Source organism: Teleopsis dalmanni, chromosome 1, assembly GCF_002237135.1.
Source record: "Teleopsis dalmanni isolate 2A chromosome 1, ASM223713v2, whole genome shotgun sequence".
NCBI lineage: Eukaryota > Metazoa > Arthropoda > Insecta > Diptera > Diopsidae > Teleopsis > Teleopsis dalmanni.
In genome coordinates this window covers 166,340,147-166,412,235 of record NC_051846.1, presented here as the reverse complement: position 1 = coordinate 166,412,235, position 72,089 = coordinate 166,340,147, and the positions used below count along the sequence as shown (strand labels likewise).

The 72,089-nt window shown below is 30.2% G+C and overlaps 5 protein-coding genes across 5 annotated transcripts; 2 read left to right on the top strand and 3 right to left on the bottom strand.

Moving 5' to 3' along the window:
* Window positions 1–5,758: 5,758 nt before the first annotated feature.
* LOC119666662 lies at window positions 5,759–9,430 on the bottom strand. Its single transcript, XM_038075943.1, has one exon. The coding sequence runs from the start codon at window positions 9,428–9,430 to the stop codon at window positions 5,759–5,761; it is 3,672 nt and encodes a 1,223-aa protein (XP_037931871.1).
* A 13,441-nt stretch (window positions 9,431–22,871) lies between these two features.
* LOC119669945 (putative uncharacterized protein DDB_G0291608) lies at window positions 22,872–37,785 on the bottom strand. Its single transcript, XM_038079998.1, has 2 exons — window positions 37,366–37,785; window positions 22,872–23,861 (listed from the first exon to the last, which is right to left on the bottom strand). Exons 1-2 carry the CDS (start codon window positions 37,517–37,519, stop codon window positions 23,005–23,007), a joined length of 1,011 nt encoding a protein of 336 aa, XP_037935926.1. The 5' UTR covers window positions 37,520–37,785; the 3' UTR covers window positions 22,872–23,004.
* Window positions 37,786–44,713: 6,928 nt separating this feature from the next.
* Window positions 44,714–45,493, top strand: LOC119669943 (probable 39S ribosomal protein L49, mitochondrial). Its single transcript, XM_038079997.1, has 2 exons — window positions 44,714–44,857; window positions 44,926–45,493. Exons 1-2 carry the CDS (start codon window positions 44,777–44,779, stop codon window positions 45,418–45,420), a joined length of 576 nt encoding a protein of 191 aa, XP_037935925.1. The 5' UTR covers window positions 44,714–44,776; the 3' UTR covers window positions 45,421–45,493.
* A 10-nt stretch (window positions 45,494–45,503) lies between these two features.
* Window positions 45,504–46,812, bottom strand: LOC119669942 (breast cancer metastasis-suppressor 1-like protein). Its single transcript, XM_038079996.1, has 3 exons — window positions 46,456–46,812; window positions 46,100–46,344; window positions 45,504–46,035 (listed from the first exon to the last, which is right to left on the bottom strand). Exons 1-3 carry the CDS (start codon window positions 46,631–46,633, stop codon window positions 45,754–45,756), a joined length of 705 nt encoding a protein of 234 aa, XP_037935924.1. The 5' UTR covers window positions 46,634–46,812; the 3' UTR covers window positions 45,504–45,753.
* A 9,628-nt stretch (window positions 46,813–56,440) lies between these two features.
* On the top strand, window positions 56,441–60,935 carry LOC119669881 (general odorant-binding protein 19a-like). Its single transcript, XM_038079923.1, has 4 exons — window positions 56,441–56,538; window positions 59,083–59,161; window positions 60,587–60,675; window positions 60,736–60,935. The coding sequence occupies exons 1-4, from the start codon at window positions 56,461–56,463 to the stop codon at window positions 60,931–60,933; spliced, it is 444 nt and encodes a 147-aa protein (XP_037935851.1). The 5' UTR covers window positions 56,441–56,460; the 3' UTR covers window positions 60,934–60,935.
* Window positions 60,936–72,089: the final 11,154 nt, after the last annotated feature.

Below are 72,089 nucleotides of genomic sequence, written 5' to 3'. Positions count from 1 at the left end.
TAACACAACTCGTACGTTGTGTATATGTTATAATTTCCCTTAAACAATATCGGTGAAGGGAAATAATTGTAGAGAATGAGGGGAGCAAAATTGTTGGTGAAAAGAGCCTTATCACTCATGTTTTCACTTGTGTGTTCGTTCTACTGCTACTGTGGAATATTTGTTTTTCGCTTTTTGGCTATTGCCTCCGCGCTTTGCTGGAGCCTACAAACTATTTTTATCGCTTTTTCATTGTTCTTCGATGTTCGTTCGTTCGTTTTAAAGAACAAAGCCCGAATAGCTTGAAATATAAGACGCAATAAAAATTATATCATATAGCAAACGATGAAACTGATGTAGCTGAAGAAATCAAGTTAAAGAAGAAAGCGTAATAAAGTGGAAGTGATGGAAAATAAACGAAATGAAAGTTTTGCTCGCTTTGCTGGCTTAACGTTGCTGACGTGATATGCAAGCTATGTACATATAAGCAGAATTTAAGATGAAATATGTGATTTCAATAGAAAAGTGAATGGAGCCGCGTATGGAGCTGAACGATTTTATTTGCTTTTGATAGTCAATTTTCAGTTAATCAAAGTGCATATTTGATTTTTCGACTCTGCTTCTCTTACTCTTTGTCTTTGTTTTCTTCTTTCTCTTCTTTAAATCGTTCAGTTTATTTGTGGCGACAAATTTTCTTTTATTTTTATTATTATTTTTATTATTTGAAATCATAATATTAACCGCTTGGATGTTTGTCAATCTGCGACAATTGCTGCTAAAATTGCTAATGACGTAGCAACAGTAATAACTGATGTAATGTTGGATGTTGTTATTGTTGTTGTTGTTGTTGTATATTGAGTTGCATCGTTTTAGCCCTCTGGCGCGGCTTCTGCACAAAGTCAATTGCTGTGTGCTTTGAGTTGCATTATTGCAAGGGCGCGTTTCACCCTTGCAATTTTTCCTATTTTTTTTTTTTGACTGTGTTTTCTTTAAATATATTTTTAATATCAAAGGGTAGTTATTTGGAAAAAGAATTATAAATGATATTTACAATTTTTAAAACGATTTTTTATTACAACACAATAATTTCATTATTTATTTTGTACCAAATATATTATTGGATAACGGATAACTGGTTTTAAGTGCCCAAAAATTAAAACAAAAATATTTTATTGATTTTAATTTTTCTTTTCAATTTAGTATTAAAATAAATAAAATGTTGAACTTAAATTTTTTGATTTAAATTGGCAAGGTTTTAAGTACTCAAAAAGAAAATGAAATTATTTTATTTTAATACTTTTTTTAAAATTTAATTTTGAATATTAATACAAATATAATCTATTTTTTAATTAATTTTTTAATGCATAATAAGAATATTGATATTTAACAAACTAAATTAAAAATATGATTAATTAATTTTATTATTCTACAGTTAGTTTATGATTCTGTTCTAATATAAACACAGCAAGTGAATTTTTTAATACAAACTTTCACATTAAATTAACAAAATTCAAGAAAAATAAAAAAAAATTTTTTTTTATTGATTTCAGTTTCAAGTCTTAATTTAGTTTTTTATATTAAAATAAATAAAATAAATAAAATCATGCAACAAATAATGCCTCTACGAATAGAATAGTTTTGAAATTTAACAATTAAAAAATAAAAAATATAATTAATTAATTAATTCAATTATTCTACAGCTGGTTTATGATTTCGTTCTAATATATAAATACAGCAAGTAAAATTGTTAATAAAAACTTTCATAGCAAAAGTAACAAAACTCCAGCAAAAATATGCGAACATAAAAAGTCAAGTACGGCTTTGGATCAGTTGGTTAAGGTGCGCTGATTCTGAGCTTCATATTTGGCAGGACCCGAGTTCGATTCCTGGTACTTGCAGTCTCAAAAATAATTATTTACGAATAATTAAATATAAGAATTATGTCCAAGACCACTGATGAAGAGTATTTGGCAATACTCGAAACAGCTGTATGGCCAGCCAAAAATTCAATTAATTAAAATAATTTAAAAAATAAATTTTTGTTTTTGTTTCACTTCTGTTCGAAAAGCTCTTTACCTAAATTTTGTATATAATTTGGCAAGATAATGATTAGTGGTTTTAGGTATCCGAAAAAATTTTTTTTTTATTTATTTTAATTTAATTTAATCAATTAGTTTTAATTTTTAATATGAAAATAATTAAAAATTCAAACTATGATATTTTGATATAAATTGATACCATTAATATTTTTGAAGTGTTGTAATTAACTGAGAGTTTTTCTACAGTTCACTATTATATGCAACTTTCTTTAAATAACTATTATTATTGGGTAATACAAAAAGTATTCGCCATTTTTTGTCACTAAAAAGTCTACAAAATTTTGCATTTCATTAAGCAAAACCAACACCTAAGCTGTCAGGTCATAACAGACGTACGTACTAAACAACAACCGTTACAAAAGGTGTCAGGGGCTTCATTATCCCGCATGACAGTTTAAAATTCTTAAAGAAACCAGACTACGCAAAGATGCTCGATATTTGGTTATCAAAACAAAGTTATCGGAATCAAATTTAATTGATCGAATAATCATCAGTGGTACTCTACTGAAATGCAATGAAATCGAACCATTTTTGAAATACGGTAATATCCACCGCAAATAATTATGATCGATAGCTGGTGACCCTCCGTAAATTACCTCAAATCGTGGGTTGATGACAAACAAGTTTGGTGTGTTTTTAATTTGAATTAGAGTTCTCTACTGTTTACAATTCAACCGTCTGAATGACACAATAAAGGAAACGGCACCAGGATTGAGTATTTCATCATTATAATTTTAGGCAACATATATTTTTAATGACAAAAAACTAATTAGTTTACTAATTGTTTACTAAAATGACAAAAAACTAATTGTCTATAATTTTTTTCGATTTCGTTCTTAAATTGATCTTTTTCTTAAATTAATCTTCTTCAACTTTAATTACATTTTTCTACTCTAAAAGCGAACAGATTTTTGTGTTGGAAACATGATATTAGGACTGTACTTTGAAACATTGGAACTGGATAGGCTTTTTTGTTATCTTCATATAAGGAGAAAACACAAGAAACTTGAAAAGACTTGTATTTCTTTTATTAAAAGAATTGTCTCTTGAAAATTGCAAACAGATTTTCAATTAATTTTTGTTCAATTTTACATTTTTGACTTTAAATGTCTTCAGTTGAAATAGTTATTTAAAAACAGACTACCATAAAGCTTTGGTGAGTTGGTATGCTTTGACTGATACCTCTTTGAAATTCCTGAACACAATTTATATTAGTTACTAAAAAAATAATTTTTAATAAAAAAGTAGAAAACTCAACAATATGTAGGCAATATGTATGCAATATGGTCACGTTTCATTAAAAAGGAAGCCAATGTTCATTGAGATGTCCCTTAGAGATTCAGTCTAACGGTACGTTTATTTACAAGACATTAGGAAACTATTTTAGAAGATTGCATTTCTCTTTCAATTTTATCTATCGCAGTTTTGGCGAAATGGCGATAAAAATGCCTTTCATCTTCTTTGTTCTTGCTGCCAAGCACATGCCTTACTACTCTAGAGATTCTCCTTTTTGGAGAATCTTGGTTAGTCACAAGACCTCCCATTAAATAACATATTAAACTTTGCCAAATGTTCTAAGTCTTTTTATACCTTTGTGTTTTTCTCTTATACGGTAAAATAATAGATAAATAGGCCTAAGCGACTCCTTTGGTTCGCCGGTACAGCTACACCTAACCTACTACAACAAATAGTATATGTATTCATTTTTAAGTGTTATTAGCGTTATGATGTTTAGAACCACTAGTCTCATTGTAGTGGTTGGGAACACTACAAGACTACCATTGTCATTAAAATCTATGTGATTCCCCTGTTGAATAATACAAAATCATTATTCAATATTTGAATAAAATAATAATGTTTCAATAATGTTTCAATAATGTTTCAATTTATAATTTAATTAATTAAAATGATTTAAATAATATAAAAGTTTAAATTAATTAATTAATAATTTAACAAAATATATAAAAAACATAACATTCAAATATATTTAAAAATATGTAGTTCATCCTTTAGGTCTTAAATTACTCTTCAAATTTTTATAATATCTTTGTCTTCGCGACATCGTGCTTAAGTTCGTATTTTAAGGACAATTAAGATATCCTCGCAATTCAGGTATTAACATTTTTTTTTTGTTTTACAAAAAACAAAACAACCATTTGAAGGTAATCCTTTGATGTGTAGAGCTCTTCTCAATATATGGAATATACTTAACAAAACATTCAAATGTTCCTTTTGTCGGTAACACCTTGACTGTCATTTAAACGTAACAATGAGGTTTCTTATTCTTTTTCTTGATAAAAACTGTTGCGTATTTTGGAAAAAATTATGAAGCACAGAAGTTAAAGGCATTGGCTTTTGATGTATTCTTCTTCTTCAAGGTGCCTTGTCCGCTTCGAACGTTGGCTAACATGATTGCTATTTTGACTTTATCTACAGCTTCTCGAAAAAGTAATCTTGTACTTTTATCAAACCATTGACGTAAATTCTTCAGCCATGATATTTTTCGTCTTCCCGGTAACGTCTGTCTTCAATTCTGCCTTCAATGATTTATTTTAGTAGTCCGTACTTTTCCGGATGCTTCAGAATATGACCAAAAAACTCTAACTTATGGCGTTTTACTGTCTCTAATATTTCTGTCTCTTTGTTGACACGCCGAAGTACCACTGTATTTGTAATTTTTTCTGTCTAGCTTATTTTCAGCGTACGTCGATAGCACCACATTTCAAAAGCCTCGAGTTTATTCATCGATGTAACAGACAGCGTCCACGCCTCTGTCCCGTAGAGGAGTATAGTGAATATATACCGTCGTAGCATTCTTATTCTGAGCGGTAATGACAGCTCTCGTGTGCACAGCAAGTTTTTCATCTTGATAAAAGAAGACCTTGCTTTTTCAATTCGGACACGTATTTCTTTACTATTATCCCATTGCTCATTAGGCTGGCATCCCAAGTAGTTGTACTTATCGATTCTTCTTATGGGTGAACCAAATACTGTTAATCTTCCTCCAGAAATAGGTCGTTTGACGTATTAGATCAAATTTTTCTATTATTTTTATTATTATGAATACTAGTGACGTGAATTCGTTTAACCACCTTTACTTTGGTCCTATTGTACCACAATCACTCTTAATTACACAAAGCTCTCTAAAGCTTTGTGAATAAGGTCCAGAACTTAATATGGAGAAGAGTTCTTAATCTGTACTGGTGATAGATATTCCAGAAGAAATAAGTTTTTTCTGTGCGCTGTTAAAACTGGACAATCACAAAAAATATTCGTAGTTGTCTTCTCACCTTCTGGGCATAATCTGCATTCCGGAGTAGTAGATAATTGAGGTTTATGTAAATGATATTTCAAACTAAATAGACCCTGAAAGATATTTAAATTTTCCTAAAAACATATTTAATATAAATGTAAATGGAACTTAAAGTTCAAAGAAATTTTTGTGAAGGAATAAAGGACACATATTTTATTTTGTAGTTAGGTTTCGAACAGTAGTAAACTACAACAACAAAAATAATTATTAATTTTTATTATTATTATTATTATTATTATTATTTTTATTTAATTCTCCTTAATGGGTTTTTTGGTAAGTTTTGGTGGCCTAAGCCAGTACAAAATATAACACAATATCTATATATTTATTTAAACTATTTTAACTAGTATTTGATTGGTATTTTAAATTAATTAATATTTAAAAATTTGCGAGTAATATGACAGGAATCAATTATAACACTTTTCTGGATGTCATCAATAATTCGCTGGTTTAATTCAAGTCTTCGAATATGCGACAATAAACTTTTTGGCGTTACACCTTCAGCACTAATTATAATTGGAAGAATTTCAATTTTGTTAAGGTTCCAATTACGTTTTGTTTCCACAGCTAATTCTGCGTATCGACTACATTTCTCAAAATAAGTACGATCCATGTTTTTGGTCATTGGTATTGCAACATCAATGAAGAGTCCTTCTCGACGTCTTTTATCAACAATAGTTATATCTGGTCTATTGTGCAACCTCGTGTGATCGGAATAAATAGTTCGATCGTAATAAATTTTTACGTCTGGATTATCATATACTGCTTGTGGTGTATACTTATAGTATGGAACATTTTCTCTATCAATAAGTCTATATTTATTGCATATTTGCTTATGTAAAATATTAACCACGTTATTGTGTCTCTTTGTATATTCTCTTTGTGCTAAGCATGTACATCCTGCCAGTATGTGATCTACAGTTTCCGTTTGTTCTCCACATTGCCGACATTTATCACTAATTAGCGAAGGGTCTGACATTATAAATTTGCAGTAATTTCTTGTCGGAATTACTTGGTCCTGTATTGCAATCATGAATGCCTCAGTTTCAGCAAATAGTGTTCCACATGTAAGCCATTTGTGCGACATAATTTTATCGACATTGTCGGCGTTAGTGGATCTATAATATCTTCCATGTAGCGGTTTGATTGCCCAAGCTTGCTCTTTACACTGCCGATCTTGTGCTTTTCTTTCAAAAGTTCCTTCCAAATTTAATGGTGTGTAATGCTTGTCTGCTTCGGTTAAAATTTTAAACAAGATATCATTTTCTGCGTTCTTTAAAAAATATTCTCTCATTGATATAATTTGATTGTCGTGTAGTTCTTGTAGATCAATAAGGCCTCTACCTCCTTCCTTTCTAGGCATAGTCATTCGCTCACAACATGACTTTGGATGGTGGAATTTGTATTCTGTGAGCATAGTTCGTATTTTTCGCTGCATCGCTTGTATCTCAGTCGTTGTCCATTGTATTATTCCGAAACAATAAGTCAGAATGGGAATAGCAAAAGTATTGATGGCTTTTATCAAAGATTTACCCTGCAAATTCGTCTTGGCTATCTTATGAATACGTCCTTTAAATTCACTATATACTTTGTCTTTTACAGCTTTATGTGCTATTCTTCTGCTTTGAGATACACCAAGATATTTGTACAGTTCGTCTTCTTCCATGTCTTTAATAATCGATTCATTTTGCTCAAAATTTTCGAATTTAACGATTTTTCCACGAACAATACTGATTTTTCTGCATTTTTCAATGCCAAACTTCATTCTAATGTCATTACTGAAGTCCTCGACTATTTTAATAAGCTTATCTAAGGTTTCTCGCGTCGAAGCATATATCTTTAAATCATCCATATACATGAGATGATTTATTTTACATTCTCGAGAATTGCCTTTAATTTTGAAGCCATACTTTGCGTTCCTTAAGAGATTACTTAGCGGATTTAGCGCCATACAAAACCACAAGGCTGACAGGCAGTCACCCTGAAAAATTCCTTGTCGAATACTTATTTCATCTGTTCGTATGACACCATTTTGAGTGAACATTTCTATGTTTGTTCGCCATCTCGTCATGTTGTGTTCAAGAAAATTAACAATAGTTGAATGAATACCGTATATATTCAGGACTTCAATCAGCCAACTGTGCGGGATACTATCGAAAGCCTTCATGTAATCAATAAAACACATGTGCAGGTTTCTATTTTTCTTAGCTGCTTGTTCCAATATTATTTGGTCAATTATTAGTTGTTCTTTACATCCTTTTGCGTGTTTTTTGCATCCCTTCTGTTCTACGCACATTATATCGTTTTGTGTAAGGTATGTATTTATAAGATCGCCAATACAAGCAGTCAGTATCTTATATATTGTTGGGAGGCAAGTAATTGGACGGCCATTTGCTGGGTTTCCTTTAAATCCATTATTCTTCGCCATTAGATATGTTTTTCCTTTCGTAAAAATGATTGGAAATGTTGCGGGGTTTTGTAGACATTCATTTAAAAGTTCAGTTAATTTTTGATGGACTGCAGTAAATCTTTTAAACCAAAAGTTTTGTATGTGATCTGGTCCAGGAGATTTCCAGTTGTGTGTTTTTGCTATAATTCGTTTGACCTGATCACATGTAATTAGACAAGTTGACATTTTTTTTTCTTGATATTTCTCTTTCTCTTTTTCAATCCAAAGAGCGGATTCATTATGTTTTTGTGTATTGGACCACAGTGAACTCCAGTAATTTTCTGCACTATTCTTACTTGGATATACGTCGTCTGACGTATTGGCATTGGATCGTATTTTTCTATAGAATTGCTTTTCGTTGTTGTTAAAGAGTCTATTGTTTTCTCGTCTTTGATTCGACAACTTGTATTTACGCTGTCTCGCTACTTGTACACATAGTTTCTGTTTTATAGTGTCTCTTGTGTTAATAATATTCGTGTGATTTGTTTCGTAGCGTGTGTGAAGATTGTATGTTTTTAATATCTTATTGATCCTGTTTTTAAGTCTTCTTGTAGGATTACCTTCAATGTACTTATTTATTCTTTCTAAGTCTCCTCTTAAATGATCAATTTTAATTTGTATTCTTCGTAGCGTATTACTCTTATTTCCATAAATTGCAGCTCTTCGTGGTCCATCTCTGGGTTGTCCTATCTTGCATCCCATTGTAGTAGCAATTGTTATAGCTGATACATATACAATAGTATGTAATTCTTGCAAATTGCTCACATTGTTCAATTTTGTCAGGATCGCATCATTGTTAAGTGTTTCAATAAGAAAACTTAGCTTCTTACTAGTATTAATTTTCGGAATGCGTGGCCTTAAAAGAGGGTTAAGGTTACTGTAAATGTCAAATTGTTGTTCAAAAATCTCATTTAAGCTATGCTGATTACTTCTGAGTCTCATTTGTTCATTACTTACATCTTCCTGCTGATCCGTGGTTTCATCGACATCAATTAAATTTACATTTAAAGCAGGAGGTGGTTGTTCATTTTCCACTTCTATCGTATTTACATTATTACGTGTTCCTGGTACATGTACGTTTGTAGAAGTATTAGTTGATTCAAATTGCACTTGCTCATTTTCTGCAGTTTCTGTCGATTGATCATTACTTACTTCGGCAACCGATTCTTTGATAGCGTTTCGTCTTGATTCTGGTATAAGATTGTTTCTATGAATAACCCGTACTTGATCTGCTAGTCGCTGTTCGGATACATTATAGTCCGGATGGTGCCCAACGAATATTGTATGTAGTGTAGTTCGATATGCTGTCATATCTCTTTCATTGTTTGTAGCTATATAGTAGGCGCGTAATAAATCTTCATTTATAGTATTAGTCCATTTTCTGCGCTGTCGTGGTCTGCCAGCCACGGTAAGAGCTATATCGGAATGTATATGCTGTTCACCGGACTGCAAAGGTGTTCTATTTCTGTTGTTCTGTGGCATACTTGTCGAACAGGACCCAGGTACCAAATCCTGCACGCGAGAGTTATGCGATCCCGACGCGGTGGGGTTATCCGATCTCCCCAGATTTACATTATTTTGTGACTGCATTGTGTACTATTTGTTCACACCTCGTAGTACACGGGGTGGTATTTTATACCTACTACCAGGTATATCGTCCAGCCGCTCCTAACATGGAGTCAGACACTGACCTAAAAGCCGCCCATTCTGAGTCAGTCGCTTTAGGTTTTTTATTTAAATCCCAGCCGCACTAAATAGCGAAAACAGACGTTGAGATAGGAGGGTTTTAGAGATTTTGGGGGAGACACTTATTCAAAGGCGGTGTCAGCTCGCCTTGTCGAGGTTGGATTCGAATCTTGTGATCTTTTCTTGGAGATAAAAGAGCCCCTTCGTTTACCCCAATCACATTCATAGACAGCCTCCGCTCATTGTCCGGGACTGCTTATTTAATTTTCATCTTATTCGCAGCTAACCATCATATCTGATGGCCATTCCATTATCCGCAACCTATGGACCCGTCCGCTTGCCTGAGCTCGGCATCCCACGGTACCTTCCAATTCCGTGGGGCGGATTATTATTATTATTATTATTATTATTATTATTATTATTATTATTATTATTATTATTATTATTATTATTATTATTATTATTATTATTATTATTATTATTATTATTATTATTATTATTATTATTATTATTATTATTATTATTATTATTATTATTATTATTATTATTATTATTATTATTATTATTATTTATTATTATTATTATATTATTATTATTATTATTATTATTATTATTATTATTATTATTATTATTATATTATTATTATTATTATTATTATTATTATTATTATTATTATTAATATTATTATTATTATTATTAATTATTATTAATTAATTAATTAATTAATTAATTATTTATTGTATTACTTTAATTAATTTAATTTTTGGCTGACCATATATAGTTGTTCCCAAATACTCACCATCAGTATCTTGTACCAAGGGTTCAACTTTATTTGCTTTATTTGTTAACTAGCAACGAGGGATATTTAACAAATTGTAATTGAAATGTATATAATTTTTAATAGTTAAATTTGTTGTAACAATATAATAGCTGTAGCTATTATATAGATGGATTAAAATGAGTAAATGTTTTTACCTGTCTTCCTGACGTTTCTGCTGTACTAGGATAATAAAAAAACCAAGAGATAAAGTATGCGGTACAAATGACTTAAACTCAAATTGATTACTACTTCATTGTGTATGGCAATGTTTTGGCTGTCAATATGTCTAAGAAAGATAAGCAGAGTTTGATAGAAGATAATGAACAGCCCCTAGATAATGAAGGTAGATCGAAAAAAGAAACATTGAAAAATCAATAAGTCCAGGGCTGGGTGTCTTAGAATAATTTTAGCACCTTTTGTGGTTACTAAAAGAAGAATTTCTGTTATGGAGGTTGCTAAAAATATAAATATGTCATAAGGTTCGTGCGAAATGTCATCAATAGTCGATATACCTATATTTTTCGAGATATGCATTAAAATAATTGTATTGTTGCTTTGCAATTTAGTTCTGAAAAAAAAAAATATGTTAACAGGTAATATATAGTTTAACTTAAATTATTTGAATCAAAACAATTTATACATAAATATAAGTACGAATATTTATGAATGCTTCCAAAATGAACAGATAGACTAAGTAAAATTATGTTTAAGTATGCTTAAATCTTTACCGGTTACTAGTTTCCTATCGTAAGATCACAACTCGAATAATAATAGTTAGAAAAGCACTGTATTCTTTTTATAAAATGGAATAATTTCTAATGTTAATAATGTTGGTATTGGACTGATATTTAAGAAGGATACACTCTACAGTAGATATATATAGATGAGTGACATTTTGTTCTTACTTCTTTGACTTAAAGTAACTATTGTTGTTGTTGAACGGAGTTTCCCCCTGACTCCCTGATGCTTGATCATTAGAGAATGGACTGTCAATATACCGATTGTATTGTATAATTAAAAGCGAGGAGGATTAATCAGCTTTTCTGTTCTTTTGTAATTTTAGCTGGATAATCAAATACTATAGTAGTACAGAGAATATTCTCACAAAACAGTTTTTATTATCAAATTAACTGAAATATACACTGACATTTTGTTTAAAAATTTCGTTTCACAATGTTTCTAGATAAGATCAGGTACTGTCGAAACACTAAGTAGTGGTATAAGAACCGCTTCTCTGTTATAAAAAATGTGAATATTACTGTCAAACATTTCATTACAATTTTCCTTTTAACTGCAATTGAAAATTAGTATTAAAAATCTACCATTTGGAATGATAGTTTTAGGTTAAGTTTGTGGGCCCCCATCCATTTCATTTTAAAGTCAAAAGGCTAGTTTATGTTGAGTTCCTTGAGGAATAGAGCCCAGTCTATCTTTTTTTTTAAGTTTAGAGCCATCTGTGCCAATTTCAAAACATTTAAATGTCACAAAACTTTATTGCCATCTGTACAGTCTTGCTTTCTAAAGGTGTAAGTAAAGAAGTTACGATCAACCAGAAGAGTTATGATACCAATTTAATAAATCGATAAAGTTTTTATCTTTAATAACTGGAATTGATGTGATATGATTCTTTGTCCTTTGTTATTAGTAGTTTACAGACATACTGTTCCACAAACTGTTTCATAAGCATTTTCAAATAATTTGCATGACAGAACAATATTATGGCTAAGAGAGGTTTAGGTATTAATAATGTATTTAAAGACCAAATCATGAATGAAATGGGTCAACATTTTAAACAGAACTACATAGTATCAGCAAAATACCCAACAATATTAGATACTTAAAAATAAGTTCAATACTATAATATATATTAGGTACTCGACAATAAATTATATATTAGAAGGATTCGAACAGTAATGAAGAAACAACAACAAAAGTTAAAATTAATTTATTGAATTTTATTAATTTAAATTTTTGTTGTTGTTTCATTCTTGTTTGAATTCTTTTAACTTATAAATAGTTTGTTTTCATCATAACACACGTCAGATACGACAATATAAATTAATATTTAATAAATTATATATTTTAAGTGTTATTTTGCATCTATAGTATATGGAAACTCTGTCACCACCAATCATTAAGTTCCTTAATGCTTCTGGCTCTTCTCATTATAGGGTACTCTTTTTATCTTATTATGTGATCACATCACCTTGTAGTGATTGTTTTTCTTGCAGCATATAAGTGATCAGGTGAAAATCTATGACAGTTCCTCATTAAATAAGTCTCATTGTATCCAGAACTGATCTTGCAGGATAACCAGCGTGTGTTTTTCTGTCGTGTATGATATCAGTTAATTTATGCAATTTAAACTAAGCTGTGTTTATTCTGTCAGCTATGTCTATATCGTTTTACTCACTTGAAATTGAATTGAGGTTTTGGAATGTCAAAATTGCTGTTATTGTATAATTGTCCATTACGGAACTATCCCGTGACTTTATAGCAGTTTCGTTGCTTGGTAGAAATGTATATTCAGTGTTTTTTTTATATTTAGTTATTCGTTATTTAATTTCCGTTTTAAAGTTACAAATTGGTGTTCAATCAACAAAATTTTCTAAATACAGAAATTATTCAAATGTGTTTTGTTCTGATCTATGTCCGGATATTCTACCTTTCTTGTGTGAGCTTATACCATGTTTTCATTCATCTAATTTAGCCCGTTTTGATCATTAAGGTCGCTAATACCATGTTTCCACTGCTTAGTTAGTCAGTTTGACATAAAAAGTAAATTACATTACCTATAGAAAGAGCTTTCGTGCTTTTTAATGTAGTTGAAAATAAATGAAAGGAAATTAGATCAAAAATGTCGAATGCAACACTTAAAAATTAATATCCCATAAGGGAAATTACCAAAATTTAAAATATTCGTTATGTGTTTTATTTGCAAAATTAAATAAACATGTTTAGCTGTATGTACTAGAAGTATGTACTAGTATATATTAAAGTTTTTTGTTTTCATAAATTAAATATAAAGAGGTTTTCGAACAGAAGTGAAACAACAACAAAAATTTATTTTTTTAAATTATTTTAATTAATTGAAATTTTGGCTGACCATACAGCTGTTTCGAGTATGGCTAAATACCCTTCATCAGTGGTCTTGGAAATAATTCTTATATTTAATTATTCGTAAATAATTATTTTTTAAATATGGAATAGATATATAAAGGAAAGTATGTTAGTGCTATTTTGTTACCTTTTAATAATTATTAATGTTTTGTGATGCTTTATTCATGTTGTGAACAATTTCACAAATATTATATATTAAATTATTCGGATTTTCCGCGTTTTTTATGTTGAATTAATTAAGTTCTGCTAATAATGCAAAATTATTATCTGCTACAATTGTTTTCTTGTAAACAAAGAAAAGCTCTCCTAAAACTTTTACAAAACTTTTTGACATATAAAAGCTTTTTCCCATGGAATAAGTACTTATGTCAATGGAACCGAAAAAATTTTAAAGTTAGTTAAAAAACATACTAAGTAAGCATGATTAGCCCCCATCCGTTTCATTTTAAAGTCAAAAGGATAATATTAAAAGGATATGGTATTAAAGAGCTATTGTATTTGTGTCATACACCTTTTAGGTTAACGTAATGCTTTGCTCCAGTATATCTCTTACTTTGAGACAAACCTAAAGTTTGTCAAACGGTTTTCAAACGCAACTGTTGTTGTTTAATTCATAACAACTCTACACTGTTTAAGTATTATCTCAATAAAACTGCATAATTGAGTATTCAGTATCGATTTCTATATCTTTAAGGTGTAGTATGCAAACAGTGCAGTCTGAAAGCTTTCGTGCATTTGTGTCTTTTTTTGTTTTTGTATATAAGGATAAAGCAACTATATGTATACATGTTCTGTATTATGTTCATTTTCACTATATTATATAGTCGCTTTAATCATCTATACCTTTGACATTTTCCATACTTTAGCTAGTATCTGGTCTGGTTCACAAAGCTCCCTGTTTTTTATTTTTAATTTGTTGAGTTAATTAAAATAGATTTCTGACTTTTTAGTATTTAAAGCACTTATAAAAATAAAAGATTTAAATTCTTAAATGATTTTCATGGCATTAAAGAATTTCTATTTTAAATTTCATTTTTGATAAGAAATTGATAAATTTTTTTTTGTATATTTTCTTAGCTTTTATACGTATGTACATATTGTAAATATTGATACTGAAAAACCATTGCTGAAATGGTTCCGTCTAAAAGTATGCAACATTTTTTGATTTGAAATCTTTTATTAAAATGCTGAGAATAGTGAGTAAATACTTTTTCTAAATTGATTTTCTTTCTTGAAAATGCCAATTCCATCTCTAGAAGAAGGAACTCAATGCTTTTAAAAACGACATATTGCTGTATAAGTAAGCAACTATCATGCTGATAAATCTGTACAACTGTTAAAGCTGCACGACAATGTATTGACAAGCAAGCAATCGAAAGATAATCTACAGAATATCGCTTGACAACAAAAGTTTGCCTAACGATAAGGTTTCATTGTTATAATATTCATTTTGCAGAAGATTACATCAGACATATTAGTGATATGTTAGCTATATGCTAACAAAGTTTATGTTTCACCATCAACGATCTTTGTTAAGATAATAACTTTTAGTCAGATTACCTTTAGAAATATTTGTAAACATCATTAATCTTTCAAACCTTTGATAATGTGAGTAGTATGAGATCAGATGATATTATAGCTTTTCATGTAATGTGGTACACTGGAAAAGGAATGTATCACGCTAAGAATCCCTTTAAACCAGTTTCGACGACTTTAATATTTTTTTGATTTTGTATCATAATACACAGTCCTTTGACTTACTGTAGAAATATACTAGGTTGCTACTGCTACCAAACTCAGCAGAGAATAATAAAAGCAGTTTGGTCACAAGGTGCGAAGTATTGACGACAGTTAAACAAAATGCCCATTGGTGCAGTGGAGTTCTTAAGTTATTTTTAACAAACTGTTGATTATTACATAGTACCATTCAACAGAAACCAAAATAAGGTTGCTTGATATAACCTGGAGTGTATTCGAGTCCTGATAAAAAAAAACACATTTGTTCGTGAAGAGCTGTTAATGTATCCCATATATTCTAATTTGAAGACAAAGTATATTAGGTTATGTTATGTTTTATCCTAAAGATTTAGTTAGGCATATTGGCCTATTGTTTTACCATATAAGAAACTAAGAGGTTGAAACAATACCTTGTACAAGGCATAAAATGATCTTTAGAGGGAGGTTCTGATATTCTGGAGTTGACTAAGATCCTCAGAAAAGGGAACCTCTAAAATAGTAACAAATGCAAAGTAACAGATTATATAGATATAGACAAAATATACATAGGATATAGATCTAGGTGTTGACTTAGATTTCATACAGATATAGGTAGAGATATAGGTGTAAACATATATTCGACGCATATTTGTCTTTGAGTGTCTTGTCTATATATGGTACATTCAGACAAGGGAGAGAACCTTATATTTACTGATGCATATATAACATTTAATGGTTTCAATACATTTAAACCATATATCATTGCTTATTCCTTTGTGGTTTTTCTACGTTGAATTCATCGTAGTAACGCAATATACTAAAATGCTCCCAGCTCTTCGCATAAGTTGGCGATATCGACTTCAAATGACTTTGTTGCATTGGTTACATCATGACGAAGACTTTACTGCTTGGTTATATCGCTATGCTATAGAACGTTAAGGCTATACTTTAGGAGAAGTGAAAAAGCACTAATAGTACATAATATGCGGTATTAAAGAACGCATATATGTAACAAAATTAGTCAGGGAGCAATGTTATATAGACCGAAATACGCCAATGGATTTGTAGGGTTTGTTAAACAAGTAAACGTATTAATAGGTTATATGCTTAATAAAAATTACTAGAAGTAATATGTTTAGATTTCAAAAACAGGCAAATACGTTTTAATAATAAAATATTTTAAAACATTGTTCACCCTGGCGTATGGGTAACATATATTTTGGTTTCACCTAATTGCTATTGCTGAATCCTATGCCATTTTTGGAGGATTGAGTCGCTTTTCACATATTTAACTATGCCATTTTTGGAGGATTGAGTCGCTTTTCACATGTTTAACTAACAATATTTTCTAAAAATTTAGTTTCAAAATATTTGCATTAATTGCTCGCGTGTTGGATATACTTCAACTGTATGGCAATGCCCCACTCCATTGTATATTAATAATAATTCAAGCTATTGGCTCGACATTTTAAGAAAAATAATTTCCATTTTATATTATTTTTCATAAAATTAGGAGTAAGCCACTATTGTGCTATAATGTAGTACTATTTTATTTTTAAAAAATTTATAGAGTTAATTTTATTTCGCTAAGTTGTTATTAGTGTATATTCTATATTTTCCAAAAACGTTTTTGAAATACTGGGATTAACTTCTAGAACAGATGTATGGTTTCCTTCTACTGTATGTCCAGGTTCTATTCCACTGTATATTAACAATACTTGAAGCCACACTTTTCAGTAAAAAATTTTTATTTTATAGAATTTTTTTATATTTGACCAATAAAATGCAGTAGTAAGCCACTATAGTGCTACAATTAGTACTTTTTTATTATTAAAAAATTTGTAGAGTTAACTTTATTTCTCTAAGTGGTTATCATTGTAGATTCCATATAAAATGTGGTTAGTTTGGAAATACTTTTATAAATTGCTCGCGTGTTGGATATACTTCAACTGTATGTCAATGTTATACTTCTTCTTCTTCTTCTTCTTGAGTTAGTGCTATTACGCACTTTTACTCTATAATGACTGGGGGGTTAATCACTACCCCACACTAGGCTTTAACTAGGCTAAAAAATCATATCATTTATTTGTCTTTTAGTTGATGACGGACCTTAAATCAGCATATCTTCCTGAGAGTCCAGAAGTGGACTTGAGGATTGTTATGGCGGGGTTAAGTAGCGTATCAACTTTAGTGAATAATTTTAAAGCTCTGTCTCTGATATATTTTTTCACTGAGTCAATCCTAAGATCTCTATGTATGTCCGTAGATCTAATGTACCATGGAATCTTAAACAGTTTTCTTAAGGCCAGGTTTTGAGCTATCTGTAATTGCTTTAAGGTGGTATTTGAGGCTTTGCTATATGTAACACATCCGTACAGAAGAGCAGGTCTAATTACTTGCGTATAAAGTAACTTTCTGTTTTTAAAGTTGAAGTGATAATTATTAAATAGCGGCTTTAATAAATGTAGAATCTTAGAGCAGCTATTCCGTTTGTATTTCAAATGTTTAAGCCAATTGAACCGTTTGTCAAAAGTGACCCCCAGATATTTTATGTTATCCTCCCACCGTATCTCCGTGTCGCAAACGCTCACTCTTGGAGGATGCTGTCTTCTTTTTCGAGTTATAAATATAGCCTTGGTTTTGTCATTATTAATTTTAATCTTCCATTTTTGGAAGTATTCCACCATAAGGTCTATATTTCCCTGTAACGTGTTGCTTACATTTAAGGCATCCCGATCCGAGTAGATCAAGCATGTGTCGTCTGCGTAAAGCGCCATTGATGTGGGACTTAAGGTGGGGATGTCTGCCGTGTATACATTAAACAATGTGGGAGACAAAGGCGACCCTTGAGGTACACCTGCTACAATTGATCGGGCGGACGAAAGAGTGCTATTAATTTTAGTACGGAAGGACCTTTCTTGCAGGAAGCTACCAATGATTTTAGTCAAACCACTAGGGATCCCAAAACGGGCTAATTTGACTATTAGACCATCATGCCAGACCTTGTCAAAAGCTTTGGCTATGTCAAAAATAATCATCCCGGTGGACTCCCGTTTACTTAGAGCGGTTTGTATCAGCTGCGCAGTTCTGGCTAGTTGTAGTTCCGTGGAGAGATTATCCCTAAACCCGAATTGTTCGTCAGGAAGTATATTTAGGGCATTTACCGCTGTTTTAAGCCTAGTCAGGATTACACGTTCTGCCAATTTCCCCATAGTTGGGAGCAGACTGATAGGACGCCAGTTCTGCGGAAATGAAGGATTCTTGTCCGGTTTAGGAAACACTACGACTGAGGCCAACTTCCAGGCCTTTGGAAATTCGCCAAGCCTAAGCATGCAATTGATGATGTTAACAATGCATTGGATTGCATCTTCTGGAAGATTACGTAGGCATTTGTTACTGATATTATCATATCCGGGTGCCGATCTGGTCTTTAGACTCGAAATAATACATTTAATCTCATCTCTGGAACACTGTAAGATGCTTTCATCTGACATCAGGTTCCTAAGATTAGCAGCCTCTTCGGCAATATTTTCTTCTACCAGAGAATTATAGTCACTATCAGTATTGGGCTGAAATTGCAGCTCCAAAGAATCTGCAAAGGCCTCAGCTTTGGCTATGTCTGAGAAAGCCATGCCGGTAGCTACAAAAATAGGCGGCACTACCGGTTTACGTTTAAGCCTAAAATACTTGTTCAAAGCCCAGAAGGTTTTATTACCTGTATCAATTCCTGAAAGAAATTCGCACCATTTATCATTATTATATTTGCCAATTTTTTTCCTGATTACATTAGAGAGACGATTGGCTTCTCTTCTTCTCACAGGATCTCCAGTTATTTGAGCAAATTTTCGAATCGCATTCCTTTGTCTAATGATTTGTTTGATGTAATGCGGCAGATAAAAGTAGTTACTTGGTTTTCTGGTCCTGGTGGTGGAGCTATTATCCAATGCCTCCTTAATCTTGAGAGTGAGTTTTTGGATACAGTCATCAAGATCCTCAGAAGTTACTGGCCAATTATTTATATTTGAAATATCAACCTGATTCTTAAATGAGTCCCAGTTAGTGGTTATGTACGTGAGATTCATGTTGATTGCTGGACAATTTTCAAGAATAAAAAGAACTGGTTTGTGATCCGAGTCCAGTTCATCAAGGACCTCTACGTGCACATTCGATTCTAAGTTATTTGAAATTCCGAAGTCAATGACGTGGCCTGTGATTCTGCCATAATGTGTCGGTTCACCTGGCGCATGAATCTGCCATAAGTGTTCAGTGGCAAGCCCATCAATATCCCTGCCAGCTCTATTTGAAGTTCTGTCACCCCAGCTGCTATGATATGCATTTAAATCGCCCGCTAAGAAAGTAGGTGTCTCGTTGTTGAGGATAACCTCAAGTTCATTAGGGAGAATTTGCAAACTCGGTGGCCTGTATGCTGACACAAAATTTATATTACCAAGTTGGCTTTCAACCAGTACAGATGTTGTTTCGAGCGATTGTTGGTTGCAAATTGTAGCATGATGTTTAATGCCATATTTAATCACGATGGCTGTGCCACCACCTCTTCTTGAGTTTCTGTCTGATCTGTAAACAACATAATTGGGAATTTTAAAATGGATAGCAGGTTTCAGAAATGTTTCTTGGATCAACATAATGTCAATTTCAAAATCATGCAGGAATTGGATGACCTCATGTTTCTTGTTAATAATGGAATTGGCATTCCACGTCACAATTTTAAGTCGATATGATGACAAACTCATTAAGAAGCTAGGGTTGGCACTAAACTTTGTAACAAGGACTCCATCATAGTTTTCATCATTGTACTAAGTTGTATCTGCATATTATTTAAAAGCTTCTCCATGTGGGAGGTTAGCAAGTGGGAATTGGACGAAACTTGCTCAGCTGTACTTCCCTTCTTCAAAGCATCGGCATAAGAAATTGAAGGCTGCACTTTAGAACTGACCGTAGAAATTGGTGTGGAGACATTCTTTTTCTTCAGCATTTGCGGAGCGCAAGGGCATCCTCTATAGTTGGCTGGGTGGCCACCACCACAGTTCGAACAAATCGGGGCAACATCGCGTGGTTTTGTACATTGTTGGTGATGGTGTGAGCCCTCACACTTAACACACTTTGGTGTGGCTCTACAGTTAGTAGCGACATGCCCGAACTGCTGACAGTTATGACATTGTGGGGGACCTTTTAGAGGGCGCTGGGCTTCAATAATCACCTTTAAATGACAAATACTGGAAACATTATATATGTTCTTCTGGTTAGATGGCAGTCTGATTTTAACTAAATTGCTGGCAGCTTGTCTAGTTTTTAAAAAATGGCATTCAAAGATACTAAATCCTTGGCCTGCAAGATCTTCTTTAATATCATCTATACTCTGACCCTCTAAACCTCTAATTATTATATTGAGGTGTTTTTCGTCAGGAAGAAAGTGGGTGTGAAATGGCTCACTAATCTCATTTAGATATCTTGTCATCTTGCGATGGTCATCTATGGTGGCAGGAGTTATTTGTATGCCCAAACGGACCTTCTTTGCCTCGCTAAAATTAATGTTTCTTGTTAAAAATTGCTTGACTAAAGAGTTCCACGTGTTGGTTCGACGGAGTACAATAGGTACAACTTTGCCTACTTTTTTATTTGAGGTTACAGGTTGTAAAAGATTTCGATTCGTTATATTGTCAGAAACAATACCATTAGTATGGATGTTTTCAGGCGTAGAGATCCGCTCAGGAGTTGGGAATTGAGAATTTCCTGTTGAAATTGACTTGACTGCTGTTGAATTTGGTGCTGTTTTAGGAAGTCTTTTCTTTACAACTGATTTCACCTGTTTGGTCGATTTGACTTTTGGATTATATTTCGGGAAATCAATTTCAGTATCTTCAATCTTAAAAGGGTCAGGCTCCGCAACAGAAATTTCTATCTCCATTTCTTCCTCATTAGAGCCAGCGGAGTCATGGGGGGAGCTAACTGGAGAAGGCGGTGAAACTTTCTTCCTTTTATTATTTAATTGATTACCAGTAGCTACTGGGTTTTTTAGCTTCAATTGTTTTTCCAAATCAGAATACCGGTCCTGGAGCATTTGAAATTGCTGCCTAAGTTTGATATAGTTGGCTTGTAGAATTTCATTGAATTTTTTAAGTTCAAAGAGTTCCTTCACACTGATGTTGACCATTTCAGTTGTGATTTCACTATTAGCCTGTAGAGGGATATCAGGGGGCTCTGATATATCTACTTCATTAACCTTTTCAGACATGGTGTCACTAGTTCTTCTCTAACTGTTGATCCAATAAAGTAAATATCCAATTGTACCTCCCACTTGGGAGGGCCCTTAAAATCTTGAGTTGTTCTTGAGTTCTTAGGGAGCTCGTAAACTTAATTGTCAAAAGTATTTAATATCTTTTCTGTGAATTAATAGAGTAGGAAATTTGAAACTTCTGTCAAAAAAAATTTAAATTTAATTTTTAATAAAATTTTTTCCAGCACAGAAAAAATTGAAACACAACTTCAGCTTTGTTTTCTCCGACCAATGTTATACTCTATTGTATATTAAATCAAGCCATTGTTTCGGCAGTAATATAATTTCCATTTTATATTATTTTTTTAAAATCGATCAATAAAATGCAGTAGTAAGCCACTTTAGTGCTATGATGTAATACTATTTTTTATTATTAAAAGATTTGCGGAGCTAACTTTTTTTGCTCTAATTTGTTACTTTTGTATATTCTATAATAATATTTTATACAAAGGTATAAGTTCTGAAATACTGGGATTAACTTCTAGAACAGCTGTATGGTTTACTTCAACTTCCATGTTCTGTATTTGCTGTATTTACTTACTTCCATGTTCTATTCCACTGTATATTAACAATAATTCAAGCCACTGTTTCCAAAACATCATGGATAAAATAATTAATAATATAATAAATATAAATCCATTTTTATATGGTTGCTATCTATATGAAACCTTGATCGGCTTAACTTTGTGATAAGCTTTACGTAAAATTTTATTCGAATAGCTCAAAAACTGAAGGACTAGGACTAGGAAAGTCTTAGAAAAGACTGGGGAAGACTATATTTTAATGGAATGGACTCAGTTAATAAAAACTGAAAGACTAGGACTTGGAAACTCTTAGAAAAGACTGGGGATAACTATCTTTTAATGAAAGACTCAGTTAACATATCTATTTAAAAATATAAATCTGCTTTTATATGACTGCTATGTGTTTATGGAAAGTCTTAGGAAAGTCTAGGGAAAACTATCTTTTAATGAAGACTCAGTTCACATAACTATTTAAATATATGGATCCATTTTTATATGGCTGCTATATAAAACTTCGTTCGACTTCAATTTGTGCTAAATCGTTATGTAGAACTTTATTCAAGTAGCTCAAAAACTAAAAGACTCGGGTGTGTATTTAATGGAACAGAGATTAATAAATGAACAGATAAACAGTCAGACAGATGCTTCATCAGATTTATGTTATAACGTTGGTTAATAGCATAGTATATGCTTGTATACATCAATGTTTTCTAAGGTATCCCTTATCTTGTTAAAAATATCGTGATTTCATTACTTTTTGAAAAACATAAAAAAATAAGATTGAACTGCTATATATTTAAGAACACTAAGATATATTAATTTTTTTATTGCTACAAAAAGATTTCAAACAAAACTATTGTAAACTCATATCAAAATAAATTTTTATTTTTCGTTATATATATGTATGTGATTTACATAAAACAATTAATAAAAATCTATATTGTGATATATCAACTTCTAATATATATCTAAAAAACATAACAAATATTTGATTTGTGCATACTCATTCGTCACCCTCCAATATTCTGTATATTAGAGCCAAAACATCTTGTTTAAAGCGAAGATTTTTTTTCCCAGTCATCTCTTTCATGTATGGAAGCAAACTATTTAAAAATGATTGATCAGCATCAGGGGATTGCGGCAGAACCTCACGTCGATTATGAGGTTCGTATTTTGATTTTATAAATTCAGCGAATTCTGTTAAATCAATGGCAGAAGAGCGGGGCCTCTCTGGCTCTATGGGAATACTACTTATATTTTGTGCATTACTTATATCGGGGCAACGACGCTGTTCCACATTAACAAAATCTTCCTCCATTTTGATCACAGCCATTTGTTGTGGTTGGCGCGGTTGTGCGTGCGGGCGATGCAATGTTCTTAATTGCAGTTTCTCAGGTGGCTGGGGTCGTTGGCATGTTTGCTGGACTTGCTGCACTTGCTGTTGTGGTTGTTGCTGTTGTTGTTGGACCGGTTGTGATTGTAATTGTGCTTCTAATTGTGATTGCAATTGTGTTTGTGAAATAGATTCTTGCTCCTGGGTAGTTTCTTCATGCAATGCAACAACAACATCATCTTCGGCTATGGCCACATCTGAACTAATGGAATCTTTGGTTTCTTCGCTACTGACTAAAGGCAATGGCATGTTTTGTATCTGTGTCATTGGTGGTGCAGAGGTTTTTCGTCCAGCCACAATATTTGTACTCGTAGCCTTGGTGCGTGTTTTAGTGTAGGGAACTAGAAATTGTAAATATTTGAATAGGTAGTATTTGCGTTTACCACGTCCTGTAGATGTGCGTGATGGCTTAAGTGAACGTAAAAAACTGCTGCGTATTGTACGCCATTTTTCACGGCAATTCCGTACTGAAATGAAAAGAAAGAAATAACGTTTTTTATAAGTATAAAAAAAATATTTGTATTTAGAAATGTAAATTATTATATATGATTTGAAATCTTTGGTATTTGAATAACTGAAGAATGTGCGTAAAATAATGTTCTTTCAATATATCTCTGTTGTAAAAAGCAAATTAGACATCGAGCTAATATAAACCTCAAAATTTTGTAGTCCACAAAGTTCGATATAAGTGATATCTTTTATATAGGGAAGTAAGTGTATGTAAACTATACGATAGTTAATATTATAGAGATAAATGTTCCGCGTGCTCGTGTCTAAAGCACTTTTAATTAATAGTGTTTTTGATCACTGTAACAAATATTCCATGGAATTATGATAATGTGATTTTACTGATGTATAGTTTGAACTTAACATACAATAAAGAAATGTCCCATGAGGGACATTCATTTGAATTTCGTTTGTAGATGAGAAGGATTTTGAGGAAGAACTCTTTATTTGATAAAAAGTACTAGTATTGAACTAGTATCATTTTCCAGCAACACCATATCAAACGCCTTAGCGATATCAACTAAGGTGATTTCAGTGGATTACACTTCACTGAGAACTTTTCTTATATCTTGAGAAACTCTTGGTCTACTAGAGATCAGTGGAAGAATTTACTTGGACTCGGAACTGCTCTTTGGGAATGATCATGATAAATTTTTGAGACTTGCCAATATTAAATTTTCACGGTATTTTATCAACAGTAGGCAATTAAAAATTTTTCAAATATATGTTACTGATTCCATAAAGTCCAAGACATTTTAATTTTCTAAATACCAGATGAATGTACGAATTTTTTCCTCATTTGTTAAAAGTATGGTTTCTATTTTATGATTACTAAAATAACAATCATCACTCTATTAATATTCTTCTTTGAAATATCCTAATAATAGGCTAATAATATCAAGAAAAATGTACGAGTAATTTAATATACGATAATATATCCAAATTGGGAATTAAGTAAAACAATTTGGGAAGTTTCAAGTCTATAGTTTGACTTGAGATTACAATCAACTGATAAGTAACAAATATTAATCATAAAAGCTAGTGTAGTTATTATACATATAATATGATCAAAAGATAATGACTTTATAAGACAGTACTCCAAAAAAAAAAAATAAAAAAATTTCGAGAGAGAAAAAAGTGCTAAAAATGTATTGATTCAAAACTAACTACATTAATGTGGGACTTAAATCTGCTGCGTAGAGTCCAAAACCGAAAACTTTTAGACAAAATCAGAAGAACTGTCGCTGCCATATTAGTAAAAGCTCTACTCATGACTCTACGGCATTATTTATTCTGTCCACGCAATCATCGCCAAACTGATGTAATCAGTCTTCACATCATTTGCATATGTTTTATAATGAGAATAGGACACTGTTACGAACTAAGCTATAGCCCTATAATCGTTCCCTATACTGATTACGGTATTATGCATCTCCTACTTGATCGCAAGTTCTGTACTCATATCCGTATACTGGAAAGAGTGGGCTAGAGGTAACACAATGATAGCCGACGAAATCATTTCTATAATGAAATGATAGCATGATGTTTAGAGATTCCCCTAAGTGGCTCAAAATTTAAATAGCTGAAAACTTAAAAAGTAGCCTCAACTAAAACTATTTTTTCGATTGTGGGATTGTTGTAGCATTTTTCTAGTAAAAGTTGCTGCTATATATTTGGAAATTTAACGACTTTGCCCCAACGGATATTCATATTAGAAAAATTCACACTTTTAGTAACAGTCAAACGGCTATCATGTTTCTCGTAGAATAAAAAACAAAGTGAGATATTGATGCATTGAATAGTTAACCTGAAATTGGTTAAGAAACATAAAGACATGAAAATTGTAAAACCAATTAATTCGTGAGAAGTGACAAATGGCCAGTTATATTGAATAAATGGCACACCTATAGAATTCAAAACCAGTTTCATCCATTTCTTGATTTTATTTGGCTGTGCTCTTAATATGTTTCTGTTGAAAGTTTGAAGTTTATTTATTTTGAAAATGTGGAGATTAGTTAGTAATTAGTAATTAGTTTACTAATTACTTGTTAGTTAAACAAACAGATAAACAAAAACATAAAGGGCTATAATCAAATTAATTAATCTTTTCGAATAGACTGAGATCATATGCTTTATGTAGAACAATGTTTTCCAACATCCTATTAAATTCGTTACAAATAACTTGATAAACTTAATACATCTCTCATTTGCACTGGTGTTAGGGTTATAAAAAAAGGAATAAAATTAGAATGCTTTTAAATATATTTTGTAAGAAAGCACTATATTAATATTTATATCGCATCTGATTACCAAGTTAAATCATAATAAAATGTTATAATTATTAATAAATAATGAAATTTTCTCACTGTCTTCACTGTCACTGTCAATTTTCTCCAATTGAATCTTGGATCATGTTATCTGTCTGTTCTTATATCGATCAATTATCGACAAAAATTGATATGTTCTCACAGATTTTAATGGATCTTAGATTATTTTTATGCCTAAATGATGTAATGACTCGTTAAATCTTAAAATGATCTGCTGTTAATAAAACATTCTATAAAATTTATTATAAAATTCTTAAATAAACAATGAATCTACACTCCATTAATTTTTTTGTTTTTGATAAATACAATCAATATAAATAATGTTCAATATTGTCAGGCAAAAACAATGAGTATAAATTCATTGGAATAATAAAAAAAGCTAAAGTATCAAATTCTTTTTATCGCGATTTATGAAGCAAATGTTTTTCTTAGCAAGATATTTATTGATCAATAAAAAATTTTTCCTTCCGATATGTCTTGTTTCGTCTCATGGAGTATAGTGTATAAGATAGTCTTCAATGTCTCGAAAATAGGTTTATGATCGATATGGTTCTAGACACAATACTGGCATTTTAAAAAAGCCTTAAATCAGCCTATAGAAACGTTATAACTGCAGAGATTTCATTATGACTATTAATGATCTATATCCAAGGCCTTTGCAATAGAGGGCGCAGTAACAGCTTAAATAAATTAAAGAAAAGTCTGACTTAGAGAACATAAGATCTTGTCTAGAACTGTTAATACCTTAGTTCGGTTATATATAAAAGCAAAATATTCACATAAATAATTATAAGTAATATTTCTTATCATTTGATATTTATATATAATGTGTGAAACTAAATTCATGTACATTTAATATAAAAAATATTCAAAATTTATAACTTGAGAAACGCATTATATTCTTTTACCATGTGAGATTAGAGCATGATATGTTACCGAGTGTGCTTACATGAGTTGTTGCAATTATTCTATTGTGTGTACTACGATCACACAAAACTGTCGTAGCGCAAGAACACAATGAATCAGCTCATCAAACACTGTACTGTTTCGATATTGTCTAATGCGATATTTTTCAGTTCCAGAAGTCAAAATTTTCACTTTATCGCTTCACGATCACTGGGTTCACTGACATTTCGTTTATGGAAGAAGGTGCCGAAGCGGGTATAGTTGGAGCGGGCAAAAAGCATTGGGAAGCGCTTGGCAAAAATACAAGCATCTCCCAACGGGAAATATAAGTGATATTTAAATGTGTATCCTTCAATATTGAACGGAAATAGCAGGGAAAAAGTATCGTAATACTGACAGACAGCCAAGCAGCTATCGAGGCACTAAACTCGCATAAGGTGATCACAAAACTAGTGCAAGAATACCTTGAAAAGTAAACTTGCTCGGCGTATTAAATCACGTGTTTATTCTTTGAGTAGTGGGACATACTGGCATACGCGGAAATGAATAGACAGACAAATTAGCTAGAAAAGGAGCAGCCATGTCGCTGATGGGGCTAACACCTTTCTGTGGACAAGGACACAGTACCCTCTCTTATAAAAATGAAGGAGAACCAGCATAAAAAAGGATACTGGGTTTATCTACCAGGATTAGCACAATCCAAATCATTTATTGATATTTGTGACAATAGGAGATACCAAGATTATATGAACTTAACAAGAGAAAAACTTGTAATCATGACAGAAATCTTAACAGGGGACTGTAAACTAAAATACCAACTTACGAAACTGGGCATGTATACGAATGCAAACTGTAGACTCTGCGAAGAGAATGATGTGTCAGCCACACATGTGATCTTAAAATGCACTGCGCATACATGGAATAGACTCTTGGGAATGTATATCCTTACGGAAGAGGCAATAAAATTCTGCAAAACAGGCTATTTACCACTTTTTTTGTTGACGCAATAGGTGTTGCAAACTCATTCTGAGCCCAAAAGTGGGCATAATAGACTCGATGGTCGTAGTGCCACGTTTTTAATAATAAATAAAATACGGTCGGAGTATATTTTGCTGAATAAGTTGTAGATAATTACTCCATTAGTTTACAAAAAAGGAATGAAGTATTGATTCAACTGCTGGTGTAGTTGTATTACTTCTAATAGGGCCTCATTTAAGACGAGATATTAAATTTTGACTGATTGACGATTTTTGGAGTCACACGAATATTATAACAAAAATATTTGGCTGTAATGATAAGGTCGTTAACTGTAAGTTAAATCCTAAATGCCAAATATTTTACTGCTCGTATTCATTATGTATAGAACAGTATTAGAATAATTTATTATAATTGTAACAACAAATTTTTATACTATAAATCGCAGACACTATTTAATTAAATAAAAAAAATTTATATAAACAAACAAAAATTTTATCTAAATACAATTAAAATTTTAAAAATCGTATAAATACATATTTCTTTTCTGCATAGACTTTTCTGAAGAGTCAACAAATAAGTTCATAGCAACACATAAGAATTACTTGCAAATATTAGCATGACGTGTCAAAAAATGTTGTTTATTTAACAAAAATACTATCCAGTTCTTTCCTAAAATATATATTTGCAGAACAACGAAAAGTACAAGCTTATATGCAAGCTTATAAGCTATTTTAGAGAACAAACAATAGAAACCCGCTTCATATCTATGACTAAGAACAACAATAAATAAAGTAATATAAATTATATATTTTGTGATCAAAAAAGAACTTATTCGTTCTTTTTTTGAATTCCCGCGCTTATCCAATTGGCAAATTTTTTTTATTTTCACGCTGGCAACACTATTATACACATATGATTAGTTTTTGTTTGGCGTCTATACAAAGAAATCGAAAAATTTTCGTGTGGCGATTTTTAGCTCAATTTCAAAGAGATGAGATGATTTCCAATGCAAATAGTGACCCCACATTCATCGAAAGCATCATAACTGGTGATGAGACATGGGTCTATGATTTTGACATGCCTACCAAACAACAATCGACCGAATGGTGCTTCGAAGGTAAGCCGAAACCGAAAAGAGAACGCCAAAAGTCGGTCCAAAATCAAGGTTATGCTGACTGTTTTCTTCGATATTCGTGGTGTGGTGCACTATGAATTCCTTCCGGACTGTCAAATGGTCAAACGGTCAATAAGAAGTATTATTTGGCCAAATTTATGAAAGGAAAACTTATGGACTTTACACCACGATAATGCACCCGTTCACACAGCGTTGGAAATTGATATTGATGGAGTTTTTTTGGAAAAAACTCCACCAATATCATCAACCAAGCACCGTACTCTCCAGATATGGCCCGTGTGACTTTTTCCTCTTCCCCCGACTCAAATTGCCATTGCGAGGAATTAGTTTTGTGACCATAGAGGCCATAAAAGAGAATTCGCTGCGTGAACTAAAGGCCATACCTTCGGCGGCCTATAAAACTTGTATGGAAAAGGCCATACCTTCGGCGGCCTATAAAACTTGTATGGAAAGCGTTTTTTTTAACTTTTTGTTCATTTTTGATCAAATGGTATATACCTGCTTTGAAGACTTAAAATTACGGTGTGCTAAAAAAACACAGGTAACAAGATAATGCGCCGATAAGTGTCACATTGTAAATTCTAAGAAATTTCTACCGACACCAATTGAAGTATCCAACCTCTTCTACCCGGTATGCATACGCAACTCTACAGCGAATGAAAGCAAAATACAAGCACTCTTCCTGCATAATTTTGGATATAAACCATAACCACCACAATACTGCCAACCTCAATTGGTAAGAACAGCCGAACTGCGCGCACTGACCCCATTGGTACCACATTTACAACTCCAGGCCGGTGTCCCTCACTACCATTTGTATTCCAAACAGTGTCGAAATAGCGCCGTTCGCTTACGATAAGCATGTTTTACCTCAGGAATATTCTAACGCTAATCAAGAAGACACCATTAATCAAAACGCGTGGGAAAGAAAAATCAAGTACCTAAATTTAAGTGAAACTTAGCAGGGATTCTGGCGTTAGAAATCAACATCGAAACATTTAGTGAAATAATACTAATACCTCTCTAATCTCCATGACTTATCTGTAATACAGATTATTTTGGTGTCGTCTATCAGTTATATCTATTTGTTTTGATTTATGTGGCCTCTCAGCAATATATTTTATACCCATTTAATAATATGCAAGTTATTTTTATAAAGTTTTATTGATTTTCATTAAAAATCTTCTGATTGAGCAGTTATTTGCTGATAGAGCAAATAAGAACATACCTCAGACTACTAATCTGTGTGGCGTATTAATGCAAATAATTTTGATATGATGTACAGATAATGTGTGATGTGATGATTATTCTAGAAACCAAAAATGTCACGAAATCATGCTGAATATGATTGTAAGCTGGAGTTCTTTAGTATGAGTCTTAGTATTTTTAATAGCAACTAAAAAAAAGGTATAAAAGGAAGAAACCAAGTGAAGGAAAAGCAATAAAGTTTATAGCTTTAAAGCAGATGTCACAGTGGGATCATCTAGTAAGAATTGCATAATTAAATATTTCACTAATTTTTAGATTATAGATTTTAGAATTTTTAGATTAGATATTATGCTCTAACAAATTCATAAAAGTTTAAGACAAAGTGGTAGAAAATAGTTTTAAAGTGCTACACTAAACCACTTTTTATTGGTATTTACACAGTTATATATATAATAAATAGTTTGTAATTATGTCGTGTGTAATATCAATTAATATAAATGTTATATATGCCTTACAATATTTTGTTCCAATACACATCTAGTGTGTTTTACTTAGAACCAATTGTATATATCTATGTAAATGCTGTTTAAATGCAAAATTTCCTTTTAATAAAGGTATTCATCTAAACTGATAAATGCCTTTTAAACTTCACAAAGCTTAAATTATATTTTTACAATTTTTACCATTTTATATATTATTGTATTTCAGAAGACTAAACAAAAGTGCAAAAGAAGGAAGTTGAGTCCAACCTACCAATGCACAGAATTGGACAAAGACCAATTATTTGAAACATCTGATCGATAAAGTTCACACCAATATTTCATTAAATCGTTTCCTATAACTGTATTTGAGTGATCGCATAAAAATATATATAAATAAATTTATGTGCTTAGATGAGTACTAGTGACCTTGTAGTAATATAATTCGTGTTGGTACAGTTCTGTTGCACTTGGTGGAACCATTAAATATGAATTTTATAGAGTAGCGATCTCGTTCAAACCAAATTTTATATGAGGTTGTACTGTATTCTGTTTATGTGTTTTGTTCTGAATTGCTTAGGAAATTAAAGCAAAATGCAAAATGATTCTCTCAAACAACTTTTTTCGTAGTTTGCTAATTTGATTGTTTAGAAGAATTTATTAATAACGAAAATATAGAAAGAAAATATCTGTTGACTCTGTTTTTATATTTTATATGCTATACATCTCTTTCGTCAGCCTGTACATTTGTATTAATTTTGCATCTAGTATTATATATATATATATATATATATATATATATATATATCCTAACTATTTTATTTGCTGCTTCGTTACCCAATAGTCAACGTGCCCGGTACCAAATAAGCTGTTAACATATATCAGTTATCAAAACCATGCTCAAAACAAAACCAGATAAACTTGATATCAAAAAAAGTATTATTGAAAGCTCTATGTTTTTGACTCCTGCCTGGCTTATGAATGATTGCAGTAAGCACAGAACACAGTTGTTAGCTTTTATGTTGCTTATTATACTTCGCGAACATAGTCGTGCCAAATGGTCGATATTGAATTGTGTGACATTATGATAATTGTGTCATATTCGCCAGCTAGAAATTGCACATAGTCATGCTCTGAGAAGACTTTTCAAAGTACCATGGTATATTAGGACAAATGACATCCTCAGGGACCTCAAGATTGATCCCATCAAAAAATACATAAAGGATAGAGCCCTGAAATTATTTGTGAAAACTGACAAACTTACCAACACCGCGTTATCAAATCTCAGAATGGTTACAGGCTCCTCGGGGAGGTATGCAGATCTGAGGTCATTTATTGTTTAGTCTAATGAAGTGATAAACAATAATCCCATCAAGGCTTAAAGAGGAGTTTTACCTCGAGTTAAGAAAGACTAAAAGTGCTCAAGTACACTGGCTTAAATAGAAATAAATAATAATATTTTTTATTTATTTATTTTTTTTATTATTTATTTATTTATTTCTCCAATGTCCTTCGTCGTAAGAACCAATTTACTAACTCCACAACGGAATTTGAAAAGGCATTTGATCGCTACGGAAAACACCGAATTCTTAATAAATGTATGTCTACTGAAGCAAGTAGTATGTCTGTAAATTTGTATTTTGATTTACAGTTTTAAATTGAAACCAAAACAGGAAGTGATTAAAATCAATGGTAAAGTAATTGAAGCGCATAATTATGTTTTTAAACAACTATATACCTTACTGGTATAACGAATGGACCTGCACCAAATCAAATCAAAATTCAAACTTTTTTGCTTATAATGTCTTAATATTGGATGCAAAATTGATACAAACATACTTACATACCTACGTAGTTGGTCATTACAGACGTGGATCGTCCTTGGCCGCTTCGAATTGCCTCCGCCAGCCAGCCCGATTAGTTGCTTGTTCTCCCTAGTCGGTCGTACCGAGCGCCCCAAATCGTTGGTCATCTGGTCCTTTCACCGAAGACGCGAACGTCCTCTACCGCATTTTCCCTCTATGGGTGCCGAATCAAACACCTTTGTACCCTGAGCTGATCAAGCCAGTCAATGTCGCGGTATAGCTCATACAGTTTATCGTTTCATCTAATTCGATACTTGTCGCCAACGCGTGAGGAACCATTAATCTTCCGAAGAATTTTTCTCTAGAATGATTGTAACACCTTCTAATAACTGTTGGAAATTGTCCAAGCTTCCGCACCATATAGTAGGACAGATATGATAAAAGACTTGAAGAGCGTGATTTTTGTTTGTCGAGAGTGATTCTTTGGCAAGAGTGATTCTTCGTTGACTGTCTGTTTGGTGTTTACGATAGTTTCCAAATAAGCAAAGTTTTCACAACTTTGAACTTATAATTGTCAAAAGGATGTGAAAATAATAATTAATTTTTTTTTTTAAATCTTAAGTATCGTAAAAATGATTTATTTAATGATACTTTGGATAGTATCCTACTAATAGTTTTCCAGGTGGGTTATAAAGGTGGTTTAATATCTAGATAATCTGAATATATAATTATGACCTAAATTTTTAATTTTCTTTTCAATTGTATTGATCATTTTTCACATTCCAGATACTTTTTAACGTTTTTGATTTATTGAAATCTGCCTATAGTTGAGTTTGAAGTAGTGTCCCATAATTGCATGGTATACGTCCAGAACATGATATCATTGAATTAAATATAAACATTTTGTTATTTAAGCCAAGTTTAAAATGATCTTTTTAAAACTCAACTAAAACCAATAACCACTGTAATGAAGGGGTTAGAATATTATCTAGGCAAGGCACGCGTATCGTAAGAGGCGACTAAGATCCGCCGTTAATACAAAACTATTTGGAGTGTGAATGGTAGTGAGTGAAATCCATTTGCGACATCTGATTGGACGTGTATATCTTATACCACGGGGTCAGTACCCGCAGTTTCGGCTGTCTTGACTAATTAAGGTTGTATCGTGATAGCTGTGGTTAAGACTCAAATTTACACAGGAAGATTGATGGTATTTATTTACTTTAATTCGGCGTGGAGTTACGTTTCCACACCTGATGCTGTGACCCAAAGATCAGCTGAGGTTGGATGGGTCTCGGTTTTTACCAACGTAACTAGCATCAAGAAACTATGGTACTCTTATGTGGGTACCGGAACATGAAGGGCATGAGGGCAATGAAATAAAAGACTCCCTAGCAAAGAAGGGTGTATGCACTCCTTTCATTGGTCCAGAACCCTTCTTCGGGGTAACAAATAGCTTCACAAATAACTTATTATGTGAACAGGAAAAATAAAATCTACATGAAAACTGGTGAGCCCAAACAGGCATGCGGTAGATTCACTGGTCTTGAACACATCAAAGTTGACGCTATCCTTAATCTTAGCAGAAACAATATTAAAATCTACACTAAACAGGACACTGTTGACTTAATTACCACATGAAGATTATAGATGCGGTAGAAAGTGATTCCTGTTGATTTTGTCATGACGAGAAAGAAACATCAGAACATATTCTGTGCAACGTGCCCAGCCCAGTGGCGGCAAGACGTAGACTCGACCACCTTGGAAGTGGGATCTTAGTTCCAAATAGGTAAAATTAAGCCCACAGAATTACGAGATTTATAAATAGTCTAGAAATGTTTTAGTTGGACCTCTAGGCGCACAATAGATCTTTTAGGTCGGGGTGCATTCATAGCCTTTTATTTAATAATAATCGATCCATAAATTAAAACTTAAATTAAAACTTAAATTAAAGCAAACTGCACAATCAAACACACCTGTGTATTTCGTTTTGATGTAAGTTCTTACGGTACATACCGATTAACTGAGAACTTTAGCTTGTTTGAGGTGTAAAATATTAATGAAAATATTTTCTCAATAATATTTTTAATTTTCTATAATATTTTTATTATAATTTATGTTTAGTTGCTTTAATGACAAAATATTTTTAATAATAATTTTGTTATTTTTTTTAACGGGCTAATTGCTCAGTAGTTGAATAATAAACTTTATAAAAATTGTTTTTGTTTTCAAAAAATTTTTTTTATTTTAAACCGATATTTCGACTATATTCTATATATAGTACCCTAATGATGACTATAGAATATAGTAGAAATATCAGTATATATATAAAAATATTTTAAAAAACAAAAACAATTTTAGCTCGTTAAAAAAAAAATCAAAGTTATTTCATTTTATATATTGTTTTATATATTTTATGTAGACCGTGTGCGAGTTCGAGTAAATTGAGGTAAAGTGAATTGAAATTTCTTAGGAATTTTTTGCACTGCACTTATGTAAATATTTATTTACTTCTTTATTGCATTTATTAATTATTTTTGGTTAAAAGTTTACAAAGTTATTTATTAAATATCTTATCAAATTTTTGGTAACACCTAATATACATAATTTTTTTTTCACCCTACTCGAAATTCTGGTAAATACCGACATTCGCTGCCATACAGACATAATTTACTATTTTCTACAATTTACCAATTTACTCGAACTTACACACGACCGTACACTATAGTATACTTATTTGAATGTAAACAAAATCAGTTGCTTGCGTTTGGACTAATTGCACTTAAGAGTAGAGCGAAATTTACATTTTATTTCTGTTTAAGTTCTTATGGTACGTACCGACTAACTCAACCTTAAGGAAGTCTACTACATTTTGCATTTTGCGTAAAAGAGCAAAAGTAGCAGTGGGAGACAAACTTCTGATCTATCAGGGGAACTTAAAACAGAAAAACAATATCTTATATGTTTTATTTGCATAAAAGAATATAAAGAACAAGTATTTATGTTGAAGCTAGTTGAGTCAGTGCACTTGAGCACTTTTACTCTCTATTAACTGCGAGGTTTCTTCAAAACCCCTCTTTACGTCTTGACTGGATTATTGTTTATCATTTCATCAGACTAAGCAATAACTGAACTCAGATCTGCATAACACTACGAGGAGCCTCTAAGCATTCTGAGAATGGATAACGCGGTGTTGGTAAAGAACAATGTTTTCTATGATTTGTAATAAATTGAAAAGATGAGAAAAAACTTTTTAAACGTTCTGTACTATATAAATTGAGAAAAACATAACAACTTCAATTCTGAAAACTTCAAGAGAACTATGTTTTGCATGTTCTGTCAAGACAATTAAAAGTAAAGAACTATAATTTAGAAACAAAAGTTATATTATTTTTTTAAAAGCAAAAATTGGACGCTTTTCTAAAAATTAAGAGTAGATTGTAGTTTAATTATAAACAAAATAAAACAAAACAAAAAAAAAAAACCAAAACAAAAACAAATTATGCGACTTTGCACATTGGCATATTGCGCACTTTAAACAATTTTCAACAAAATTGCGGCAAACCAAGTCTAAAACATTGAATTCTGTTTATGGCGCATTTGTTAAAAAGAAAAAGAAAAAAAAAAGTAGCAAATATGTTTTAACGTGCATGCATGCCAAATACAAAAACAAATACGTATTGCACAAAATAAAACAAAAAGAAAAAAAAAAACAAAAAATGACAAAAAGTTGAATAAATAAACTTTATTGGTTTATACTGCAAAAGCTCTAATGCAAAAGAATGCAACGCAAAAGCAGCGAACGAAAAAGCTTCTCTCGTCAAAAATGCATATAAGTTGGCAAATGCAACACAATATTAGCAAACACAGCAACAACAATAAGAACAACAATAAAAACAACTGTGATAACAACAACAACAACAGCAACAACAGCAGCGGCAATGACAGCAACAACAGCAATAACAGCAACAGTAGCGAAACAACAACAACAATTACAGCGAAATAGTTAAAACAGCTATTAAGGCCGACGCAGAGTAACGAATGTCTATGATGGACAAGTGTACATACATGCACACTCCTACAAGTTGTTAGAAAAAAAAAAGAAAAAATAAAGCAAAATAAAAATAAAAAATGCAAAAAAACTTACATGCAAACATATGCATATTTGAGTTTGTATGTGTGTGTGTGTGTGTGTGTGTTTTCACATTATGCATGTTTCAAACAAACTTACATGCTTATATTTATTTATTTATGTGTACATTCTCATATTTTATTATTAATATATGCACACCTTATAATCAAAAGTGCATTATATTTAAGTTAAAAAACAAAACAAAACAAAAAAAAAAATAGAGACTTATTGAAAAAAACAACCAAATGACACGCAAAAAAAAACATTTTTTTTTTTTTTTTTGTATTATAAAATAAAATGTGTTGCAAAAAGCTCATGTCATATGTGTTACAAGTGCAATATTTTGCGAGCGCTAAAATACATATATGACATTCGCTCGTATACATAGCTGTGCAGTAAGAAGAAGACTTATTATCTCATTCAACAAAATTCAAAATTCAATAATTAACTCGAAATTAAATTAAATAAAATATTTGAATAATAATGCACTTACCTGAGTATTTTGTTTCACTTGCAATTTCCTGCCAAGCTCTTTCAGTTTCATCCTTTTTACTATATGCAGGAAGTGTGGAATTCCAAAGGCACGGTTGCTTTTCGATAAGTTGTACGAATTTCACATTAAAAACAGGATCATCCTTGCGCGACATATTTACGTTTGTTTTTTTATTTTCTTTTCTTTTCTTTTTTCTTTCTTTTGCGCTGCGCTGCGCTGCTATTATGCACGTCTCTTCACAATAGAAATGAAAATGCAAGTTTATTGCAGTTACAACATATGCTCTAAGAACGTACGAACTTAAGAACTTTTTCCATCAAACACTCCGTACCGCACACAAGCACGATGACGACAAAAACGACGACGACGACGACGACAACTACTGCTGTAGAAATCAACCTGACACAACGAATGTTAAACGAAAACTGAAACTAAAACTGAAAGCAGAGAAAAATAAACGAATCGAGCAAACGTGCTAAGTGAACAGTAAGTAAAATTCGCGCGCTATATATTTGTGACATTTCAATGTGACGTCACTTGTGCATTGCATTGCTCATTGCTATGTGTTTTTTTTCGTTTTTTTTTGTTGCGCTGATTCCCGCAAAAATCAAATCTAGTTCATAGACGAGACGAGAACTTCTATGCATTATCAGTGCGATTTGCATACATTTATGCGTGCGTACGTATGAGTAGAATGCAATAAAACAATAAAAAAACATTTGTACATTGTAAAGAAAATGTACAAAGAAGAAGAAGAAGAAGAAAAAAGCAACAAAAACAAAAACAAAATTCTGTTGCTGCTCTCAACGGATGTTTGCAACTGTTTCACTGTGAAACACTGTTTTTTTTGTTTTTGTTTTTTGTTTGATCATTCGTGGCATTTTTTTTTTTTTGATTAAATGTGCTTAAGCTTTTGTATGCAAAAAAGGAAAAGCGAGATATGAAAAATGGAAAATGAAGAATAAAATAAGGTAACGAAAAAGTAAATGAATTTGTTTTAGTGTAAAGACACAAAATTGACAGAACATTTGTGTTTCTTGTTGGTTATTGCAGTTTTTATTGTATTTGCTTTTGTTTTTGCTTTTACTTTTGTTTTTGTTTTTGTTTTTAGTTTCTATTCACTGTTCACTGAGTGTGGGTGGTCACGTGTTTATAACGCATCTTTGCCACTCACAGAAGCGCCAAAATGAACTTCATTTTATGTTTGCTTTTCCACTGTTTTTTTTTTAATTTTTTTTTTTTTGGGAAATGCGTTTCGTACGTTTTAGTTGTAAGCGTGTAATTCATTATTTTTATTGCTTTTTTACGCTCTTTCAGAGGAATATCTGTAATAAAATAGTAAGCGCAATAACGTACGTGAGCCGTACAATAAGGTACCGTCAAGAAAATTTATCAAGAAGTCTATCGTTAGCAGTTTGAAGAAATTGCATCTATAATTTCATAATTGCGGAATAATATTACGTCAATTTAATAAATATTTAACAATAATAAATGATATTTATTAATAATTAGGAAAGTGTATTTTTGCAAAAGAAAAAAAAAACAAAATATTTGTCTATTTAAAATATTTAACTTTTATAAATTCTTTATCTTTAAGAGGATTGTATCCATTTTTATAATTTTTACATAAATTATGAGTTATTCAATACTAATAATTTGGTTAATTAGGTTAAGAATTGGGATTGCTGGTGGGATATTTAACAGGTCACCATGTACAGCGTTATTACATTAACAAAATGGTTCTGTCCAAAAAGATAAATTTTCAATTCTGCTTAGAAGCAGACGAGACTTTCAGTCACATTCTCTACGACTACCCAGTCTTGATCTGGTCCAGAAAGAAATCATTGGGTCGAGAACTACACTCCCCTTTTAAAATTTTGAAATTAGAAAGTTCTCAACTGCTGACATTCTGGGTTTCCTTCGAAAAGCTGAATGTCTTCTGTTCGGTTAGGGTCTGTTGCAGCATAAAAGATTAATCATGGTCGCAGTGCTCCGCTCCCTTGCGAGCTGGTACCCTGTTTATTTCTATTTCTATTTTAATATTTATCTTTTTACGAATATAAGTTGTAACTTAAAGTCATATTTTTCTGACGCAAGTGACTATTTTTTTTAATAGAAACTAGTATATTTCATAAAGAGGTTTTTCGAACAGTAGTGAATTACAAAAACAAAAATTCATTTTATATTATTTTAATTTATTGAATTTTTGGCTGACCATACAGCTGTTTCGAGTATTGCCAAATACCCATCATCATCAGTGATCTTGGAAATAATACTTGTATTTATTTATTCGTAAATAATTTTTATTACTGCAATTACCAGGAATCGAACTCGTGTCCTGCCAAATTTGAAAGTCAGAGTCAGCGCACCTTTTTATAACTTGTCACCAAAGTGACATTGAGACAATTTCAGCGTTTTAATAAAATTAAAACATTGAAAAATAAAATAAAATAAAAAAAAATAAAATTCATGTAAATTTTACATGTTTTAAAAAACTTTATTAAAAAACAGTTTATATTAATAATATTAATATTCATTGGGCGTAGCAAACTTGATGTTACATCTGCTTTCGCTGCTATCGAAAGGAATTTATAAGAATGGGCTTAGCAATGAGTAAGGGCAAAACGAAGTATATGTCGGTTACTGGTAGAAATGTGCGTTGCTCGGTGGGGTAGCTAGTGGCTGGCGACTATACCTTCGAATCTGTCAAGGATTTCATCTACATTGGCACCACTCTAACGAACAACAATGAAATTAAATAATGAGATCAGACAAAGAATCACCATTGCTAATAGGTGCTGCTATGGGTTTAGTAGGCAATTGTAGTAGACGTAAAGCTCTCTCTCTCGACAAATGAAACTTACGCTCTATGGGGCGCTTATCCTTTCTATGCTTCTATATGGCGCAGAAGCAGAGACGTTATCACAGAATGATAAAACAGCACTGCGAGTGTTCAAGAGAAAAGTTCTTGTAAGATCTTGGGTCCTCTACGAGTTCGGAACGACTACCGTTTACAAATGAACCATGAGCTGTATGAGTTTTATCACAACATTGATATAATTCAGTAAATTAACATTCAGCGGTTTCGCTGGTTTGGTCATTTTGTAAGAATGGATACAGATACCTCAGCGAAAAAGATGTGTAAAGCAATAGTTGGAAGAAGAAGGCGTAGAGGTAGGCTGTGTCTCCCGTGGAGTGATCAAGTTCGGCGAGCACTAACTGGACGAGACTGGAGAAGGCGCGCACGCATCAAAGGCGCCTGGAAAGTCATGCTGAATCAGGTCGAAACTCGGTAACGGGTTGTTATGGCTAAATAAGTATGTAAGTAAGTAATATTAGTAATTAAATATAAGCCATTAAATTTTGAATTTGTTTCTCGACCTGATTTTTTTAATAATGTTTTTTTAATATATATTTTATATCCGGCTACAGGTTACTAAACGTTCAATATTTCTTAATATATTTTATATTTCGAGCCTCTTTGAGAATCACTATCAGGATAAGAACTAATATGTGACATATGAAACAATCACTTTTCTTGTAATTGTAGAAATTAGGTTCACTTTAAGATTCAATCATTTACTCGTTTGAAATCTTATTAGTTTGTTATTCAAATCTTTTTCAATATGTTTATATATTGGAATGATATATTTGGAATGATACACAACATAATATCAAGGAAAAAAAAAACAATGTTTGCTATATAAAATGTTGCTGTAATTTTGACTATGTGGTATATTTCTTGAAAATATTTTTCTTCCGGTGGATGTTCATTAAATATATTATTACTGAATGGTATAAGCTTCCTCTTGGCAAGGAGTCAAGCTTGGTGCAAAGTTCAAAATGTTGTTTCAAATTTTGATAGGTTTAGTTTTCATTAATATCACAGCAGCCTATTCAGTTTAAGATAAACCCGATTTCTTTATATCGCCATTCTAATGTAGCATTTTAGAACTATTGCATATAATAATCCAGTTAGACCTATAAGAGGTTTTTTAGTGCTTGGAAAGCATTATGAATAGATTTTAATTTTAATTCTGAATAATTCAGAAATCGAAGTTATCTGATTTCATGCGATTTAAATTATTTAACCTATAGTTTTTTCAACAAAAATGCATTAATATATTTTATAATCACTCATACGCTCTGAGGAATTTTGGTTTTTTATTTTGTTATCTGATTTAACTGGTTTGTTATGTGCAGATGGTGTTTAGACTGAGATTAGTTTTTGGGTGTCTCTTATTTGACACCATGTATATTAAGTAATTTAGAAAATGAACCCCGTTTTATACAATTATTTTTATTTTTATGATTAGGGAAATATCTCAACTCTTAACGGGACACCGCATATTCGAATTCAACAGAACCTATAATCTTTGTGAACTAATAGGTTAGGACATATAATAGAAAATTTTTGCGTGACTTGAATCAACATATAAGGGGTACATATATACATACTTACAAGCTACACACTTACCATTAAATTATCACTTAGCTTTACACTTTCTTCTTTCTTTCTTTCTTTCTTACTTAACAGGTCTTATGGTTTTATCCATTTATTTTTTATTTTAGTTAATTTTTAAATTTTTCATAACTTAAGATATTTGAAGAACTTTTTATAGTTTTAGATAATATCCTTTAGGGATTCATTAGATATCAGCGCAAGGAGCATGAAATTCATGACATTAGACAAAGGTATTCATGACAATATAGTAAAATTCCATTGAGATACATATGTAATCATATGTATTTCTGCAGTGATGCATGTTTGTTAAATGGATATTTGGTTACAATATATCGAAGATTTTTTTTTCTATAATCCAATCCTCGACACAGATTGGTTATCGTATCTTCCTCTGAGTTGCTCAGGGTACCAGTCGAGAAGATAAGAGTACAGATTGGGCGCAATCGACTCCGAATTCACTCACGAAGTCTTTAAACAGATCCGTTAAATTCATTACACTGAACTATTAAGGCACCCAAATACTGAAAAATCTGTAGTATTTAACTTTATGCAAATATTCCAAAACTGTGTTGTGGTTGATCTACAGCTTTTTATTAAAACGTTAAGGCTTACATTCTGATATTCTTTTATCATATTCACAATTTAATCGACTATTTCACTATTGAGGTACCCCAAAACGTGGAACATCTTTCACATCTGATATTTCAAAGTGAAAATCAGGTAAAGTATTTAATTCCTGCAGATCATTCAAGGACTATTATACCAATATTATACTATTATTATTAAATATGCATTTTAAATATCAATCATTTGTGTTTTACAGTCATTTTTAATACAATATTCCAATCTTAATGAAATCTTAACCGATAATTAACAGATCTGTCACCAGTTAAATAAGAAAAACATTCCCAGTTGCAAAATACCATTTCAAAGTCATTATAATTCGCCCTGGGTCAACAAATCTATAGTGAACGAGAAACATAACGCAATATTACATTCTTTATATTATATATACCCCATGTAATTTTGGTATATACTTTGTATAAGTGTCTATAAAAATGGGCTTGGCGGTGACTGAGTATAAAGCTAAGTATACGCTAGCTATAATCTGAACTGAGCATTACACTGCTCTTACCTGGCGATTTGATATTGGAACCTGACAAAGGTTTTATATATCCATGCCCTGTCATATCTATGCCAAAAAAAAAAAGACATCAACGCAGAACCATTACCAATAGGTATTACTATGAACTAAACTGTAAAATTCTCTCTCCACAAAGAAAACTAGCGCGTTTTAGATTAGTATTAATTAGTATTAACGCTTCCGTATGGAGCAGAGATATGGGCGATATCATAGAATAATAATGAGGTGTATAAGTTTTGTAACATTATCGGTATTTTTCAGGGAACAATAGTCATGTTTCGGTAAAAATTATTATTATTATTCAAGTGAATTCATTATTTATCGAAAAATGTCTAAGGTTAGGAAGTAAAAACTGTTTTCCTTTTTTTATTTATTTAAGATGTTGCTAATTAGTAGAACTACTGTCTTTGATGGAGAGTAGATTTAGTACCTCACTAGAAAAATGTGCTGATTTCAGGCTTTACATAGATAAAATGTCTAACTCGTTTCTTAATGTGCATTGATATGCTTATTTTTCACGGTTTTTAAGTTGAAATAAACCTGATAACTCCCTTGTTACTAACTGTAACATACAAGACTGAAAAAGTGTCAGATCGTAAGACCGAGTCAGACGTGTGCGAGTTAGGCTAAGTTGATGCTAAACTAAATAGGAGATTTTTTGGGATTTTTTGCACTGCACACATTTAGCCATTTATTAACACGTATCAACATATAACTACATTACAACTTAGAATTTCCCTCATTTAGAACACAACTTAGCCTAACTCGCACAATTTTTGTAATTTCTCTTGTGGGCAATTTATTTTTAAGAGTTGCATTCAACATTTTGAGTCAAATTTTCATTGCTTTATTTTAAGTAACTTAAAAAGCACGAAATTTTGGTAATTTCCCTTGTGGGAAATTTAGTTTTAAGGTTGTATTTGACTGTTTTTGTCTAATTTTCATTGCTTTATCTTTAAGTAAGTTAAAAAGCATAAAAGGTGTTTGCTTGGCTATTAAAATTTACTAAGTAAGTTATACTTACTAAGTCAGTAGTATTACATTTTACATATGAAATATGACAAATATTTTAAATTTTGGTAATTCCCTAGTGAGAATTTATTTTTAAACGATAGCATTCGACATATTTCACTTTAAATCATTGATTTATTTATAATAAGTTCATTTTTATGAAAGCTCTTTGTATGATAAATTATACTCAACAGCTGTCTTAACAAGCAATCTGCTTAGTGAGACCAGTGGAAACATGGCATAACGCCATTGTCAATAATTCTCAGAAATGTCAATTTTTAGCAAAGTAAATATATCTCTGCATTGCTTGGCAAATTCATTAACGATTGCAACTATTATACAAAAAAAAAATGATAGGAAATTAGTATTTAGTGTTAGTATTGAAAATTCCTGTGGATTTTTGCACTGCACTTATGAAAATATTTGATTATTTATTTATTGCACTTATTTATTATTTCTGGTTAAAAGTTTTCAAATTTATTTATATATATATTGTACATCTTAAAAAATTTTCACAATGATAACACCTTATTTATCTAAATTTTATCAAATTTACCCTACTTGAAATTATGGTAAATACCAACATTCGCTGCCATACCGACATAATTTACTATTTCCCTCAGTTTATCATCAATTTATTGGAAATAGACTAATATAGTAAATAAAATGATAAATTTCTTCCTATAAATATTACGATCCACTCAGGTTCCACAACAGCTGTTTTGAAATTGACAGCCTTGTTTGTATTGCATGCTGCATACCGAAAATATTTTATTACAAAATAAATAAATATGGCAGGTGTGCAAAGGCATTTATTTTCAACATTAATTGGTAAAAATAATATAAAATATCAGTTGGAAAACATTATAAAGGTATGTCAATTTTATTTATGACCTATTATTGCTCTTCCGGTGACAATATAAATTTCGTTTTCTACCAGTTACGTGACTTCACACCCGCCTGCCTCACGCTTACGCGATACTCCAGTTTTCAGAGTTCACCCAAAGTGCGACCACTTGAAGAATATCCAAATGTCGAAGTTGTACACAATCCTCCTGAATGGAAATATGTTGAACGCGTTTTGCCACAAATAATTGTACCAAAGCCGGAGGTGAAAAAAGAATACCCTTCTGGATGGAAATTACCGACCGCGCTTAATAACCCAGACAAGTTGAAATATTATGTAGCACGCACAGCAAATCATATGATTCCAGTTTATTTGAAAAGATATTACCGTGGGCAACGTCGTATTACTGCGATACGTCGGATACAAGGTGATATATGGGCACTGGAGAAAGACTTACGTGCGGTTGTGGAAAAATCGCGGGATGGTAAGACTTGTGCAAGTCGTGTGAATGAAATGAGTCGTCAAATATATTTCCATGGAGATTACGTTGATGTGGTACGCGAGTTTCTTAAAGATAACGGCTACTAATTATTAGATTATCGGTTTAAAGTAATTATGAAAATTTTACAATAGATTCTTTTAAATAAAAGTTTGGAAAACATTAGTTTTTGTTTTGAAAAATTTGCTTTTTTAATGTATTTTGTTTAATTAAATGGTACAATGATTAATTTATTAAGAACTGGTGTGCGGGCATTATTGCTATTTAAATTTACATCTTATAAAACTAAGTTGAAGTATAAGTCTGCTTCACGGCACACTTTATTTAAGTGTGTCAGTAAGATGCGTTAGTAATTTCGCAGCTAAATATTACTGTTGTACATTGCTGGAAGCTCAGTTTGGTAGTCATTATTACAGTAACAATCATGTGGCTGCGGTAGCCGCAGCTGTAGCTTGAGAACGCTTTGTTGCCTTACGAATTGCCGTCCAGTCTTCGATTATATCTTCCTCATGCAGCATGTATACAATATACGGTCCAGTAACAGTAACTGCTTTTTTACGCCCTGGACCGCGTACTTTACTGGTACGTTTATCGGTACCCCAATCTGCCCAAGATATATCTACATTATGGCGATCTTCTTCTAAACGTCGTATTTTATCCATTAGGTCATCATGTATTTGATCATATGCCAATTTTTTTTCACTCTGTAAGCATTGATTGGACGCATTTCATTTTTGATAACTATTTTTATGAAAGTAGTAATTTTACCTCAAAATTTTGTTGTGCTGCTTGTAATTCTGAATGATATTTATGTTCAATGTTTTCTAATCTCAACTTTCGTTGTACGTCCGCCACTTCAACCCGATTGTGAAGCACTTTCTCCAACTCATTGAGTGGCTGCAAATATTCTTCAGAGGTGCCATTACGCACCGCATTCAACTGCTGCTCAAGTTGCTTAATGCGTTCCAAATAGTATTGTTCACGTAAAGTTTGAAATTGGCACTCCAGATTCGCTACAAATAATAAAAAATTTTTATTATTTATTTAAAACAATATTTTCATTTATTTTAATTTATTAAACATATTGCAAACTATGTAGTTGGTTATGTTGCAATATTACTTACCTATAACCGATAAACTTTCCGCACGTCGCCGCTCTATTTCAGACATATCCATTTCAGAGGAATCGTCAGATTCGTTAGCTTCTTCGTCATCTCCACTAGATTCATGTCCACCGTGGCTGGAATGCTCAGATTCAGCGGATAAGGCTTCATCAGATTCACCGTCATTTTTAACAGGCATTCTTGTATAAAATATTGATCCAACTATGAAATTAATTAATTATATATTATTAAAACTATCGTTTTTAAGCGGGGAACACGACTGCAGCACAGGTTTTCTTTAAAAAACTTTGAGTTATAGTAAATTGCAGACTCCTTCTATTTGGCGATGTTGTTGATTAAGCGACATTTCTGTCATATATGCATATAGTGTTGTCTCTTTCTTTGTGACAACTTATGGTTGGTTTATGTATTGAATAAATAAATGTGGAAGGTAATTGTACAGAGAGCACCAGCTCGACAAAATTTATTTGAAAAGATATTCTAATTGTTAATTTTACTAAAATAAATAATTCATTAAGGCCGTGTGCGAGTTCGAGTACATTGAGGTAAAGTAAACTAGAATTTCCTAAGGATTTTTTTGCACACTGCACTTATGTAAATATTTATTTACTTATTTATTGCAGTTATTTATTATCTTTGGTTAAACGTTTTCAAATTCATTTATTTATTTATTAAACATCTGTTAAAATTTTCAAAATGGTAACACCTAATTTACCTAATTTTTATCTAGTTTATCCTACTTAAAATTCTTGTAAATACCAACATTCGCTGCCATACCGACATAATTCACTATTTCCCTCAATTTACCATCAATTTACTCAAGCTTGCACAGGGCCTAAATTCTAAAAATTATTTTTAGAAGATATTCTAATTGTTAGCTTTATTAAAATATATATTTTAGTAATTATTTTTAAAAATCATTAATTGATTAATTCTTTCAAGTAATGAAAAATTTTTAAAAAATGTGTTTTAAAAGTTATTCCATTTGTTAACTTTATTAAAATATATAGTTTATTATATTATTTTTAAAACTTGTTGATTAATTAATGAGAGCATTTTATGTTAAAACTATATTAGGTGTTATAAAAAGTATCTACCATTTTTTGGAACATTTTTAAGATTAATCTACCAACACCGCGTTATCAAATCTCAGAATGGTTACAGGCTCCTCGGGAAGGTATGCAGATATAAGGTCAATTATTGCTTAGTCTGATGAAGTGATAAACATTAATCCAGTCAAGGCGTAATAGTGTTCAAGTGCACTAGCTCAAAGAGCTTCAACATAATAAAATTAATTAATAATTTATATTAAATAATTTAATATAAGTAACTTTATATTGACGACTTTTTGCTAGTCCCATTTTCCAAAAGTTTCATAGTCCCATTTTTTTTTCATTTTATTAACGATTCTTAAAATATGGACAAAAATCGTTTTAATATTGTATCTAATACGAATAACAATTAAGAGCAATCCCATCTGTGTAGAACTTCAGTGGTTTATTGACAAAAAACTTGGATTAGTGGTTCTTCGCTCAGTCAATTTTTTACCATCAATAAAGTTTTGCAGATACCCTGACTAATAGCAATCAGATGATAGCAGGTTCGGGCTATGTGGTGGTAAAACTTACTAACTAATTTCGGACAATTTGTTCGGATCCATTAAAGACATATATGCCCTGGTATTAGCATGGTAGAACATAACTTATCTTCAGTGGACCAGTCTTGGTCTCTTTTTCTTGATAGTTACCTTCAAAGGGTCGAGTTGTATGTAGTAGAGGGGTGAATTAATGGTTATATCTGGCTGTAGCAGCTATTAATAGACAAGTCCCTTTGAATACTTCCAAAACACTTAATATAACTCTCGCATTTCTGACACCGAAGTTTTCAGAACGGAATGGAGTAAACCACTCCCGGGTTTGGCATTTAATCAATAATTCTGATTTTATTAAGTATTTTTAGGTAATGAAACTGTTTTTTTTTATTTGTTAAATTGTTCAGATTTACCTATCTTAAAACATATAAAAAATGTTTATTTTGTTTATTAATATTTAATGTTCATTAATATTTAATGAATTAAGCATTTATTTTAATTTTTAATTATGGTTAAAATTTTGTTTAAAATAATAATTTTAATAATTTATTTATTTGTATAATATTATTTAAAAATTAAAAAAAAAATATTATACTAGTTTCCGCTAGATGTCGCTACCGCTCTCGTAGACGGAAACTTATTGCTTGGTGGCCTTTCAGACATATCTTTTTTTTATAAGTATTTTTCTTTATATCAGGAGGGTTTTTTTTTATTAAACCATGACTTCTTTACTTACTGAAACGAGAATCGGTTTCAAGGTAATATCTCAGTTTTTAAAGAGCTGCTGTAATTGCCACAAGAGACCACTGGATTCGTATTCAATTCAGCAAGGACACAAGAGGCCACTAGATTCATATTTAATTCAGCAAGGACACAAGAAATCACTGGATTCAGAGTCAATTCAGCATAAATGGTGACCTTCATATATGACTATCGTAACTCATCCAAATTTCTCTTTATCTTTTGGGACTTCTAAATCATTTCCTTGTAAGTTGCACGAAAACTTTTTGAACACCCCTCATATAGTCCCTTTTAGCTTAAAAGTAGTAGAATGCGTTCTCGCAATACATGATATTTTAAAATTTCTCAACAATTTCGGATCAATTTTCTATTAGATTTATCTATTTTATAATATATATGCCCTTAAAACAAAATAAGTTCATAAGTAAATATGAACTAGATTTTTAGATTACCGATTTTTCTGAAATCCATCTACCTTTTTGAAACTGAAATACGAGTATCAAAATAAAGATAAAGATAAGTCTTATACTATATACATAATCTCAAAAAATATTATACTCCAAAATTAGCATCAAGAGCATTAATTTTATTATTGTTGTGTAGAAACAGAAATTGTCTCTTGTGGAAGTATGTGTCTTTAAGAACACCAGCTATGTTCGGAATTACGTCCGGACCATAGAATTTCAATCTATCAGTTAGTAAACTCTTCCTTTGTCATTTGGGTATATTATTATGTACTTAGCGACTATGCTCTCTTATTCTCAGTTTTGTCATTACTAGACTGAGGAATTCAGTGATAAACCCTTGCCAATGACAAGCCTGTTGACTACGACTACGACATTTCTACTGAGTCACACATTTCTTGTATCAAACTGGCGATGATTATTGGCTCTCTAAAAAAAGCGAAAACGGTCCTCGTGCTATTATAAAGCGAGAGTAGTAAGATATGTGTTCTATGTTCTTCAAGTGGTTTTACATACTGCCGACGAAAAGAGTTATCTCCACACTTCCAGCTGAATAAGTATTGTCTGTGTTTTTTTATTGAACCTTATGATCCATCTGCTGTGTTTCTGAGAGCAGTCGTATGTTTGCTGATATTTTATTAACGTATAGAAGTTTATATTCTCGCGCTGAGACTTGTATTCTATGTACCTATGTACCTATGTACCTATTTGGTGATATATCTATTTTATTACGATTTGTATAAGTACGTTTTGTTTAATTAAAAATTAAAAATAAAAATGTTAAGGAAGTAGATGTAGTGAAGTAATTTTTGCTTTAATTATTTCTTTAACATATAACAGAAGCATATATATATGATATTCAGATGTCTGAGTTGGTGAATCAGCACCTTTACTCTATTTTATCTGTGGACAGTTTTAAGTCACACTAAATACGGGGCTTTACGGGGCTTTATAATATGATGGATCTGATGTCTTTGTATCTGCCTGTGGTTATCAAATTTCGCTGTATTTTTAGGATGCTGAGAGTTGGATTATTGTGACTGCCAATTATATTGAACAGTTTCAGAGCACGATCTTTAATGTATTTTTCGACTGAATCGACTCTCAGATCTCTGTGGATATCCGCTCCTCTTACGTAGTCCATAAAGTAGTCCTGGCTTAATAATTTGCTTAAATATGCTAACACTATTCTTTATGTTGAGCTTTTTGCTGCTGATGAGCGGGTGAAGGGAGTGTAATATTCGGGCAGCTTGAGCTCGTTTGGACTTGAAATGTGCTTTCCAGGAGTGCTTGTTATCAAAGGTTATGCCTAGGTATTTGAGAGTATCGGCCCATTCTATTTCTTGTTCTTCTACCTTTAATTTTCTGGGAGCTTGTATATATTATATATATGTAATTTTTAACAAACATTATTATTTTGTTTTATTAGATTTTTTCAGTTATTCTGATGATTTTCGCAGCTCATTCTCTATACTATAATTAAATACTTGTATAGTTGCTGATAACGGGCTGTCCCAGAATTAACTTAATAATATACAATAAATTAAAAACCTTAAAATATTTTTATTTTTTAATTTAAAACAAAACTAGTAATTTAAGTACTTGCATGTCAATCTGAATAAAGCGACGTTTATCTAAATTACAGTTCTCTTAACTGAGTAGGAATTACATCGGATATTCCGTTAATAAATGTATGAAATATTTAAGTACCTAAGTGTTTCTTAGTAATACTATATGTATATACGATTTGTTTTGGGCTACATAACCTATGAATTCTTGTCAAGATAGAAAAAGTCTTATCAATAATATAATGGAAGTTCTAATATAATAATAAATTATTCATAAAATATTCAGTTCTCTTATAAGTATAAATATGTATTTTATATATATGTCAAAAATATTTAGAATAATTATAGTATAATTAATTTTTGGTGCTTTCCATTTCTAACGAAAACATTTAAATTAATTATTTCTTAAAATTATATAAAGCAAATATAGTAAACAAAATTCAACTTTGAGCACAAATTCAATATTTATTTATGTAAATAAATATTAATTATCAAATGTATAGTCTTTCTCCCAATTACATAAATTATAGGTTACCAAGTTTCGATTTTCATGTCATCGACTCTACATAAATAAAACAAAAGACTAATAAATAACGTTAAGAATCGTTTATGTTGTCGGTCTTGGCGAATATAGCAAGCATGCTACAATGAAAAATCTCACTTATTATAAGTATTGGATGGTTAAAATAAAGATGAAAACAAAGATAAAAATGTTTTTACGAAATTTATGATTACTAGATGACTAATGTGATTATAGTTCATAATATATATATTTATATACTGATTTAAAAAAAAAATATTATTATTTAAAGCCAAGAATTCACTTTCATGTGAGGTCTTCGATACTTGTTTATAATAAATTGCAAGTATATTAACAAACTAGAGGAAATAAAATCTAGCCCTCAATAGACACAACGAAAGGATAGAAACTTATCGAAAATTATGTTTTCTCTCATCATTTGCGCTAAATGCTATAGAAATCTGACAAGTTGTATACTCAGAAACATATGCTCTAACTACATACTAGTTAAATTGTTCTAAAAATTTTTTTTAGAGAAATTTTAGCTCATATGGTAAAAAAGATATGAACACCAACATGTGGTATGGTTTAATCAACATGATGCGTTAAGAAAGAATATTTGGACCTGAGACTTATGTAAAATATGGTTATATCAACAGAATTATTTTTTCAGTGCACACAACGCATGTACGAAGAGTTCGTCATACGTAGAGAAGTATGTATTTTGTTCAAACGCTTCGTTAAGTTTCATACGTGTGTGTGGATGACAATAACATTGGTTTCCTATCTACTCGTTATATTGTATATTGTTATATCTAGCTTGGCCTATGATTAAGCCACTATAAAAATATGCAAACATAGGTTTTTTTATATAATCTGTATTTAGTTATATATAGTTAGTTATAGGGTCAATACTGTATTTGTTTGATTCTGGTTGAGTGATAAGACACAACTGAAATGTTTCACAACTCCAAAAAATATGTTTTGATATAAAATATAGGAACATGGTGGCTCCGATTTTTCTTCGTGGAGTTTTGTAGAGAAAAATAATATACTACTATGTAATATAAATAAATTAAAATATAATTGGAAGTTTATTAACTATTAAAAAGTATCTCACAGGTGACGTAATCTTTTTAATGGAACTAAGAGAGAAAACCATAGTATTGGGATTTATGGAGTTGAGTCTTTGGGCACAATATCACCATTTATTTCCTTTTTTTAAGAGATTCTTATTTTAACTATTTATTTAATTAAAAACCTTTGAAATAATTCATCCTTTGAAGTATAATTTAATTTCATTTTTTCAAAGGATGAAACATTTGTTTTTCGCTATTTATAAAAATTTATTTCCATGGAACTGAATTCCATATGCTGTGAGTAATCATTTTTTGTTTGGAGTCGTTGAGAACTATATTAATCTAACGTCTTTATTTCAATATGTATTTATTTAATAAAAAATCATTTAATCAGCATTTAAAAAAACTGATATACATATAAACATATATATGATATACATATAAACATATATATGATATACATATATATGATCTGATATATTGACTCTACACTGATTAGATTCTGACAAGATCTTTCAATACACTCGCAGTTTTTCACAACTACATAAAAATCTTGCCAAATAAACTATACTGTAAAGACGCCCAAGCAACTATAAAAGATATATAAGATATATGAAATACACATATTTTTATAAAACTGTAACAGAAACACGAAGCCTATTTATTCGTACTCAGCCGAAGTGAATAATGCTATTATCTCCTGGTTTCTGCACATCAGAGATCATTACGAACCACTTACCCTGCACCCACACTACTTAATTTTTGCCAACATTTTTATATAAACTCTCAATTTTTCACTAATACATAAATATTTTTGTTTTAAACAAAAATATATTGTCAAAGTATAGATAGTGTAGATACCGAGTTAATAGAAGTATTTCACAACAAGTGAATTTAATACATATAGTATATATGAAATTGTATAAAGGCCGTGGAGTTTTATATAATTTTTTTTTTAAATAATTGGAAATAATAATGCTATCTCTTTCTAACTTTTATTTAACATTCATTCAAGCTTTTAATCATTTTATTCAATATATCATAAGTTAAGGAAATTTACTCACACTTATTATAATTTTGCATATAGGCCATTTTTCTGCAATTAACTTATTTCACTTTTATGTTAAAATAATTTACGTTAAACTCAATATTTCACTTATTGGAAACCTCGGTTAGACTTTCAATGATCACAACTGAACTCTTTCACGGCTCTCAAATGACTAAGAGTGATTGACGAAAAGCAAAAACTAAGATTCGACTAATTCGACTTCGATTCGGTAAGATGTATTCGGCTTTATCACGTGACAAGTGACAATTGTGACAGCCCGTTTTTTTGCAAGCTTGACTTTTCACACAACGTTGCAATTATAAGCAGCGTGTCAAACTACAGCCGTCCTCGCAGCTTAATTTAAATACGAGGTCTACGCATTTTTAAGCCTTTCGGAAACAAGTTTCTATGCAAGGTATTATTAATATACCTTTATATAACATTTTCGGATTGTTATAAAATCTTCATAAAATTTTAGATCGCAGAAGTTCTCATACTGACAATATCTCGATATTTAATGTGTGTAAGACTGTTAAAATTCTTCTACTATGTATAGATAGGATTTAATAAAATAAAGAGGAAACTGTTCAATATATTTAAGTATATAATTTTATATAAATATATCTATACCTTCTTCAATGTTGTTAGGAAAGGAAAATGTGAAGGTAAACTAGTAATAATAATATTATTATTTTATATATTATAGCTACTATATAATAACAACGCTAATATATTGTATAGTAAATTATAATGTATATTATATATTATATTATGTATATCTATATCTCCTCCAATAAAATAAACATCAAATATTGTTTCCTTTGAACTTGTTTTGTTCCTTTTCATTTTAGTTATCAAAAGTGCTTTTAATATGAGAATACATGGATTTAATATTAAAGAGAACTTGTACACATTTTTTTGGTTCTGCAATTCTTACCACAACAGGTCTCTTTCTTGGAACCCCGGTTTTTTTTGCAAGATTAGCTGCCACTGGCATCCTACTGCAACTATTGAAACAACATAAATGATATTTCCAGATGCAGCGCTATATATTTACGACTTGTAGAGCATAAATAATCCATGAGACCTTTTTCTGTTAATATGTCTTGTCGAAGTTATCCTGCTTTTTCGGTAAACAGGCTTCCTATATAAGTAATATCTACACTCCTCACTTTTTCTACACAAAGTAGATATATAATATGGTTGCTGTCAGAGTTTGTATTTGTTTACTCATGAGAAATTTATTACTACACATTTTGAAAAAAAATCCACAGATACACGAGAGAGTTTAATTATACGAGTTTACGCTTATGAGGAAGAGTATCCATTAAAATATACATTTGGTTACACACATGGGCATGATTAATCGCTAATGCTCATGAGTACAATATGATCTACAATATGAGTAAACTGAAGGGTCACATACTTAAGCAATTTTTACACTCATCTAACTATTTTCTGCACATACCCAGCACAATTTTGTTGTCCATTATTTTGCTCTTTCAAACAGAAATAAGGAAACTGCAAGCGAGAAGAGCTGAAAAAGAATCTATTAAATAGATGTTTTCTTTGCAAGTGCCTAGAAATATAAAAATTGAGAAAGTCTACGAATTATGGAGACTGGCGTTATCTCAAACGTCAATCGCATAGATTGATTTTTAAACTAAGATTTTCATGATCTGATTTGTGGTAATGAAATGATGTTTAGCGCTACTTGGAGAGAAGAGGAAACTCTGCTGAGTAGTGTTGTCAAGAGAGTTTTGCTCTTGTTTATAAGTTTTTCATGAGTATATAAATATAAATTCTGATTGTAGTGATAACTTGCAAAATTAACTGCATGCGTGAGTGAAATGAAGGGGTTTATTTCGTAATTGATATAAGCACATATGTATATATAAAGTGTTTGATATTTGTAGAATCAATCGACAATGTGCAAATGTCATAAACAATATGTATGTGGTTTATCGTTATATATGCACATAAAGGTATTATTTAAATGTAGAATGTTTGAATTCTAAATAAGTCTAAATAATTAATTTATTTTTTATTTAATTTAAAAATTTTTTTTTAAATCTTTTTTTAAATTTTAGTTACAGGTTCTTAATAATTACTGAATATAATTAATAATTACTAGTTATTAAAATAACTTAAATTAAGCAATAAAGTAAATATCATGCTTAAAAATTCAGCCAAGAACTTAAGAATAGTTTCTAACGTCTTTAGCCGATTACACCACTGTTCCCAATAGAATCTCACTACCGTGTTCTAATATGCGGTTGTATTGTCATTGCTTATATTTGGAACATATATAGATCAACAACTTCAAAATTTTTAATATTCAATATAATTATTCTAATAAGTAATCTTAAGAAATTGTTTTTTTTTCATGTACGTTATTTCTCGACCTGATATATCAAGGTATTTATGGGTTCAACTTTGACTAATATAAAAGAAAATGTGCGGTAACATATAACTGTCAAGTTCTATAAATTTATTTATTGGTGTACTTTAATCCATTAAAATTATGTTTAAAATTATGAAAAAAAGTTGATAGCATCTATCAACTGAAGCTATTATTAATCCATTACATTGTTAGAAATGGATCAATATCACTTTTAGAAATAACAGAACAATCAATATAACATATAACATAATTATTTTTTTTAACATATTATAAAATTAAATGTACTGTAATTTACCTTATGGTAAATTAAAAATGTACTGTAATATACTCTTTTAATAGTGATTGTACTCTTTTATGTTGTGTAAAGTTAAGATACTTAACTTTAGTTAGTAGCTCCATAATTAAGATAAATTAGAGAAAATTAATGATTTCATTCATATTTTTTGTTCCAATCATGCGTAGAATTCGCATTACCTTTGCTATAAAAGCAGTTTGCTTTCTTGAAATAAATTTAAAAATTTTTCATATTTTCTGCTATAAAGAATTTTATTATTTTAGTAAAATAAATTTATTTCAAAAGATACACCAGAATGTCGGGAAAATTATTTTACTTTTCCGCTCTGATCGTAATCATTTGTTTGGCGAATATAAAGAATGTTTTAGGCGGTGTAAGTTTTTTAAAAATGCTGCTAAATTAAAAAAAAAATAAAATATTTTTATTAAAGTGATAAATATTTGAAAATAATACTTATAAGAAATTATTTAACAATATTAAATGTAACATAAATAGTATTTATGTATGGTATTTATTATAAAAATTGTGAACACCTCTAAATAAAAAGTTAAATTCCTTTAAGAAGTACCCTATAAAGTGAATATAATATTATTAAAATATTAAATATTCTAAAACGAATATAATATTTTTTTAAGAAAGAAAAAAATTAAAAATTATAATAATTAAACCAAATGAAGAACTGTAGAGCTGGCCAGAATAGTTCTTGGAGTCGAAGGACTCAATATTTATTGCCAAGTCCATAGTGTAAACTGCAGTGTAAATAAATAACATAACATAATCCAATAATAATTAGATTTAAAAAACGAGAGTAATGCTGTGAAAAAACTATTAATTACAAAAAAAATTACTAAATTATTATAATTGGATTTAGGTAATACAAAGCACAGCTGTAAAAAAATCAACTGTAAAGGGAATCAATTCTTAATTAAAACAAAATAAAATAAAACGTGTTTATTTTAATATACTACACAAAATTAATATAAAAATAAAAAAACAATAAATAAATTTGCACTTTTAAAATGAATATATATTTTACATAAAATAAAACTAATTTCTGTTTTCAAACAATAGTAGATCAAGGATAGAAAACTTATAAGGACGAATACCTGCTAGAAGACTTAGAAACTTAACACAAATGCATAACAAAAGGTCACATTTGTTTAGATCTGATAAATGATATTAATAACCATATATTAAACCTTGTGCGTCATATGATTCCGCACCACCTCTATACTGGGCATAGGTAATCTACAAGTATTTTCCATTGCCTTCTTTGCAACGCGACATCTCTCAATGCACTGATGATAATGTAGTTGTTTCTGTTAGACCCTGCGTTACTGTTAATTTCAATTAGTGTGGTCTTTCTCCAAGTCGTTTTTGGTAGACCTCTCGTTTGTTGCCTTGTAGATTATATTGAATACCGACGTTAATGTTGGCCATACCTGTCCCTGACCATAGGTCCTTGTTAGACATGCCGTTTAGATAGGAAATTCTGAGCATAGTACAAAGACAGAGATTGACACAGCCACGTAATTTTTGCCTCACTTGTTTAGTTATGTACTATCTTTGGCATTCACACAGTAGTATTGATAAAACGCTGGGCTTAAATATTAAAAAGCATATAGTGCTTTTAAATAGCACTTAAGTGCTTTAGTTAAAAATAAAATTTTTTGATGTAAGCATATAAAATACATGCACTTAATATGAATATATGATTAACTTTCGTTAATACAGAGTTTAATTAGCTTTCATATATTAGAATCATGCTTGAATACATTTCAATATACTTTTATAGATAAATAAAGGTAATAAATACCTTCTTATTGTTTCTCAGCTATAATAGTCCATTCACTAAAGCTGCAGATTTTCTCTAACATATCCGTCGGCGGGTATTAAATTAAACACTTTCCAGCTGGATCATTTTTATCGATTATTACGATATGAGCGAACTATGACTATATCGGTGGAACGGTGTAATTCATACAGTTGTTTCATTTAAATCGGAACTCGTTTTGGACCTTTTTTTACAGAAATGGTACTTTTTTAAACCAATTTTGGTGCAGGAAAAAATTTTCAAGTGGTAACCGTGGTTATAAGTACTTAAGATTTAGAAAAGAGATATTAGCCCAATTAATCCCGAAAGTATAGTCAAAAAGATTAGAGCGAACACAGAGAGCTTGCGAACGATAAAATCATATATGATTCAAGTTCTTAAAACGAAGAAAATAGAACTCGAAAGAATAACCAAAACTAGCCGAATAAGTAGTGCAGACATAAATAGCGCAGAAAATGCGTTAAAAAAGTGGAGGTCTGGAAAGTCACTAGAGCATGGCTTGAAATGCCCACATAATCCCTTCTTGAAGTAAAAGCGATTCCGAGGGGAATAATAATGTTAGGGAGTCGGCACATCATTTTAACGACGGTCGGTCTGACGATGACGTCCTCACCACAAAAAACAACAGTTCAGTATGTAGTATGTATGTCAATATGTATATATATATATTGATATATCATAATACTGACGTATGAGCAATATATTTAAAGGGTATAATACCCTGTCTTATTTTCTATACTATAGTGTTCTTTGAATATTTTGATTATATATTAATCCTTGTCATGTTAAAGATCAAGTGGTTTAAAAAATCTATGAAAGCATAATCACTGATAATAAATAGCTAATAGTATACAAAACAAAAAGATCACTGAAAATAAAATCATAATTTTAACTGAACAATGGCTGTAATAAAGTTTAATACTAAAAATAATTAATATTATTTTCACAATTGAGTCCACAAAATTCTATATATAAAATTATTAATTTATTATTATTAAATACATATATAATTTAATATTATTTAAAAAAATTAATTATTGATTAATATTTAAATTTAATACTTTTATGATTACTTCTTTAAAGGCAACTGAAGAACAAATGTGGGCATCGGCTGACTTAATGAAAGACGTATGTCTCAAAAAGCATCCAAAGATCACTAAGGGTAAGTTTTTTAAAGTGATTTCAATAATATTATTCCGATAGATATTTTATATCTTAATAGCGATTAATAAGTTTCATTAAAAAAAAAAATTAATAGTGCAACTATCCCTTTCAACTTTTCTTAAACAATTTAATAATTGTTTCTATTTTATCGCATTCTATTCTATTTATTCTATTGTATCTATTCTATTTATTCTATCTTATTTAAGATTTTTTGGTTGGTTTTGTTTTTTTTAAGAATTGACTTAACAAAATACTTAATATTATTAATAATTTTAAAGTCTTTAAATAATTTAAAAATTTTTAATGTTATTTTAACACCTTTAACAAAGTTATGAACAAAGGATTTAACTTCTATATATATAAAAAAAAAAATAATTTTTAATAATGCAAACCATTGTATGTGGAATATTATAAATACAGAATGAAACAATTATCTCTCTAACATTTCTCTTAGAAACATTTTAGTGCCTAATATAAATATAGATATAGAGTTACTAGATTATTTAATAATCAACTGACTTAAGAGAAGAAAATAGTTTTACAGTTCAAATAAAAGTAGTTATTTTAAAATTCAAAGCTTAACCGTCCATGTAGTTCTCCTAGTATAGCCATATTTCTTTTTATTATTATTTTTAATTAAGGATTACAAAAGGTTTTGTTTTCAAAGAAAAACAAAAATTATTAATGGATAACCAAGACTCAATTCTAAAGTATTCCCGATAGTTCGTGCAAACTGGGCATATCACTATTGTGACGAAATAATGATGATACGTTAGGCATTTTTAAACCTCCGTATAAACAAAAAATAAACAAAAAATAAATAAATAAAAAAAAATAAAAAAAAATAAAAAAATAAAAAAAAAATTAAAAAAAAAACTAAAAAAAAATAAAAAAAAAACTAAAAAAAAATAAAAAAAATTATCTTCACTTAAGATTTTCTCTTCATCACAAAAATTACTAACATATTACTGAAAAATCAAACTAAACTTGTACAAACGATATAAATACATTTTCTATTAACTTTTATTTTCTATTTGTTTTACAACTACACAGCTATTTACTTACATTTTTATATAAATCTAAACGGAAAAAATAGTTCTAATATGGAGCACTAAAATGCTTCATATAGCACTGCAATAAACTATATGTATGATTTCATTTTCTTTGGTAAATCTGCACAAATATTAGAAAGTACTTAACATGTGTTAAGTGAGATAAATTTTAGTGAGATAAATAATAGTGAGATAAATTTTAGTGAGATAAATGTATTTTACGTTTATAAAATCAGTTGATAAAAAACTGTATTGACAATTTTAATAGTATTTATAAAAAACAATGTTTTAAAAATCTGTTAATTATAATTATTATAAATAAATAATAAATACAGACAACATTTTATTAAAATGAATGTAATTACTAATAGAAATAGCTGCAAATATAAGAAATGGTATTATACCCGATGATACAGACACCAAATGCTATATTAACTGTATTATGGAAATGATGCAAACGGTAGATATATTATTTAAAAATAATTTAATAAATTTTTCTAAGTTTTTTACTTAATTTCAGATTAAAAAAGGCAAATTTCTATACGACGGCGCACTTAAACAGGTTGATATTCTCTTGCCTGAAGATTATAAGGATGAGTACCGTACCGGTATAACCGCCTGTAAGACGGCAGCTGTTGGTGTCAAAAATCACTGTGAGGCGGCTTATATTTTGTTGAATTGTTTGCGTGGTAAAATAACAAAATTTGTATTTCCTTAAAGAGATAATATTCATTTTATCACAATAATTATTAATTAATTGTTAAAAAAATTAATGAAAAAGAATTTTATGATTAAAAAATAAAAATTAAAAATTCACATAATATTAATTTATTCGCATATTTGTTGTTGGCATTAAGACAGACATTGTACAAAATCATCCAATAAAATTATTTAAATTCAAAAATTATTTAGTATTATTTTAAAAGCTTTATTAAAAGTAAGGAGGAATAATCCATCTATCCTTATTATTTATTAAATTCAAAAGAATAATTATTTTTGAATAATATATTTTTACATTCACCTTACGAATATAAAACCCTATACCTTTTATGGTGGGAACTGTCATGTTAAGGTAAACAACACTTATTAATTTCTTGGTTTAAAAAAAAAAATACATCTTCCACTAATAGTAAATTTGAGAAATAAAATTGTATATATATTTTAAATTAATTGGTTTTATCAAAGAAAGACCTTTTGAGTTCCAAAAAATTAGTGATTGGTTCTACTACTATAGTACTAGTAAATTGGAGAAATAAATTTTATATTTAATTATTTGGTTATTTCAAAGGAAAGCCTTATTTACCTTATAATACTCATAAGTTCTTTTTCCAATTCTATAACTGAATTGCGTAAATTTTAGATAAGATTCATTTACGTAAGTAACAAAAACCATTTATTCAAGAAGTCTATTTTTAATATTAAAATGAATCAAGGAAAAAATAAAGAAATTATATTTAAATAAGATAATTTCAATAAATTAAATATTTTTATATATTATCTTTTGTTTTATCTGCCTATTATCTATAACCTAATATGTTATCTATATATTAGCACGTAAAGAATTTTCCTTTTATCTGCATGTACCTACAATTTACTTATTATTTGTTCATACATGCTCAAAAAATATCAGTACACGCTTCAGAAGCAGATAACAGATAATACAGATAAATTTTCTTACAAATAATATTTTTAGAAAATTTGAAATAAATGAGGTTTTTGAAAAAATAATAAAAAAATTTTTTGAAAAAATTTCTTTAAAGAAAACAAGTGATCAGAAGCGGCCAGAAATAATTAGCTAAAGGTCCCCAAAATAAACCGAATCACTATTTATCTTCTGCTCAAAAAGTACTCGGATTTTGTAAATAAAACACCCAAATTTAAATTTTAATTCAAATTTATTTTATCTTCTTTAAAATATGCTCCTTCTGAAGCGATACACATATGTCAACGCTTAACCCAATCTTACATACACTTTTCGTAGGCCCGTGCAGGTATGGCTTTTAGTTCCTTCAGCGAATTCTCTTTTACCGATTCAATCGACTCAAAACACTTACCACGAGGGAGCAATTTGAGTTTAGGGAACATGAAAAAGTCGCACGGATCCAGATCTGGCGAATATGGTGCCTGAGCGATGACAGTGGTGCCGTGTTTGGTCAAAAATTCGCATACAACAAGAATTTTCCATAGTAAAAATCGCTATATACACTTGAGGTAGTTTCACATTAACAGCTGCTGTAAACAAACTAATTGACAGATGGGGCTCAAATTTGTACCATATGTCAAGAAAGGGTGTACCAACATAACAAAAAATTTTTGAAAAAGTTCTAATACTTAACAAACAACAAAATACGGATAATTTTTGAGCAGAAAGTATATATTTATTTATAGTTAATACATTATGACTATTAAGATAAAATTTTGTTTAAATAATTGAAATTGTCTAACAGACCCGAAGTATATTTCTGGTTAGAAACCAGTGTTGCATCATTATAGTTTCCAAGCCCATATATATACACATTGAGATAAAGTATCCAAATATACTACTACTGAAGTTATTTGGATTTATTATTTTTAAGATATAAGGTGTATTTTGAAATCAGCTATTTTTCGTGAAGACTTTCCTTCAGCATCCTATATCTTGATATTAATAGTAGAAATGAAAACTACTCGTTGACATTTATTTCGTAGTTTGATCTCGTTTTCCGTTAATCTGTTACACATTCAGAAAGCAAATTTCCTTAAAAATTTTAATTTATTTTCTCACTAACCCAATTAATAAATTTTTAAATTATAGATTAATTTCCTATTGTGAAAGGCTCCAATCGCCTATCATGAAAGCTTCAAAAGACCTCATACTACGACTTAAAACTTAAGCGTCCTCTACAAAACTATAGAGAGTGAGATGAATATTTGAAAGCTTATCAGATACAAACATAACATAAAATATAGAGCAACCTCAAATTTATCTCTTATGGAGTTTCTGCTTATAAAGAAATAAAGTACTGGTCTATCGTATATGAGTTATGGACTATGATTACTGTTCCCGGTGTAATGTTTTGTATAATTATTATCTACGCTTAAATTTTTGCATTATAAAAATACCAGCATCTAAGTAATAAAACAATCTTACACTAAATATAGTTTTATTAAGCTCGCCATGAGAGGGAACCGATTTCTCTTTCCTTCGGAAATGTTGTTCGAAACAATAATAAACTACTGTATATATATCTATATTCTATATTAATTTGTTTCACAACTTTACAAATATGTAAGTGCATAAATTTATATATAATAAAAAAAAAATAATTCTAAACTAGAGCATTAAAGTGCTTCATACAGCACTACAATAAACTATATATGAAACAATTTGCTTCGGTAAACCTTTTTAAAATATTAAGTACTCACATTTATATTATATTTAGATTTAGTGACACAAATATATATATTTTTTTTTCATTTAAAAACCCATATTCAATAGATTGCATTTTGATTAAAAAAACTTTAACTAAAAATACGTAAATATTCTATAAAATATTTCCTGAAGCTTTTAGAATATGTCCGTTTTCTTTTTTCTTGCTTGAATGAACTCAAGTTAGTGTCGGAAATGCTTTTCTTAATAGTATCTGCGATCACTTGGCTGATCTAATGTGATGGGCGTAGTGATGTCGTACTTTAAGGTTTTAGTATTTAATTATTTTTCTGAATGCGTAATATTGAAAATTTATCTACGTAATTTAGATTTATAGGTTTGTAATTGATTGGCGTGTCATTATTGTTAAATAAATGTTCGATGACAACACATAAATCCCAGTGTAATAATAAATGCATTAAAATGCGTGATTATGAACTATAAAACGATATCAATTTAACAATCCGCCTTTATAACGTTTATATCTAGTAAATTAAAAAAAAGTAAATTAAGTTGAAAAAAATTATAAATGTATGTATGGATTACCAAAATTTTGTTATAAAATAACGATTATTATTAACCTCTCAAAGTTGCAGCATAAAAGATCAACTCTGATCGCGTTGCTCCACTACGTTCAGAGCCGGTACCCTATCTATATCTTATCTTAACCTTTCAAAGTTAATCAGTTTGATTTTTATCCTTCTTGGAGGTTTTTTTTTAAAACAATTTTCAGTTTTAATTGGAATAGGAATAGAAATAGTTTGTTTTCTGGCTTTTGTTTTCTTGACAACTAGACTGTTTTGCTGTAGACATCCATAACTGAATGTCTTAATGTAACCAGACCTAGACATTTGCAAAGACAGTGCTCAGTTGTTTTTCCCCCTTCTTTTCCTTGCATCTCTGCAATTTTGATTGAAATGGACATCCACTTTGTCGACATAAATGTTGTCTAGCTAGTGGCCTTTCAGCACTGACTCATTGATCTTGGCACAATATCAATTTAGTTCGCATTAAATTATAGCTTAACCACTTTGGTTTGCATTTGTAAAAATTTCCATTTGTATGCTCCTGCTTTTAGAAAAGTGCAATGGTTATACCATACTTTTAAGACTTTCAACCATTATTTATTCTTCTACTAGGCATGTTACCAGTCTTTGTCTAGTCTTTGTCTAGTGCAATGGTTATACCATACTTTTAAGACTTTCAACCATTATTTATTCTTCTACTAGGCATGTTACGTCTTTGTCTAGTTAGTTTCCCCGCAATTTTCCCGGTATCGGTACCGAGTACCGAGATCATATACATATATTGTGTAATTCTTACTCATTGAACATAGTTTAGTTTTATATTGCTTCGATGGCTTTAGTTTTGTGCTAAGATATGACAACACAAGAATAGCTCCCAGCAGGCTTTTAATAGAATAAAAGTTATTTTGTTTAAATGACGAGAGCTAGAGTTTGTTGTGTGCCGTTTTTTTAGAACAGACCAGAACTTTACAATTATGTATGATATGACAAGAAATCTAACAGTCTTTTATATAGTATTCTTTCTATCATATCAGATAATCCTATCTTTTTAAGTAGTTGGAACATATCTATAATCGAATAATTCTATATCGTAGAAGTATTTCGTATATTAATAATTCCAGCTTTATTCTGCTGAAAATATGTAGCATTAAGTATTTTAACTTCACTAAATTTATAGCACAAATACCACTCTGTAGATAAAAATGTCTTTGAAAATGATATTCTATTAGTAAATCGAAGAGAAACAATAGTAATAAATAGAAAGATATATCAGTACAATAAATCGATGGATTTGCAGTTTATATGTATATGTAAGCTACAAAATAAGCTCAAACATCTCATTATAAAATAGCTACCACCTATTTAATAAGAAGAAATATACTAGAGGATGTGGCAATTGTACGTGTATGCTTTTCTTATGAGTCTTAGCAAGTTGATCATATGTACTACCTTTCGGGCGTTCTATATCTGATGTGAAGGTTTATATGCCACAAATAAAATGGACAGATAGACTATGTAATTGTATTAATTCTTTATTTATTTCTTATTATCTTCATGTACATAAAAAGACATATACAATTTATTAAAACAATTTCATATTTCTGAAATATCAGTTCATATATTTATGAAATATGAAATACCAGTGGTGAATAACGAGTTCCAACTAATGGTTCAGCGTATGGCGGTGGAGGTAAGTCATCGGGATCGAACCAGGGCTTACCCAAAATACCTATAAAATTTAAAATAATATAATTATTATAAGGAAGAAATATAATTAGTAGAAATATAAATACTATTTTGCATTTATATTTTCTATTTCTATATATCAAACATTAACTTATAACAAAGTATAAATTTATATACTCACCGACAATAAGAATTGCAAGTATGGCTAAAAACAATCCGACTTGTGCTCTAAAGTCCATGGCAATAAAATTTTATTATTAAATGGTTTTAATTATCTCAGCACTATTTATACCAGAAATTAAAAATTAAATGAATAAAACATTTTAAAACTATGTTAATTTCTTATAGAATTAATGACCAAATATGTAAGTTTGATTAATTTGATTATATATATATATAAGGGATTTAATAATTACATATTGCAGTTATATCTTATCAGTTATCATATAGTTACGAATTGTAAAAATAAAAAATTAAAAATTGATGAAAATAATTTATTAACTATTTTTGCATAAACAATTTCAATAAATTGTTTACATTTTATGCAAAGTAGTAAAATTTTTAATCAAGTTAAGTTAAGAAGTATTCAAAATGCATTTATCGTAAATTTACATTATAATAAATATTCAACAATAATTTAATATTTATTATTTTGTTTAAAACTTTTCGTTATTTTCTGAATTATAGAATATTCAGTTAATTTTTAATAACTTTTAATTTAAATAATATTGTGTCACATAAAGAAAAAGGTTTTTCTAAATTTTTGTTTAAATCGACGAATAAGCTGTCTTCGACTCTTCAATCGTTTTCTGAGGATTAATGTCTTGATATAAAAATTTAAACCGACATTAAGTTGGATCAATGGGTTTTACGTATATTTTATTTTAAAAACAATAATAATTTTTAAATATTAAAACTTCATTCAATTTAATATAAAAACATAACCGATCAGTCAGAGACAGTTCTGGTAGTCTGGGAGACATTAAAGTAACTGTTCAATTATATAACGTCTCGTAGACATCTTCGTTTGTTATTTAATATAAAAACATATGCGATCACTCAGAGACAGTTCTGGTTGTCTGTGGACATTAAAGTAACTATTGAAGTAAATAACATATCGTAGACATCTTTGTACATCGGGGATTTAATATAAGTCGTATTATAATATAGTAATATAGTTATTTGCAAAGAAAGTGATTCAATCATGTTAAAGCATAAATATATGCTGACTAATTTCTCTATAATTTCTCTGAAATTATATGTTTCTCGATATTTAAAAAATCGATATTACAATGTATAGACATATCGTAATAAATACCTAGTAAAATATTAAATTGAATTAATATTAAAATACTAGCGGACCCGACAGACTTCGTTCTGTCAAAAAGCTTTGGAATGTTGCAGTTTTATGTTCCTACCTATTTTATAGTCGGAGCAAAAAAATCTCATGAACAGAACAGTCACTCTGGTGTGTTGGGGTTCAGCTCGGGTGACCAAAGTATCTCCCCTTCCAAGAATTTTGGCCACCCTTCTGGGATCCACTAAAAAACCCCGACTGGGATGTCTGCCAGTGGGTTTTAAACTAAGAGACGAACTTAGGGTTCAAACCTGATTGGAAAATAATCTAAAGGGACAGCGGAAACCTAAAGGTGACAAATATATGAAAAGTGGGTGGCTCACTTGAATAGTGGAGATAATGATCTGCAAAGGAAGTCATGGGGTTTTAATATAACATAATCATATAATCAACAACTTATTACAACACACAAAGTTGTCTATTCTGGTTATGTTCTTATCTTCTTATGTGTAAAAATGAATCGAAAAATGTGTTGGTAAGCGCATAACTAAACAACGCCCGAACCAATTTGGAATTAGCAATAATTCGATTTTTTTTTCGCCGTAAAAACCATCCTTGGACTTCAACGAACATTTAAAAAAAAGAATTGACTAAATTGGTCCAGGCGTTCTTGAGTTATGGGCTTACCAACACATTTTTCTATTCATTTTTATATATAAGATTCTATAACCATATATGTATTATTGTTTACATATAATTATAATAACAGATATTCCTTTACAATACATATCTAGAAATCTTAAAGATATTTAGTCAACTTTGTCCTTAGTGTTTTATCGCGGCAATAAACTTAGTAGTTACCTGTAGTATGTTCTCTATATCATTAACTTAGATATTGTTATGATTTAGAAATGATATGCATTTGTTTTCAAGGTAGGATATAACTATATTGATGTACGAAAAAATCCTTCTCAGTTATAGCGCTACTCTGTAAATTATCCAACATTTTAAGTACTTATTACAAAATACTAAAACTGTGGTTATAAGATATTGAAAAACAAATTATTTTATTATTTCTGTTTAGATTTAATTATATAATATTTTACTATTTACTTCATTTAAGCTACACACAGAACATTATATTCTAGACATATAAAATCTAACAAAATTTGAATATAAATTGATTTAATTACTGATGTAAGTTATTTCTCGTGATATAAAACCTAATTTTATTGATATATTAATGCGAAACAAAAAGTATAAAAACTATATCTGCAACCTAAAATTCGTTAGTGTAATTTCAAAGTTGAATAGTGAATATTAAAAAAATCTGAAATATGAAATTCATTACATTTGGTTTCTTAATTATTTTGATATTGGCAATCTTTACTTGTGAGTACAACAAAACTTTGTTGAAATACTGTTTATTATACAAATAATTTTATCAACATATTTCAGATGCTTTTGCTACGCCTTGCGATATCCCTGAAGTGGAAGAAAGCCCATGCAGTGGCCCACCAGTGATTAAATCTCTCAATTTTCTTCCAGATGATACACTAATATTTAATTAAAGGATTGCTGTTAACGATGAGTGCAAGAAAATTAATTTTAAACAGTGGAATTAATGTGTGAGAATTGCTTTGAATTAAAATTTGAATACCTCGAGTTACAAAAAATAAAGTTTAACTTCTTCAAATAAAATTTGTGTTTTCTTGGAAAAATCGACTTTAGTTGCCAGAAATGACATATAAGTACTATGATCAAAATGATATGAATGTATGTAAGCTCACCATCATTAAAATGAAAGGAATAGAGATCATGTATCTGAACTATGAACAACTTTTCTCAGCTTTATATATGCCTTTAAAGAGTTTATGGTTCGGACTTATTGATTAAACTAATATAGGTATATTCTTTTACAAACAGTGAGTATTATCGATCTATGCTATATTCATAGATCGAATATATATTGGAGTTATGGTTACAACAGCCAGATGCTATACATATTTTTAGAGTGACTTATTTATGAGTATATAACTTAATTAATATGTGATTGGGGTGGGTTTTTTCAAAATCAGAGGGTGTTTTACAACAGCCAATCTAGAATAAATAAACCACAACAAAGTATGAGCATACGTTGAATATACACTTGAACTATGTAAATTGCACTGAAAAAATACCTACAGAACGATTACAAAAGAATTTACAAAAGCAAACGAGAAGAATTGATAACGAAATATTGACAGTCATATAATATAAAAGATATAATTAGCTGAACACCATGGTAGATGCGAATAGGTATAACAAAAAATTAGTGAGAGACTAATAGCAAGGTTTCTCACCTTGGTGAGTGACCAAGGTTTATAGCAATACCACAAGAGATATATTCCGTGTGCTTAAATATGATTTAGGCAGGAATAACAAGACAGTTAGTACATCAAAGCTATATCAGAACCAAAACAGCTGTTGGAGCATTGCTATATGCCTAATATAAGTCAAGCAATGACACTATTAAGTAATTTGAAATTTACAAATTAAAGGTAATATAGAACATTTTTGAAAGAATGCATTTCTATTCAATGAATTAAGAAATGTTAACTTCAACAAGTCATTGCTGAACTCTGAAGAAGTAAGTTTAGATTGCAGTGTCGGCCTTGCACACAAAAGCCCACTTCAGCACTAAAAACTGGTACTCTGTGATACTACGAAAAAAAAAGGGATTAAAGAAGTTAATGTTGAATGGACGAAATGCTATATAAAATAAAAGTATAAAAGTATAAAGTAAAGTATAATTTACTTTACTCATAGAGAGAGAGAGAGCATATAAAGTCACTATAGCTATATAGTTCATAAAAAATTGTAAATATATACTTTGAAATGTCGTTTCATAAATTAAAATTGCGGCTGATGACTATATCAGTTATTCCCATTCCAAGCTTATAATGCATAGGATAATGTAATAGTTTAAGAATATCTGGTTAAGCAAGAACTTTTTTGCAATTACTATTTTTAAAATATATTTTAAAATATATATATATGTAAGATATATGATTTCATGTATTGATGAAGTAAAAATTATGATAGCATATATATGAATTTAAGATACAATCAAACTAATTAAACTAAACATAATCAAATTAAGAAATACACTGCCGAAACCGACCGTAACTTAACTACCTCTTCGACTGATCACTTTACGATTGCATCTTATCCCCGCAACCACTGACCTTGCCAACTGTTGACATATACCCATATATATACCTGATATATATATATCTAAAACATATATATATCTGATGGTATATTTAAGTACCACACAATTTTGGCGCCTCTTGTATAACAGTTAAGAGGCGCATACCCAAATAACGTATTTTGGATACAGGTGATCTTGATTTTCAAACATTCTGTATCTGATCTACACCGATTAATAAATTTTGACTTTTTGTTTTAAATTTTTGTATTCAGACGTATTTATTGCTTATATTTAAAAAAATTCTAATTATTTGCTTAACTCAATATGTTGTACAGAACTTAAGTGTAGAGTGCTGAATTTTATAATAGATTATACGTTCAAAATCTTATCATCGTCTTTAGCATCTTGAATCTAGTCGTAGTTCCTAGCTCCTCATTTCGTTCATGAAGCTTTATCCTGTTTTTGACCGAGATCATTTTTAAACATTTCTAGTCTTCTTACTCCATGCGATTCATAAATGATACAATATCGTTCCTTCCAACAGTGATTTGTATATCAAAATTAGATCTTTTGAATTTTTATCTATTATTTTATACAAGTACTTTTTGTTTTGTGATAAACCCTGAATTTATAGGTATTTAAAATATTTTTAAAATAAATGCTTTCTAACGTTAATACAACTAATCAATTTGAAGAAAACTTATTTGAGAAAATAATTTGAGATAATATTTTAACAAAATGATTAAAGAAGATTTTGAAAATACCAGTTAGGGATTATAAATAAATGAATTGATTTGTAAGAAATTAGTATTCACAGAATGACATTCTCATTTTTTAAATAAATACATCGTAAAGTATACTTGTAGTTTCCTGATCTAAGATTTACTTAATCAATTTTAAATAAATTAACTTAAATTTACATGAAAACTAAGTAGTGTTAAATCAAAAACAAAATTTATTGACAATATCTAATTCTCAATAAATATTTCAACTTCTGAATAAATAAATGTCAGCAAGGAAGCCATTTTTTAGATATTTTATGGCACAAAAAATGTATAAAAACGGCGTTCGCCTATTCAAAATTATCAGTGAAACTTCTGAGTTGAACAAAATATAATCAAAAAAAAAACCTAAAAAATGAAATTCATTACTTTTGGATTCTTGCTTGCCATGTTCTTGGCTCTCTTCGCCGGTAGGTGGATATTTTATCTTTGTCAGTAAGTGGACTTAAGAAGTCTCTTTATTCCGAATATTTTTCAGATACTCTGGCTAGTCCTAATATGGACCTGGAAACAGAAATAGGACCACGCAGGCATCTTCTATCAGCTAAAATAGACGATTTATCTATAGAATACGTTCCTGAATTTTAGACAGCAATTGAAATATATAAGAGGGAGAATTACAAACCTAATTTTTGAACATACTTCTAGTTCTTTTTGAATAAGATTACTTTTAGAAATTATGTTTTTTCTATCTTAAATAAAAGTTTACTGAGCGAAAAGCAAAGAAAAATTAATTTTAAAATATCTGACAAATTAAGAATTTTGAGGTATTGTTGGAAAAGTACTATAGGGACAACACAAAGTATTATTGTATACAAGATCTGATTATAGAAAACATCCAATGGTCGCAGTGCTCTGCATTGATGTGAGCATAAGTGCCTCTCTAATGCACTTTTACACCTACAGTGAGTTAGATTTATCTATCTATCTATTGTCGAAGTTGGAAAGCTTTTCAGAGATAAAGCAGAAACTATACTATG

What these genes read in the sequence shown, in the direction of transcription:
- LOC119666662 (XM_038075943.1), bottom strand. Translation starts at nt 9,430, where the DNA reads ATGCAGTCACAAAATAATGTAAATCTGGGGAGATCGGATAACCCCACC.
- LOC119669945 (XM_038079998.1), bottom strand. Translation starts at nt 37,519, where the DNA reads ATGTCGCGCAAGGATGATCCTGTTTTTAATGTGAAATTCGTACAACTT. An exon ending in AAGTGAAACAAAATACTCAG is followed by an intron (nt 23,862 to 37,365) that starts GTAAGTGCATTA and finishes TTTTCATTTCAG; the next exon opens with TACGGAATTGCCGTGAAAAA.
- LOC119669943 (XM_038079997.1), top strand. Translation starts at nt 44,777, where the DNA reads ATGGCAGGTGTGCAAAGGCATTTATTTTCAACATTAATTGGTAAAAAT. An exon ending in AGTTGGAAAACATTATAAAG is followed by an intron (nt 44,858 to 44,925) that starts GTATGTCAATTT and finishes GTTTTCTACCAG; the next exon opens with TTACGTGACTTCACACCCGC.
- LOC119669942 (XM_038079996.1), bottom strand. Translation starts at nt 46,633, where the DNA reads ATGCCTGTTAAAAATGACGGTGAATCTGATGAAGCCTTATCCGCTGAA. An exon ending in GGAAAGTTTATCGGTTATAG is followed by an intron (nt 46,345 to 46,455) that starts GTAAGTAATATT and finishes TATTATTTGTAG; the next exon opens with CGAATCTGGAGTGCCAATTT. An exon ending in CAGCACAACAAAATTTTGAG is followed by an intron (nt 46,036 to 46,099) that starts GTAAAATTACTA and finishes CAATGCTTACAG; the next exon opens with AGTGAAAAAAAATTGGCATA.
- LOC119669881 (XM_038079923.1), top strand. Translation starts at nt 56,461, where the DNA reads ATGTCGGGAAAATTATTTTACTTTTCCGCTCTGATCGTAATCATTTGT. An exon ending in TAAAGAATGTTTTAGGCGGT is followed by an intron (nt 56,539 to 59,082) that starts GTAAGTTTTTTA and finishes ACTTCTTTAAAG; the next exon opens with GCAACTGAAGAACAAATGTG. An exon ending in TTATGGAAATGATGCAAACG is followed by an intron (nt 60,676 to 60,735) that starts GTAGATATATTA and finishes ACTTAATTTCAG; the next exon opens with ATTAAAAAAGGCAAATTTCT.